At 28.7% G+C, this 61,871-nt stretch overlaps 5 protein-coding genes across 6 annotated transcripts; 4 read left to right on the forward strand and 1 right to left on the reverse strand.

Annotated features, from left to right (window-relative positions):
- Positions 1-13,957: 13,957 nt before the first annotated feature.
- On the forward strand, positions 13,958-18,575 carry LOC124934032 (ubiquitin receptor RAD23c-like). 2 transcript variants are annotated; one of them, XM_047474492.1, is made up of 12 exons: positions 13,958-14,164; positions 15,173-15,334; positions 15,485-15,538; positions 15,894-15,949; positions 16,082-16,138; positions 16,242-16,419; positions 16,965-17,111; positions 17,184-17,252; positions 17,731-17,778; positions 17,874-17,995; positions 18,087-18,168; positions 18,269-18,575. In XM_047474492.1, exons 1-12 carry the CDS (start codon positions 14,099-14,101, stop codon positions 18,383-18,385), a joined length of 1,158 nt encoding a protein of 385 aa, XP_047330448.1. In that variant the 5' UTR covers positions 13,958-14,098; the 3' UTR covers positions 18,386-18,575. The 2 variants fall into 2 exon arrangements, with proteins under 2 accessions (XP_047330448.1, XP_047330447.1); XM_047474491.1 differs by having other exon boundaries at positions 13,960-14,164; positions 15,885-15,949.
- Positions 18,576-21,003: 2,428 nt separating this feature from the next.
- On the forward strand, positions 21,004-22,298 carry LOC124936792 (ACD11 homolog protein-like). Its single transcript, XM_047477320.1, has 5 exons — positions 21,004-21,133; positions 21,228-21,474; positions 21,547-21,719; positions 21,788-21,933; positions 22,023-22,298. The coding sequence occupies exons 1-5, from the start codon at positions 21,108-21,110 to the stop codon at positions 22,127-22,129; spliced, it is 699 nt and encodes a 232-aa protein (XP_047333276.1). The 5' UTR covers positions 21,004-21,107; the 3' UTR covers positions 22,130-22,298.
- A 4,226-nt stretch (positions 22,299-26,524) lies between these two features.
- Positions 26,525-33,976, forward strand: LOC124933662 (serine/threonine-protein kinase prpf4B-like). The gene is made up of 12 exons (XM_047474096.1): positions 26,525-26,994; positions 27,498-28,783; positions 28,872-29,047; positions 29,501-29,700; positions 30,372-30,440; positions 31,327-31,399; positions 32,057-32,213; positions 32,310-32,601; positions 32,686-32,800; positions 32,912-33,075; positions 33,177-33,251; positions 33,350-33,976. Exons 1-12 carry the CDS (start codon positions 26,650-26,652, stop codon positions 33,536-33,538), a joined length of 3,141 nt encoding a protein of 1,046 aa, XP_047330052.1. The 5' UTR covers positions 26,525-26,649; the 3' UTR covers positions 33,539-33,976.
- Positions 33,977-51,286: 17,310 nt separating this feature from the next.
- On the forward strand, positions 51,287-53,036 carry LOC124936366 (vacuolar protein sorting-associated protein IST1-like). The gene is made up of 4 exons (XM_047476862.1): positions 51,287-51,620; positions 51,715-51,799; positions 51,845-51,931; positions 52,875-53,036. The coding sequence occupies exons 1-4, from the start codon at positions 51,325-51,327 to the stop codon at positions 53,034-53,036; spliced, it is 630 nt and encodes a 209-aa protein (XP_047332818.1). The 5' UTR covers positions 51,287-51,324.
- A 2,519-nt stretch (positions 53,037-55,555) lies between these two features.
- On the reverse strand, positions 55,556-59,048 carry LOC124934403 (CTL-like protein DDB_G0274487). Its single transcript, XM_047474929.1, has 7 exons — positions 58,727-59,048; positions 58,217-58,659; positions 57,753-57,936; positions 57,402-57,626; positions 57,187-57,303; positions 56,178-56,411; positions 55,556-56,093 (listed from the first exon to the last, which is right to left on the reverse strand). The coding sequence occupies exons 1-7, from the start codon at positions 58,808-58,810 to the stop codon at positions 55,869-55,871; spliced, it is 1,512 nt and encodes a 503-aa protein (XP_047330885.1). The 5' UTR covers positions 58,811-59,048; the 3' UTR covers positions 55,556-55,868.
- Positions 59,049-61,871: the final 2,823 nt, after the last annotated feature.

Below are 61,871 nucleotides of genomic sequence, written 5' to 3' on the forward strand. Positions count from 1 at the left end.
TGAGGTCACGAAATGTAGTTGATTTGTCGGTCGAGAGATATAGAAACATATGAAAAAGTGTGAGTCACGAGATGATGGTCAATTGGGAGTTAGTGGTTGAATAAAAGGTATGTGATCAATTGTGATTGATTGTTAATTTGTTGAAGTGATAGTAAAAAAGAGGTCGACTAAAATTTGGTGAGTGATTTGTTGAGTGATTAAAAAATATATGAAAAAATATGAGTCACAAAATTATAGTCAGTAGGTGGTTTGTTGAGAGGATAAAGATGCATATAAGGGATAAAGAGACATGAAAAAGTATGAGTTTCAAGACTGAGAGTCAGTTGGAGGGTTAGTGGTTGGTTTTGTCGAGGGATAAAAAGACATAAAAAAATGTGAGTCAAAAGATAAGAGTCAATTGAAGAGTTAGTGGTTGAGTTTGACAAGAGATAAAAATTGTGTTATCAATTGAAGTTGACTAAAAGTATTGAGTGGTTTGCCGTGAGAATAAAAAAATATAAGTCACAAGATAATGGTTAATTTATAGATTAAATGAGTGCTAATGGATAAAATATATATTAACATTAAGTTTAGATTAATAAACTAAAATAAATTTTAAATAAATTATATTTAAATAATATTAATTTTATTTAAAATATTTTTAAATATATGGACTTAGTACATTTACACGGGATTCATACCGTTAAAATAAACTCACTTTATTTTGCATATTTATAATACCGTTCACTTTTTTTAATTTTCATAACTTATGAGACCCGCTAAGACTAATTAATCATTTACAATGACTTAAAATATATATATATATATTTAAAAGTTAAATAAATAAAAAAGTAACAAATAGTCATTCCACTTCACGTTTCATAGCATTGTATCCATTATTTTAATATAAATAATGTATTTAAAATATATGTAAAACATAATTTGTTCTTTAAATTAAATTTCCTTTGTGCTTATATATATAATTTGCTTATATATAATAATTATATATGTTATTACATGAATTTTTTCAAACTTAAATATTTTAGATGTTTTTTTTATTAAACTCTTCTAGTAGATAGTGGATATATACTAGCTACAACACATTTACTGTACAATTACTTTTTCTCCTTATTTAGTCAACTATTCAAATATATAAATATATTTTAAATATTAGATCTTTAATAATACATTGTCCAATAAAACCATTTAAAATAATACAATAAATTGTAGCTCAAAATTATTATCCTCGTTAATATCTAGAAAATAAAAATAAACAATTAATGATCTACATGTTATATTTCATAAATAATTTATAAAAACAAAATCAATATAAAAATATTCAACAAAGACAAACTTATATGAGTTCAATGTATAACAAGTCAAACTAACCAATGTAACCATATAAAAAATTTCTATCAAATATTTTAATTGATAATATAATGATTTATAAAAGAGAATTGATAAGTAAAATCGAAAAAATTATGCTAATTAATAATTGATATGATCAGTTCCGAATTTTGGACTACCCTAGATCTGATAGAAAAATATGTCAATATTTCTTGTTACTCTAACTCTAGTTTAAAATGTTGATAAAAACTAATTTTAAGTAAAATTTGAACTCATAACTAAATAAAATATATGTTTTTATTTTAAATTACTAAGGTAAAATCTTTTATGTTTAAAAATAAAATAAATTTGACTAAACATTTTACTATTTGAAATAAATGGGCTACCCTGAAAAGTAGACCGTCTTGGCCCAAGAACTTGCCGAATTTACCCCAGGACCAACCCTAATAATTAATCATAATAGAGAATACACGGCAAGACAAGGTCTAAAATAATACAATTATAAGCTGGAAAGTTATATGTATAACTATGAGGGAGGTAAATGAGCCCTCAAATGCTCATAAAACATTTGCGACAAGCCCCATTTCTACAAACAAAACAAGTCAGATAGATGAATGAACCCGACATTAACCAACTATCTACCAAGTTCGATAGATAAATGAACCCGTCATTAACCAACTATCACCTTTCAAATAAGAGGTTTATTGTTGACTCAAAAGGATTCATTTTTTTTTTATTTTGAATATGAATTAATGTTATTTAAATCGTCTAAAGAAAGTCACATGGATAATAAAGAAGAATTGATTAAACATGAAAGTAATGGCGTAAAAGATGAACCACCCAAATTTGGGTAATAAATGGTTGAGATGAGATGAGGCCTTATAGGCCGGCTAATTTAGGGCACTCAAAATCAAATGCGCCATGGTCCACATTCCACAATGGATGCTTCTAGTTCTACCCTTTCAACATCCACCTTTGCCTTTTTCCAACTTTTCCACAAACAAATTCAAAAGAAAAATATTATTCTTTTCTATTTAAATATATTATTCTTAAATCAACATCAAAGGACATTTTTTTTGGGTTATTTTGGTTAATTTAAATATATATTCTTAATATTTAAAAATAATAAGAATATTTTAGTGAGATGACTTTTTTTAAACTCACAGATTTAGGTCAATTGACAAGAGAGTGATTTTTAAAATACTAAATGTTATAGGGTTTTTGATTCTCACTTAGAACGTTTTAAATGAAATTGAATTTTTTATTTAATTAAAGGATAAGTTTGAATCATCCCCTCTTCTAGCCTAGTAGCAACAAGAGGTGGATATCCCCCAGGCCTCCATGAGATCCTGGGTTCGAGCCCGTCAGACGACAAGTTCTGCACCTGGTTAATTGATTAAGTATGTTTGCGGGCTATGTACTTAACTTGCGGGAATTAGTCGCACTCCATAGGAGAAGCGGAACCCAGCGTTCTCAAAAAAAAAGTTTGAATCTAGATAAATCATTTCAAACAAGTCCTAATAGTTATCTCCTCTTTCAGTCTAACGACAACAAGAGTTGAATACCCAACCTTTTTAAGGTTCTAAGTTCGAGGATTTCGAGCCTGTCAGACCTGTCAGACACAAGTTCCGTTTGTCTAATTAAATTAGTTGAGTATGTTTGTGGGTTATGTGTTTAATTTGCGATCATTAGTCACACTTTAAAAAAGAAACGGAACTCAACATTTAAAAAAAAGTTTAAAAAACCACTAGTTCATTTCAATAATGTTTAAATACGTACCATATTAAACTAATAGCCATTTTTTTAATAACAAGTGGATATCGTGGAAAGGATAAACGGAAAAAAAATTGTTTAGGTGCATACAAATTTTTAGAGGATACATTCTTTTTTCAGTTTCTACTAAACAAAAAGTTATCTTTGTGAGAAAGAAACAAATTTCTTGAAAATAATGAAGGATGTGTTTTATAGATATGAAAGATTTTCAAACTATATAAAAAAACAATTTGTGTCATTTTGGTATGAATATATAAGAGATATAAGTTAATTATATAAATAAAATTTATCAGGATCATGCAAGCTTCCAATATAAATATAAAAAATAAGTAAACAAAAAATAATAATGAAATAACTTGTTGGTACAATAATATTATTTGTCCACACCTTTGCCGTCCAAATATTATTTTTCTGGAAATTAGATGAAGAGGTTTTCTCATTCCTTCTACAACCACAAGTCATCAAACTTACCTTTCTTCTATTATAAGTTAATATTAATTTTCTTAAATGAATTTGTATTTTTCCATCCACTCCAAAATTAAAACTCACAAAGATAAATATTTTTTTTGGGAATATGGCTCGCATTTAATAATCGACGAATCTTACCGATGAGGTCATAACTATGTAGATATTTGTGAGAAAAAAAAATTGTTTTCAAAATACTTGTCAAGTTACTAAGAAGAGAATTTTCTAAAATCATGGTTTAAATGATTTGTTTTAAAGTTTTTAACCGTTTAATATATCTATTCCTAGGTCAAATTTGAGAATCACTCCACTTTTGTTTTCAATAAATTCAACTCCAATCTATTCATTCACATTTATTCAATGTAATGGTCCCATACGTACTACCCTAAATAAGATGCTCAATTTCACTTTCGTATATTTCAATTCATGTGAACAAATAAATCAAAAGTCACAAGAATAATTAATATTATAATTCAATCCATTCATCATTTTGAATATATATTATATATATATATATATATATATATATATATATATATATATATATATATATATATATATATATATATATATTGAATATAGAAAACTAGGATCGATCCCTTTGTGGATTATTTTGAATATATACTAATACAAGAATTTGAACTTAGTTAGGGAACAAAAAGTCGTTCAGACCAACCTGTTTCGATCTTGAAATTAATTTGGAATCAGAATTCTAATTCTTATATTTGAAAGGAATATAATAAAAAAAATTTAAATATATATTATTTATATTGTCATGATATTAATAAACATATTATGATAAATTAAGTGTCGATATTTTTGTTTAACATGCTAACTTGTTAAATTAAAAAATATATATGTTTGACATTTTAAAATTTTAAATTAAAAATAAAATAAAAATATCGTTTCACAGGTTAACTTGCTAAATTAAAAAAAAAAATCTTATTTATCGGGTTCGACTTTTAACTTAATAAATTAAAAAATTATCATTTTAACATTTTAATTTTTTTAATTAAAAATAAAATATGGTTATCATGTTAACTTGATAAATTAAAAGAATATATATATATATATATATATTTATTTATTTATTTATCTGTTCAACATTTAATTTACTAAATTAAAAATAAAAATATGAATTTAAGTTTTTAAATTAAAAAAAAAATATTATCGATTTAACACGTTAATTATATTATAAATAATAAAATATTTATTCAAAAAACATAAAAAAAAAATTATAATTATAAATTAAAAGAGTGAAATTAAAAATTAAAAAATTAAAAAATTTCAAATTTTAATCTTAAAATTCCAAACCTAATAATTAAAATCACATTTCCAAACCCCAAAAGAAATTGAAGTCAAAAGGACAATAAATAGATAGAGGTGTTCTAGTGTGAGGCAAGCTAGACCGCTGACCAGTTGAAAGGCCCCTCCAACAGCATCTACCCAAACAAATTAAAATAAACTACATTACTTTTGAGCTTAATACTTAAGAAATTATTATAATTAAACTAAATTATCTATGTTAAATATAATTTAAATTTATTAATATTTTTAATATAAAAAATGTGACCACAAGATATCCCCTCCAGTAGAAGAGGGATTAATATTATTCATATAATATAAAATATAAGAAGTTAAATTAAAAATAATAATAATTTATTTTGGCCGAAAGGTTTTTGAATTGATGTTGTTCTACAACCTTTTTCAGTTCTAATCTTAATAAAACATTATCAATATTTGAGATTTGATTCATTAATTGTTTTACCTTAGATCTTAGAAATCAATGGTGGTATCATTGTTATATTTATTTTACATGTTTTTTCTAATGTCAAGTTTCATCTTCAAGGAATAGATCTAATATAGAGAAAAAAGAATTGGATAATATACCCTAACTTAATTCCTTAGGTTTTGGTTCTAATCTTTGGTACGTCTCATCTAATTAAATTGGTTAGATATGTTTACCAATAATTATGTATTTAACTCGCATGAATTAGTTATATTCGAAAATTAGATGCAAACTCAAAGTTCTAAACTAAAATTAATGATAGAATAATTTATATTTATTAAAAAAAAATTAATTAATTTTGAAATTGATTCTTCCAATGTCTAATTTTGTTTTATATTTTAATAAATAAATCTTAAATATATCATTTAGTTAAATATGACTTTTTTATATAAATATTTTTAATTTAATTTGTATGGAACTCTTTTTATTCAATAATATTTTATGATTAAATAATAATATTAACTATTATTTTTATTTAATAATAATAACATAGTATTTTATATAAAAAAAATACAATTACAATATAATTATAAATTAAAGTAATAAATATTTATTAACTATTAAAAATATGTAAGAATGTAGTAGTTATCTATATATATATAATGATGCTTAATTTTTAAAGTGTCTGGATTGTCGGGTCGAGAGCTGTGGTTAATTTGAATGTATGTGAGAATAAATGGATACTTGGGTCGGATTGTGGGTTGACCCGCCCATAAACTTAAAACGGTTAAAAATACTATAAGTATGGTTCGAACTTGTAACATAACAAAAACAAGTACAACATTTTATCCAACTAGGCTAATAACACTTTATATTTTAAATTCAACCCAAAATTTGATAAACGCGTGACATTTTAACAATATAAGTTCAACTTTTTAACTAACTAATCTATATATATATAATGATGCTTAATTTTTAAAATGTCCGGATTGTCGGGTCGAGAGTTGTGGTTAATTTGAACATATGTGAGAGTAAATGGATATTTGGGTCGGATTGTGGATTGACCCGCCCATAAACTTAAAACGGTTAAAAATAAAATTAAAAATACTATAGGTATGGTTCGAACTTGCAACCTAACAAAAACAAGTATAATCTTTTAACCAACTAAGCTAATAACACTTTATATTTTAAATTCAACCCAAAATTTGATAAACGTGTGACATTTTAACAATATAAGTTCAACTTTTTAACTAACTAATCTATATATATATATAATGATGTTTAATTTTTAAAGTGTCCGAATTATCGGATCGAGAGCTGTGATTAATTTGAATATATGTGAGAGTAAATTGATACTTGGGTTGAATTATGGGTTGACCCGCTCATAAAATTTTTACCGTAATATTTTTTTACCTTGAAATAGATGCTAGTTATATATAGGAATAATTAATAGTCTTAAAATATTAATACAAAAGGCATAAAATAATATATAAGTATTTTATTTTAATATTTTAAATATTTGTTAAATAATTAATTTAACAAGTCATTATACATATTAATTTTGTATGAAAAATATTTTTATAATGTAAAAACAATAGTAATTATTAAATAAAAAATAATTAAATTATTATTTTGAAAAAAGCTATATGTTGAGCTTGGTTGATATTCTCTTACAAGACAACAAACTAATTAATTAGTTTAAGGTTCTTAACTATGGGTGACACACCTACTAAAGATTTATAACAAAGGAAATAGTAATTATATGGGTGTTACACCTACTAATTATATTAAGATTTGAATTTGAATTTGGGCACTTTTATCGTATAAAATTTCAATTGCGCTATTTAAAGCTCGAATTTTTAATATTTTAATTTTAATATTACTTTGGAGATTGTGTACAAAATGAGGCTAGTAGAGAAGATGGTATCATGGCACTCAAGGTGGAACTTCATCAAACTTTCAATTGCCTTTTATGGACATATATGGGGCTCCCTTTAGTTTGGTACGCTTTAAAGTTTAAGTTTTATATGAGACGATTCAAAGGTTAAGTCTTATATATCAAAAACAACTAACTTCAAGTCCCAAATAATAGTTTAACCGTTTTCTTTAATATGAAATTGAGTATGGTTCAACTAATTGTATTTGAAGAATACACGCAAATGAACTTTTATAGCAAGATAGATGGTCGGTCCCCCTTTTGCTTAGAGGGGAATTTAATTTATCTTTGTGTCCTCATTTAAATCAAACATAATTAGTAAAACACAATTCTTATTTACTGTTAAACAATAAAATAAACTATTCCAATCGGGCATGATGTCTCATTCCAATATTGCCTCATAGATGACATCAAAATGACAATGAGACAATAGGGTCATGAGGCGGTGTCTATGTTCCTCCGTTCTATTCGGTGATCTTATGAGCTATTGTTTATAATGTAGGTCGTGAATTTGAATCATATACTATCGATCGTGTGGATACCTAATCTTAACCTCGGAGTAAATAGGTTGGAGCATACATAAATACAAGTATGAGTTAATTTTGAACACAGCGATGTCACAATTCCACGTCTTGACGATACAATGAAGATGATAAACAAGAGGCCCATCTAGACATCACTGGCAAATTAGGACATTTCCATGTCTAAGTATAAGATTTGTTTGCTCGGATAGATAGAAATCGAAACAACGGAAATTATCATAGAGGTTAAAAAATAATGGTTGAGGAGAAAAATAAATTGAAGATGTGATTGTTAACTAATTAATCTTTATTTGATCAAATTAATTTTGAAAGAAGTTAACTTTGGTAATAATCCACCTCTCTCAAACAAGACACAAGTTACTTCTAGGCTAATAAATGTCAATATATTGCACATAATTATGTACACAAAAAGACACCTTTTGATTTAGAAAAGATTAGTTAACATCACAAGTTACTTCTTGTATACTATGAGTCACAAATAAGAAAGACACATATAACTGAATATACTATTTGTGAATCACTTATGTCTAATTGTGACTATCCTAATTATCCAAATCAAGTAACCTAGTCCTAATTTGAAACAATTATCTAGTAAGAAAATTAGAATTAAGTTAGGTTAAAGATATTCAAGTCTACATTATTGCACCACTTGTCATGGGATATATGGTTTAAGAGAACTCCTTTGTCATTGAAAGGGTATTATTTTTCTTATTAAAACCTTTGTCGGTGGTCTTTCAAATATGGATTTAACGTACCTGGTTTGTTAGTTGTTATTCATAATGTTGAATTATTTTTCCTCTTTTGTTTCTTTTAAAATAGATCACAAAAATTAAGAGATTATGAAGATTTTTAGGAAGGACGATGAACTCCATAACTTACGTAACGAGCTTCTCAAACGAATTTTAGAAAACGTTAACACTATTAAAAATACGCATTGAGAGGGACGGATCCAAAAATGACGTTGGGATGAGCTTGAAAATATTTAGGATATAACTGAATTTTTTAGAAAATTGTGAATTAACGGTTAAATCAACATAGATTTTTGCCTATTTTTTAGAAATATATAAATAAATAGTGAATTAAATTTTAAAAAATAGAAAATTATGAGATTATATCACATTTGTAGTGTACCATTTATTTTGTAGCCTTAAGACCACCTCAGTCCTAAGTTGATACGTCATGCGCATCGGTCGAATACTATCACTGAAAATACATGTACTCCTTTCCAACTAGATAGACATATAACGTAGCATGGTGTTAGTACTCTCTTCGTGTAGAATAAATATTTATCCTCAGTGTTTGCAAAATTTTAAAAGGAAAATATGGAGCTAGCATTGGTGAACATCATTATAATAGGCATACCCAAACAAGTCACACAGAAAATCAGGAAAAAAATAAAGACAGATAACAACTCTATTTTTCATATTTTAATTAATCAATTCCTTAAAAATATTGAAATGGCAGGTTGAAGTCGTTGTCAAACATTAGAATATATGGTACTGAATTATATGTGCAACTAACACATGGAGTCTTAATTATTAATATTGCATTTTGATGTCTAATTGGTTTGTTTTTATAGCTAATTAATTATTAATATTTGAGATTCTCCATTTTATGTATTAATCTTGTCATTTAAAGAAAATTGAAATGATATAGAGATTAGAGTTTTAGGGTTGGTTATGACTATATAAGTCATGTATGACTAACTATTAGGGTTTGTTCGGGTTGAATTATTCAACATAATCCAATATTATTTCATTTTCTCAATTAATTTATCAAATTATTAAAATATTATATATTTTTTCATTCTATAAATTAATAACTTTTAATTTTTTTTATTAAAAATATTTCATTTATTTAAAATTATCACTGATCACTATATTTTAAATAATTCAAAGTTATTTACTGGAATTTGAACAAATCCTCACCGACTCTTCAAATGTCTAATATTACTCTCGAAACAATAATAACATTTTATTTATTTATTTATTTATTGAGGGCAAACAATTACATATGTGGACAGGTTAGGCAGCATAATGGTAGGTATGGATCCTAATGTCATATTGAAAACATTTATCTTTACTTGTCGGTTTGGTTACTTAACACCTAAGCAATTATAAGTTATATAGCGTCCCAAAAATATCTCTAATTTGATTAAAGCTAAAACGTTTTGATTAATGTCGTCGTAATGGTGAAATCGTGCTAACCACCATAAAAAATAAATTTAGATAAATAAAAGTAAAATCGATTCACATATATTTTTTTTTTTTTCAATTCATACATTTATAGATGAATTTTTATAGATCTAAAGTGAAATGGACTTAAAAAATGTTAATATATAATGAATAAAAAATAATAATTTTAAATAAAAAAAATATTTTAATAAATTAATTGATGTAGTATACTCAGGTTCATAACAATACAAATCGTTTTATTAAAGTTGATAAGATATTTACTGTCATTAATTATTAAATTTATGCCATTAATTTAGTGATGGTTGACAATTTAAATTATTATTTTGACTATGGTGGTTATAAACGAGTCAAATTAATTTCGAGGCTAGGCTCAAACTCGATTAGAGTTTTTATATTAGAGCACGAATTCGACTAGTATAATTTAGTTGAGCTCGAGCTCAGTTTCAGTGAAAGACCTCGTTACAACTTAAAAGAATGATTCATGTTAGGGGAAGAGATTCACTTTTTTTTTAATTATTAAATATTACTTTTAATAAATATTAATATATTAATTAATATTAAACGAACTTTTTAAATGAACATGTTGGAGAGCTCATAAACAAAAATCTAAACGAATATATTCGCTCACCCATTAACAAGTCTTTAAATGAATATGTTTGCGAGCCAACGAGAGACGAATATCTAAAAGCTCTAACTTGGTTCGTTTAAATTTTCAAATATTTAAACCAACTCGCGCTTGTTAAGACTAACCAACGATTTTTTACTTAGTCGAGATTTGAATAAGTTTCTTTTCCTTCCTAGTTATAACTGAAGAATTGCAATTAGGAACCTTTATTTTGAATTTTTTATACCTAACTAACTATTTTACCACAACCATACAACATTTTCACAAACTCTTAAAATTCTCTAAAAAGACAATGTACTTCATAAATTGAGATACTTGTAATAACCAAATCATACCAGCAATAACAACAAATATATGTGGAATAAAATTCATATATAAATTTTATTGATTCAACCCATTAGAATGATGAGGAGCTTGTTATATTTTAAGAATTCTAAAATTTATATTTATTATGTTCATCAAAATCATAATAATGAAAAAAAAATTTAAAAGTATGATCCATAAATAATATTTACATAAAAAAAAAAATCAATTATAACGTAGATAGGTAACTATCCAACAAATAATATTTAAGCTACAAATAATATTTACACAAGATTCTGATTAAAAAATAATCATATACCAACAATGAAAAAGAACCCACTCTCAATTTAGGAGATTTTTCTGATAATAATTGATATAAGTTTTTAAAACCAAATTATAATTCTTAGAAATAAAAAATATCATCCTGATGGATCCCTCTTAGGCAGTAACTATAGCCCAAATTAATAATGGGCTTTAGTTTGAAACACAGGTCCACAACTGATTTCCATTATATTGTTGATCCAATAATCCTCCACATTCCCTTAATTTGAGTCCAGCTTTTTGGAGTATAATTTTTTATTTAAAAAATAATAGTCTAGTTAGTTAATTTTTTTTTAAAAAAAAACTAAAAAAATATCTTTTATGATATAAGATTCGAACTTGTATAGTAGATTTTTAATTTTTTTTGTTGAGTGGCCGGGAGGTGTGGCCCTAGGCTGTGGTCGCCTAGCTCACCTCATCCGAAGGGGTAGCTTGCCCATTAACTCGATATAAATTTATTGTTATTATTTTCGTATAGTTAGCTCGACTCATTACAACTTAGATCAATTTTAGTAAAAAAATTTCGTAAGTATATTACTTTTTTTAAGCTTTCTAGAGTAGATTCGAATATGAATTTTACTTGATTGTAAAAATATATTTTTATTAACTCTACTATGAAAATCTAACTTTGTTTATCTAATCCAAGGAAATATATTTAACTCGAACCACCCTTTGATTGGCTTGAAAATAAAAAAAAATGTTCCTATAATGATTTCTGAAATAGTAAAAAAAGCTCATGAAATATTTGAATCCAAAAATATCATATTACTCTACTTTTCTTCTATTATATCATTTAATTTATTATTTAAAATCCTTATTTTTTTATCATTATATATATATATATATATATTAAAAGGTCCACTATATTAAAAATAAATAAAAAACAATACTTAATAAGTTATCGAGCTCGTAAATTTTCAAGAAAAACGATTAACTTCCCGACAGACTTTACTGAATTTCCTAAACAAATCTCAGAAATCATCATAATAATAGTATTATGAATGATATTCATCGAACAACTACGATTCTTAAAAGTTCAACGATTTCTTTTCAACCATATAGTCCACCAAAGAATAATTGGGATGGTAACCCAAATATGTTGTAGACTTGTCATATCAGTCGCGTCAATCCAAATTTCTTAGCAACTATCTATAGACTCGGTCATCATCCAATAAATCCTAGTAATACTCCCTAGAAGGCTCTAAATACTAATCAGTATCGATAACGTAAAAATAAGTGAGTTGTCGATTCAACATCTTCTTGACACATACGACTAGCCATAATACACATTTTTTCATGCACATATAATCTGTTAGAATTTCACCATGAATAACGCTCCATCCAAATAACGAGATCTTGGATGAAATCTTTGACTCCTAAAGTTTTTTCCAATAAAAATTATATGAAATCATCTTATCAAACAATTTGTAACAATGTCTCACATTAAAATTATCCATATTTTGTTAACGCCTAATGTTTTGTTCAGACGGTGACACTTGTTTGCGTCCTACTAAAAGTAAAACTCTATTATGGGACGAAGTCTCCATCATGTTTAATCTCCCTGTATATCTAATTCGGTTAGCGAAACCACTAGACCGATGATAAAATATGTCCTTAATTGTGATATTTCTACATATAATAATGAAATCAAGCTTATGATACACCGTAGCTAGATTTTTGACACTACACCAAATGTTGTCCCAAAATCTAATAGAATAATCATCCCCCACAATGAATCTAGACTGCTCGCAAAAACTATTCCACATAGGATAAATTTCCTTCTAAATGCTACACCCCACTAGATAATTGGACATTTTGATTAACCAACTAGATCAATAACTACCATTCTTACATCTGATTATCGATGCTCAAACAGCTCCATTGCAAATCTACTATACCATTTTGATAAAAAATATTTATTAAATGAAATAAGATCTCGAATATCTAGACTTACTTAATTTTTAAAACATTTAACATTATCTCAATTAACTATATGACAAAACGATGAGTTAGAAGATCTCCATAGAAATTTACACATTATTTTCTCCATTTTCACCGTCACACTCTTGGGGAGAATGAATAACGACATCATGTTTGTGGACATAGATGACAACACACTCTTAATGAGGATTAGCCGACCCCTATTGAGATTATTTTTTTTACTTTTCCATCTAGACAAATTACCTTTCATTCTAATGATAATCGGGTCTCAAGAGACATTGGATCACAATTTAGCACCTAATGACATTCTTGTGTTGACGGAAGTTCACAAATTCTGAACCCCGACATATTTGTCAACCTTATCATTTTTTATTTGAAACATAATTTGAAAAAAAGATGAATAACTTATTAAAATTAACTTAAAGATTAGGGTGTTTTATCATTATATATTAATAAATAACCAAATAGAACAATGTCATTAAGGTAAGAATGTTGAGGTTTGGAACAAGTGAATTATTTTAAGAGTTTAATTTTTAAAAAGAAATTCTTAAATTATCTTTTCCTAGGGTTAAAAAAATATAATATACTTAATTTATTGACGAGTTTATTAACTAATTTTAAATTTAATCAAATTAAATTATTGAAAATATCATCATATTTAAAATAATATAACATGTTTAATGAGATTATAAATTAAAAATCAACTAATTTATCTTAAACCCATTACGGCGCCGTTTTGAGGGCAAGGTTTATTTGACATATCTTGTTCCCTAATTCTTGAGTTAAAGGCTTCGGCGATTCTTGCTTTCCGAATTTTCTCTCTCTTCTTCCTTTTGCTCTCTCTCTCTGGATTCTTCTTCATCATCATCTACGGTATAAACTAAGAAGGATCGGAGCTCCGCTCTACTGAAACGGATCGGAGATCGAACATAGAGTTGAGTAATGAAGATTTTTGTAAAAACTTTGAAGGGAACTCACTTTGAAGTTGAAGTTAAGCCTGAAGATAAGGTAATCATATCTTCTTCCTTTTTTTGATTAACATTTGTGCTATATTTGCATCGGCTAGGGTTTTACTTGTGGTGTTTTTCATGCGTCGTGGTATTGAAACATAACGGAGTAATGGAATTTTTATCTGTTTACGAATTTCGTGAACTTGATTAACTATGAATCTAAAGTTAAGAGTCGATTTAGAGCTGATAGGTTGGATTTTTGGACAATTGAAGTGCAATTTTTTACATTGGTTTCATATTCCTTATTGACTGATATATCTATCAATTACCTAGTTTAAGACGTTTCTTGAGTTTGTTAGGTATTCATGTTTTCTATCAGCTAGTGAATGTCTTCCAACCTTTCATGCAAGATTTAGGGTTTTTGGATAGATGCTTACTTTGGAGATATAATTTACTCAATGCATGTAATGTTATTAAGATTCGCAAGATTGTCGGGAATGCGAGGAGGAACACTAACAATGACTATTAATTGTAGTGATAAGATAATAATCCATAACAGGTTATTAAGTAAATGATAGTGATAATTCCTTATTATGTTCGATTTGAACACGAAAGTATAAGTATTCAATTTTGAGTTTTTTTTAGATTGAAGGAATCTAGTTAACATTGTCGCTTACAGTATTCAGAATTTAAAAAGATAACATAATCGAAGAGCTTCTATTTGGTATAAATTTGTTGTGCTTCAATCATTAGAAGTGATGTATAAGTTCGAGGAATCAAGTGCTGAAACTTCTATTTTTATGCTCCATTATATTGGCCTCTTAATTTTTCCTTAATCTGTGTTCGTGCTTTATGTGAGCTCATTACGACTTAATTTCTGTATTCGTGTGTGTGACTGAAAACCTATGGAAAAGCCATCTAACCTGTATGTTTTCAATTTCTGTGAAGCTTGTTTTTACGTTGATCCTTATATAGTTTTTAGGTTTTTTTTTTTCTGTTTTTAAATTTTTCTGTAGCTTATTGTTGTTTTGTCTTCTCATCTTGTGTTGATAAACTGCTTTTCTAGATCGCTGATGTTAAGAAAAGCATAGAATCTGTCCAAGGAGCAGGTGTATATCCTGCTGCACAACAGATGCTTATTCATCAAGGGAAGGTTCTCAAGGATGGAACAACCTTGGAAGAAAACCAAGTTGCTGAAAACAGTTTTGTTGTCGTCATGCTTTCCAAGGTAAATATTATCTTTGTTTCATACTTTTATTGAATAGTTATTAAATATGTCTGTTTTCATATATGTTTTTCTCTTTCTCTGTATTAAATGACAATTTGTCATCTTTTGGTGCTAGTTAAGTAATTGTTTTTTTATAACATCTATTATCAGACCAAGACCCCAACAGCTGAAAGTTCTGCACTAACCACTGCACCCACAATTAAGGTCAGTACACGCTTTTTTTGTTTAGAGCAGTTTTAGTAAGAAGCTTGAAGTGCTGAAAGTGTGCTAAATGTATATTGGCCATGTTGATAATTTGAAGTTTTGTAAGCCCGTCTCTAGACTATTAAGCACAGTTTCATTCAGTTTAAGCAGCATGATCAAAATTTTGCTGATGGACTATTCTGCCCTTGATACTATTGTTCATTATCCACTTCTATTTTGCCTCATTTTTACTTTGTTTGCAATACTCCAATATAGCTTGCTTCCTGAATAGAAGAGAATTGAGACAATAAGTATTCAGACAAGTACAAAAATGAAAAGTAATAGAAAAATCTTATCCTACTTGTAGGCACCACAGACAAGTGCTCCAGTGCCTCCTGCAGCCCCTCAACCTCCTACAGCATCCTCAACAGCGTGAGTTTCAATCAGCTTTTTTTTGGGGGAACGTTTCAGTCAGTTTTGTTGATTCTTGCATGGGATGCTTTAGTGAATAAATCTTTTTCTGCATTTCTATTTTTGGCCTCATGCGTCGTTTCTGCTCTGTAGTTCAAGTCCTGCCCCAGCAGCAGCAGCAGCAGCTCCTGCTACATTGGTTACTGCAGGGTATTGTTCCTTCAATTAGCCTCATCTTCTATATTCTGAAGACTAAATTTTTGCAAAATCCTAAATTGTTCTATTAATAAATTTCTGTAGCATGTTGAATCAGGTCAGAGTCTGATGTCTATGGTCAAGCAGCTTCAAATCTAGTTGCTGGGACTAATCTTGAGGGAACAATTCAACAAATTCTGGACATGGGTGGAGGTACTTGGGATAGGGAGACTGTTCTTCGAGCTCTTCGTGCTGCTTTTAATAACCCAGAGAGAGCTATTGAATATTTGTACAGTGTAAGTTTATACTCCGCCAAATAATATTCACATTTTATAACTTCTCACTAAGTCTGTCTTGTTTTTTATCCATAATATGTTTTTTCAATTCATGTTGTCTGTTTGTTGCCAATAACTACGGTCGTGTTTGATATGGGTTATTTGAGGTTAATTTCAAATAACCCATTATCCAATAAATCACCTCATTCAACTCATCAACCAAAATACCCTCTATTTCTAAACAATGATAATAATTTTTCATTATATATTTATAACCCAAATATTCAATTTTCAATAACCTACATTAAGCAAAGTTATTTTGAAATTACCACTTGGTTATTCAAATAACCCAAGTATATTGAGGTTGGAGTTACTTTTATACTCATATATTTCATTATTTTCTTACCCACTCAAGGTAGTTCAAGTGATAAGAGTGTTGAATTAAGAGGTTGATGTCTCAGGTTTGATTGAAGTGGGGGCCATGTGGTGGGATGCAGATGTTATTTAGTGTAGATTTAAATTGGTTATGTGAAAATCATTCAAAAAGCAAAATTTGGTATCTGTAGGGAATTCCTGATGTCGCTCCTGTGGCTCCAGCTCCAGCTCTAGGAAGTGTGATCCCTCCAGCTCAGCCTCAAGCAGAACAACTTACAGTACCTGCAGCTCTTACTTCTAGTGGACCTAATGCGAATCCATTAGACTTGTTCCCTCAGGTAGTTTATCACTTTTCATTGTCATCCTATTTGTTCAATGCATGATCACTGGTATGTTCTTTGCATTATTAGGGTCTGCCAAGCATGGGCTCCAACACTGCTGGTGCGGGCACACTGGACTTTCTACGTAATAGTCAACAAGTATGTTTTTCATCAACCAAAATAACCTATATACAGTGTATATATATATATATATATATATATATATATATATATATATATATATATATATATATATATATATATATATATATATATATATATATATATATATATATTCATTATAGATTTATACTCTTCAATGTGCTGTTACTCAAATAACCTGAATTTTCATAACCTACATCGAATGGGGGTATTTGAATATAAACACCTGCTTATTCAAATAACCTTTTATCCCATCATCAATCACTTCATCGATCAAATCATCAACTAAAAATACCAAATTACCCTTACCCTTAATTTATTTTTTTGAAATTTTAATTATTATATACAAATGATATTTAGTCCACTTTTTCATCAAGGTTTTTTCCATCAAACTAGCTCCAAGTTTCATCTTTCTTCTTCTCCTTTTTGTGCACTTGCTAAACCTGACGTTTGGAATATATTCTGGCTGTATCAGTTTCAAGCATTAAGATCCATGGTGCAGTCTAATCCACAAATTTTACAGGTTTTGATTATTATCTATCTCTTTGGAGTATTGCATTTTTTTTTTATCAGTAACTCCTAATGGGTGGTGTGTGTATTACTTTTTGTTGATGACAGCCAATGCTTCAAGAGCTAGGGAAGCAAAATCCTAATCTGATGAGACTTATACAGGAGCATCAGTCTGATTTTCTTCGTCTGATCAACGAACCTGTTGGAGGAGGAGGTGGTGGAACGGATGGGTAAGTAAGATGTATATTGTGTTGTTGCTTGCTTATTTGCTGAATTTCAAATTGTTATTTTTCTTTTTGTGTTGAAATGAATTATTATTAGGAACACAAGGAGTCACCCGGATTTAGGAGCAGTGCCACCAGCTGTAACAGTGACTCCTGAGGAACGTCAAGCCATCGATCGCGTAAGTAATCAAGTCTTCGAAGATCTAGAGCTTGTTTGATGTAGGGTTTCATTTTATATGAATAATTTTTATCATGTGCTATTGTTGTTCTTCTATGCAGCTTGAAGCGATGGGGTTTGAAAGGGCACTAGTATTGCAGGTGTTCTTTGCGTGCAACAAGAATGAAGAACTTGCTGCCAACTACCTTTTGGATCACATGCACGAGTTCGAAGAATAGTAGGGTATTATTATTAGAGCAATTATATAGTTGGAACACCAATTTCAGTTTATTTTCCCTTTTCCTTGTTGTTTATCAGTCTTTTTTTTCATTACACAATGGTACTCTAGTTTGTCTCATTTTATTGTTCTGGACAGGAATTATGTTGCCTTGCTTTTTTTTTTTATCAAGTACTTTCCATTCCAATTGTGTTTGGATGTCTTCCCTGTGAGAGTACGGTACTGGAAACGTTTTTTTTATTCATTTTGTGGCGCGAAATTCCGAGTTCTAGTATTTCTTCTGTCTTGCTCCCTATGGCGCATACGGTTCAAAAAGAATCAATATTAAGCTTATTGTATCAAATTAACTATTGATTGATGTATTGTTTTATCGAGATCCTCTAGAGATCCTCTAGTTTACAGTCCACTGGGATTCTTATGATGATCAATTGTTTGACACTTAAATTACCATCATGAATAAGCCATGCAAGGCTTTTGTAATGACTGTTAATTACAGTTTGTGAAAATATGGTTATTTAGGAATTTCTCGATGAATGATAAACCTATGAAGTAGCTGGCTATGTATAGAGATAGATCCTTGAAGTTGATTCCATTTTCATAATCAAACAAAGTTTAGACGAGTTTTTTTGTTTTGAGATTAAAAGATTTCTGATTCAATTTTCACTAGCGGGGTCTTTAGTCGTTGTGTTAGGTGCTCATCCTTAAGGATATGTATCTTGTGTGAATTTGGTTAAACCTTGTTTATGCTTGAGTATTGAAAAAATAATTTATTTAGGTTAAAAGACTTAAATAATTGTTATTTGTGATAAATTAAAATTGTGATTTACCATGTTGGTTATATTCTAATTAAGACTTTAAATTTGATCATATATTTAAGTGTTATAAACATATACAATAGGTGTGATTATTGATTCGAGTATTTTGTCGGATTTTTGGATAAATCTAAATTCGGTCATATTAAGATGGTTTGTTCTATAAACATATATAATATGTGTGATTATTGATCGAGTATTTGGTCGATTTTTTAGATAGATCTAAATTTGGTCGTACTGATGCCGCTGTTTGCTCAATCAAGCATCTAAATCTGATAATTTATAAGATAGATGTGTTATATTAGGTGCATTTGATAATTAATTAGATATTTAACCTTATACATTCAATAATTTAATTTGGCATATTTTATATTAATTTTAAAATAATTAATTAAATAAAAAAATCTCAATACAATAACAATTTCAAACAAAGAAAAAAACATCAAATTGTTATATCTTAAATAAATAAATATATATAATAATAGTTAATATATATTGAATACGAATTAAAATGGTTCAATTATTCAATAAATATATATGAATACATTATAACTATTGGATGGTTCTTACCCAAAAATTATATGAAAAGTTTTGTCCTAAAGAACATTCAGCATGACAGGTTATCAGATTAATAATTGAGCCAGCATAAAATAATAATCATAATTGAGAATATACAGATCAATATCTTAGCAAATAAATACAGATCACAATAAAGAAAAAAAAAATAGTATACAATCATAAGGGAAATTAAAAAAAAAAGAACAAGAAAAGGGAGAGATGACAATATTCCTATTATTATCATTATTTTCTAAACAACAATTTCTTATTTATATATATATATATATATATATAATCAAAGTTTATTACCGGGTGTTTTAGAGTATATATTAAATATTAAGTTAGTTCGATATTTATTTAGATATTTAAGCTTAGATATTTAATAATTTATATTTCACATATTTTAAATAAATTTTAAAAAAACAAAATGAAATAAAAAATATTAATATAACAATTTCAAACATTTTTTTTATTTAATAAAATAAATAAATAATATATTTATAAAGAAAAATCATTCATCACAACACTTAATATATTATTAACAGAAATAAATGAATTCGAATTGAGATTTATTTTTTTAAATTGAGGAATCGAATTGAGTCGGTATAACAATTGAGTAGTTATAACCAATTTGAATACTCTTAACATCACTATCATTTGAACTGTCCATTCATTTTATTCATCAATTAAAATATATTTATTTTATTTTTATTAAATTAAATAATTCACTATTTTTTTTTATAATTCATCTTCCAAAATAACCTGAAAATTTCACGAAATATCCTAAAAAGCATCTTAAATGCGCTGGTTTAATTGTGTAAATGACCAATTAAAAATATTCTGACGAAATTACTCTGTCGCGTAACGCGAAGGCAGAATCGTCACGCGAAGAGAAAACCTGTGAAATTACCTCGTCGCGTAACGCGAAGGTAGAATCGTCACGCGAAGAGAAAGCCTGTGAAATTACCCCGTCGTGAAGGGCATGATCATTATGGACTTTTCACGAATTTTTCCTTCGCGAGACGATTCTGCCCATCACGTTACGCGATCGAGTAATGTCGTCAGAATATTTTGAAGTAGTCATTTTGTGTACGCACATTTAATGGTTTTGTCAAATTTCTCTTTATACCTAATAACTTTTTTTATAAAAAACCAAAAAAAATATTTAAAATCCAAGATCAAAGAAGCATGGTTAATAATTTTCTATATATAAATAAATAAGACTTATATATGAAGAAAGAAGAGTTCTCTTCCCACTTTCCAGGTTTGTGCGGTTAACGCTATCAAAGAACTTCATTAGTAAACCTCTCGTCGGACGCCGGCCGGACCTACGGCGACTTTTCTCATCAATCAATGGCCTTAAGATATCTATTCAACAGGTAACAAATCTCCGATTCATCAACTTTCTTCTCTTTTGCTTCCTAAATATCCTTTTTCCGTTAACAAAACGTTCGATTCCATCGTTTAATCTAGAACTATCTCCATGCCCGCCGCAATCGATGAAAACACGCTCTTCGAAGATCCTAATAACACCAGAAGAACTCCGTTATCTGCTGTAGCGGAAGCCTTCGAAGATCTTTCAAAATTAGTTAATAGTACCGAAATCAACCAAAGTAGTCTCAGATTGAAGACGTTCTGCGATGCATGCTCTTTAGTTTCCGTCTTGTTCGGATCTCTCGGCATAGCTTTCAAATTCGCCGAACTTGAATACGTCTCTAAGGTTAGATCATTTTCATTGCAAATCGCTACAATAGAACTTCAAACTCAATGTTCCGATCGAATTGATAAACAGGTAGATAATCTTATGGAAGCGGCAAAGAGATACGAGAATTTGAATATCATTATTGATATTGATGTTAAAAATGATTCAGTAAAAACACCTGGAAGTAATTCACGGAATCTAAGGAGAGTTAGACAGGGGCTTGATCTAATTAGAGCTATTTTCCAGAATTTCTTATCATCAGAGTATGTATTCTTATTTAACTTTGATATATAAGCACAGATATTGAATACTCATCTTCTTTATTTGACAGATTTTGTTCGCTTAAAGATGCAGCATCAACAGCTTATGCTGATGTTTGTGCACCTTACCATACATGGGTAGTTAGAACTGCAGCTTATGCTGGTATGTGTGCTCTTCCAACAAGAGAACAACTTCTACTCAATTTGAATGTAACCGGTGAGTGCATTTGTTTCTTTCGTTTATGTTGATTTCGTGAATGAGAAAAGTGATGGATGTTGATTTTGTGGTTGGTTGGTTGGTTACAGATGAGTTGGCTGAGAAAGAAATGAAACGATATATCAAAGCTTCGCTGCCTGTTATACAATACATAGACAAATTGTATGTGTCGAGGAACATTGGCTTAGATTGGTAGTGCCACAGCACAAACCAGGTTAGAGGTTTTCGCACCATTAATTTATGAAGGTTTAGGTGCTTTGTATTATTTTTTCTGTTGTAAGTTTTCTCATACTTTTTAGATTAGTAGTTAAATTATGTAGACATTGAAGAATTTGATTGATGATTAGATAAGAGATTGGTTGGTATGCTTGTGTTATTTGAATTTAACTCAAATAACCCGAGTAGAGTATCTCATCACCAATGTTATTATCAATCATATTGTTTGAATCATAATAAAACAGACTCAAATAACTGGCTATTTGATTTGTGATGTGGAAAAGATTATTCTTTTAAAAACCCTTTATCAAATATGGTCATGACTGTTACTGACCATAGGTTCAATCAGCTTTCTCTATTCTTTTGAATGCTATGGTTCCTCACTTTAACATAGGGACTTGTTAGTAGAAGTCGAATTTAAGAACTTAGATCTTAATATTCTTTACACTTTAACTACCGGAAGGCCGAATTCTATGATTTCGAAGGCTATAATAATAATTGGGCCATGAGACATTTTTTTAAGTATTGCAAAAGAAAGGGCCTGCTGATAGAGCTCTGCGGGGAGGCGATACTAGTTATCAGGTCAGAGGTAGGCCTGGCCCGTAAGCTGACATCCTTAAAAAGCCATTACTTAATAAGGATTTGTTAGGCGCGATATGCCGACGACTTAATACTGGGAATCGTGGGTGCCGTAGAGCTTCTAATAGAAATAAAAAAAACTTATCGCCCACTTTCTACAATCCGGCCTGAACCTTTTGGTAAGCTCTGCAGGATCAACAATAACTGCACAGAGAAGGAAAGACTTGTCTCCAATCGCCGGTTGGTTTGGTCCAGAAAGGCATGGGACTTTAGTTTTGGGCGTAAAAGTTGATTCTTACCTACGATATTTCTATATGGATGAAAACAGCGCTACTAAATGAGGTCTCCCCTGAAAATTCAAGAGTTAAGAAAGGCTCTTATTCTTTTTAGAGGAATGAGTTATGAATCTCAAAATTAACTAATTGAAATCAAAAGAGAGGTAAAGGACATTAGTTGAAAACTGATAACAAAGGTTCCTACTACATTGGTTCTCTAGATTCTGAACAATCTTCGAGAAAGTTTGCAAGAATGCGGATATGATGATCACCTAGAAGAAACGGTCTGCATCAGTAACTACAGTTCGGTTTTACTTAAGAAATAAAAGGTTTCAGGTTGATTCTCAAAGAGGGTTATAACTGTAGGGTTTTTGTTAGCAATCCGGAATAAACCGGGTCACAAAAGAAAATAAATTTTGAAAAAAAAAAAATCTTATGATCAGTGAAATGGAGAAGTTAAACTTTTAATTTTAACTGTCTATTTATGAGTTTTCAAATAGTCTTAATATATGGAATGCTTGTTTCTCTAATTTAAGTAGGGATGGGCATTTTGACCTAAACAACCCTTAATTCGTTTACATCGAAGTTCAGACAGGACCAAACCACACAAGTCATTCGGTGCCTTAGTGTTTCTTGTGACTTCCACATAATTAATACTCAAATTTTGACATGTTTCACCGTTACTTCGAGTGCGGAGTGCGAGTGATGTAGTGTAAATCAAACTCTTCGAGTGTGGAGTGCGAGTGATGTAGTGTAAATCAGTTTGAATATCCCAACTTTATAGTTTGTCGTACTTATTTTTTATATCTACGTTCCAATATTTGATTATACATATACATATAATTAATGAAATAGTTTTTAACAAGTCAAATAGTTTTTTAATTTTTTTTTTTTAATAATTTGTTAAATAAAAACATAATTGAAACTATATCTCAATCAAACCGACCAACCATTTAAAATTCATAAATTTATTATAATGAAATTATTTTAAAAAAATGATGAACACCCTAAATTTAAGTACATAAAAGATCTTGTCTCTTTGTCTGAGTTGATTTAAACTTGTATCAAAATTAATTCTAAACATTAATTTTGTGTGTTTTAACTGAAATTAAACACAAGCAATTCAAATAAACTCTTATCATTTTAGAATGCAACTATCTCTCAAAATTTCTAATATCATCATTATCACATTGGAATGCAACTCTCTTGTAAGGAATATAATTAGGAAAGCATTAAAGAAACTTAAATATAAAATTAAACTTAACTAATCTTCAAATTTCATTTTCTGAATGCCTCAAACCATATGTTTGCAAAATCACAGGGAAACTTGTGAAAAGTAACTCTTAGTGAGGATATGTATTGAATGAGAAGTTGCAATGTCATTTTTTTTTTATAAGAAAGTGTGAATCAATTTTAATATTTTAATCTGCCTTTCGGAGTTGAAGCAATGACTTTTTGATTGAAAAGTTATTATACAAATATTCGTAATATCTTGCATTTAGATTTAGAATGAATATATTTAATATCATTACTAAAAAAAGGCATTTTTTTCTTTGATCTCTCTTGTTTTAGGACTAAAAGTAATGTAATCACCCCCACCACTTTTGTGCCTTAAACCCCTATTATTTTCAATCAAATTTTAAATTATCAAGATCTCACCATCTATAATATCTATTCCAAAGCAAATGAACAATAATTTATATTTGCATTCTCCTATGATTAAAACAAATAGAGAATTTAACATCCATTCCTCAAAAAGTAACTCATATAAAAAACCATCATAATTATCAAGCAAACAATGAATCATACTAACAATAAACTCGAAAATAAGGTCGTGAAATTATTATCTTCTTGAATGATGGTGATTTTATTGGCATTTTTATAATGATAAAATTGTTTATTTCTTTCTAAAAGAATAATAAAAAAAAATCTCAAAAGCGCTAGTTTCACCCAAAAATACTTTCAGTCGGATTCAGTTACCATTTTCACTAAAAAAAAAAAAAAAAATACATTAAATCGAAGTGATACGCTATGTCAGAACTAAAAAAAGATTTAAAAATATTTCTAGAAAAAATATTAAATTTCTACAACAAATAAATTTGACATGTTTATCAAAAAAAAAAAAAAAACAGATAATAATTTAATGTAAACATAAAATTAAAGTTAAAAATATATAAAATAGAAAGTCATTCAATTGATTTATTTTTTTTATATAATAAATTAATTCAAATAATGCATTACAAATATATACATTAATTTAAAATAATAAAAGGTAACATCTAAAAAATTAAATGAACTAAATAAATTTTAGATATTAAATAATAAAAAATTGTAAAAATTAAAATTCTAATAAAAATCATTTAACAATCACATAATTTCTTAAAGGTAATTTCAAATTAAACTTATGAGATTTCTATATCAGAAGAATCTTTATTCAAAATTTCAAGTGACAATAAAATTTGTATTTGTCTAAAACTTAGTAAACAAAGTCGAAAAAAAGTTATACAAAATAATTACTACCATCTACAAATGTAATCAAAATAACGAGAAACTCATCTAAATTATTAGAGAAGGCTTATAAAAGGGCTATGGAGAAAAATTAATTCCCAAAACTCTTTATTATAAAAATAAAAAACAATTCAACGTCCTATCCTTTTCTGCAAAGAAAAATTCAAACACGAACTCATAAATCACCACTAGAATAATTGGAGGGTATAAACAACATACGATCCACCAAAGATTGAGAGTATTATTCGAATCAGAGCGGATCTATATCATCCCACCCGTTTTTTTACAGTACAATGTGACATTACCATATCATTTCTTAAAATTTTAATTTAATATACTATTTTATATATATATATATTTTTTTAAAAAAAAACTTACATCCACTCTTGTTTCATCATTTTCTATTTATTTTTGTAAGCCCACCCAAACTTGGATTCCTGGATCCGTTCCTGATTCGAATTACAAAATTTTGAGCAACAAATTCGATCCGGTTAAACAAAATTCTGTACCAAACAAAACACAACATCAATTCAATTTTTTTTGGAATCAAAGGAGAACTAGAATGATAACCACGACCATGACCACCGCATAAACTCAAAGCGTTTACAGATGAAATCAAATCCGTGACATTTTAGTTTCTTAAACCCACTCTTACCGCTGAACCACCAATTCAAATTTAAGTGGTGAAAAGAAAGACAAGACACGCTCCAAATTGTAAAAACCATGAAAATGACACAAAGATAATGAATGTTCAACCTCTCTATAATTTTTTTTTATAACAAAAAAAAATAATTTCTGAATATTATTTTAACTGATTTAATTCATATATATTAAAAATTAATATATATATTTAATTATTTAATAAAAAATATCTAGTCCAAAAAAAAAAATAAAAAAAATAAAGAGTGAAAGAGATGGGAAATAGAGTACATGGGTAAGATTAAGAGCGCGAATGAGAAGGAAAAATTAGAAGATTGTAAAATAGGCCCGTCTCTTCAATTAGGTATAAAATTGCTCATCATATTCCTCCTAAATACTCGTGCCCCCCCGGATTGTTATTCTCGCGCACTCGCAAGTTCTCGTTTCCCCCCTCCCATCAAACCAGGAAAACCTAACCCTAGATTTCGTGAACCTGCTCATGGCTGGCGATTCTCAAGACAATCTCCGTCGCAAGCACCGCCGGCTTTCCGAAGATGACGACGCTGACGATTCCACCAAGCTCCGTAAGCACCGTCATCATCACCATCGTCACCGTGACCACCGTCGCAGCAGCCGTAAGCGTGAAGGTGAAGAACAGCCAGAGTTGCAAGTAGAAGAGGAGGTTTTGCTTACTCTTCCGCCGCCGTCAACTGGTGATGTCGATTATGATATGGAGGAAGGAGAGATTGTTGATGATGTCGGTCCTTTGAAGATGCGATCGGATTCTGATGTTGAATCCAAGGCTGCTGGATTGATTGCTGAATCCGATAAATTGACAATCACGGTCTGTACATACTGTTCCTACTCTTTTTTTTCTTTTTAAAATTTGGATTCATGTTCACTGTATTGTATGATTAGCGTATGTTGGACATGAATAGACTTAGTTTTGCTCTTTTGTTGGTTAATTTTGTTTAATTTTGTTAGAAGGTGAAATCCAGTTGTTATTTCAGCGTCCAAAGAGAATAATAATGCTATGCTATTTTTTCTCCTTTTTTATTTGGTATGCCTTTACTCAAATAGTAGTGGGTAATAGTATCTTCAGAGTACACGAGGCTTTCATTAAGCACTAGACAGATCCAAGTTCCGTTGCATATTTTCTTTGAGGCAGCTTCTTCTCTAGGCATTTCATGAAGGTTGATGGCTTTCAGTTAATTTGTAAGAACAACCATGCATTTTGTTTATTAATATGTTAATGTAGTCTTCTGCTATTTCACGTGTCTCATGTTCATTTTCTTGCTTATAAAGTACGAGTTTATAGCTTGATTTGTTGAGGCTTTCTTATTACAGGGAGTTAATGGAGCTAAGATGAAGCTTGAAGAAAACACGGTGAATGGTGGCCGTGGTTTGGAGGTATCTGGAGAAGCCAAGGGTGACACCGGGTTGCTCGTTTGTTCCAATCTAGATGTCAAAGTGAAAGCAGCAGCTGATGGTAGCAGTATTCAAAATAAGGTTCCTAATTATATGAATGGTGCCACTATATTAGGATCAGTTAAAGAGAATTATGATAAAGTTGTAGAATCACAGTCTCCTGTCAAAACTAGCAACAGGAGAACGATATACCATGTTAGCGAGGATGGTTGTAGGAGTCAGAGCAAATCAATGTCATCTGGAGATGACAGAAATGTGCAGAAAAGCTTTGTGTCCTCTCCCCATGACGAGAGGAACAAAGAAACGGGTTATAGTAGGGATAGACCCAAGTCTCATGATAGATGCAGGGAAAGATCTCGTTCACATGAAAATGTACTGGATACTTCCATGCCAATACATGCCCAAGATAGCAAGAAATTTGTTAGTGATTCAGAGGATGACGATAACATGATTGAAAGAAACAGGGACTCCCAACATGATAAAAAAGATATATCCAAGTATAAAGAAAGGGAGAGGAGTTCTAGTTACAATTTGTATACTCGACACCCAGATAGGCATCGTAGCCAGGACAGGGAGGCGAGTTGGGATGGACGGCACAATGATAGGGAAGGGAGAGACATGGACAGGGATAAAAAAACTGAAAGACATAGGGAGAAGGACAAAGAGGATGGAGAAAGGCAAAGGGAGAGGGATAAGAAGAGAGATCGAAGACAAGAACGGGATAGAGAGATGGATAATGAAAAGTTGGCCAGAGATAAAGAGAGGATGAGGGAAAATGATAGGGAAGGAGAGATGGATAGGCAAAGGGAGAGGGAGAAAGGAAGGGAGAGAGAAAAGGAAAGAGACAGGGACAGAGAAGAATGGGGGAGAAAGCGGCAAAGGGAGAGGGAGTGGGAGAGGGAAAGAGAGGATAGGGAGCGAAGAAGGGAGAGGGAAGATAGGAGCCGAAAGAATGAAAGGGAGTGGGAGAATGGAAGGGATAAACCTGGAGGTAGTGGAAGGGATAGAGAATCTGATAGGAGCATCCGGCATCATAAGAACGAAAAGGATATTGATGATAGCTATGATCGATATAGGAATTATGACTCCAAGAGTAGGCGGTTTGATGAATCACAGCATAGTAATAGGGTTAGTAAAAATGATAGTGAAAAAGTTGGTCATGTAAAATCTGATCACCTGAAAGATGAGAAAGAGAAATCTAAGAGGTATCATTTGATAACTTTAATATGCTTGGTGAGGGAACTATACTCTTTATGTAAATATTAATGAGTTAAAATATGATTTTGTTCACAGAGAGGTAGCTGAGATAGAGGACTATGAAGAAAAAGTTGCCTTACAACTTGCAGATCAGGAAGAGGATGATCTTGATAGGATTAAAGAGGAGAGCAGAAGGCGAATGCAAGCCATCCTTGAAAAATATAAAGCTAAACCATCACATCAAGTCAACAAGCCTCAGCCTAAGGACTCTGGTATGGTACTTCAGAGTAGGCTATTCTTTGTGCTCCAACAGTAATCCTTTATTTTTTGAGACTTAAAAACTTAGTTATCTGATATCATGTGCTTTATCCCTAATGGTTGACCATCATTTTACAAAATCCAGCTTTGGCCTTGCAGAGGAGGATTCTGATCTTTGATAATTGTTGATGAATATTGACTCACCTGCTTCCTTCAATTCCTCAAAATGAAGTAATAGTTTTGTGCAACTGCTTTGTTTGCTTCAGAAAGCCTTAGTATCTATAACTGATTTTGACCTTATTATAGTTGTTTTTTAATTGCAAGACTTTATCCTTTTTTTTTGTGATTTAAGAACTATATGAGCAACATCTTCATGATCTAGTCTACAAAATAAATGTTCCTATATGAAATTTCATATATCTTGCACTACTTTTTTAATTTAGTATAGATGATAATTTTATGTACAGAAAAGGAAAACACTGCGTGCTTCTTTGTTGACGCTTCTGCTGATCGAACTGTTCTGGAAACTTCAGATGACAAGATTGGCGTAATTGATAACAATGTGGATGAGCCTCCATTAGCTGTTGTCAAATCTCCACTCCAGAATGAGGGTTTTATTATTCAAAGTACTTCTGGTGCTGGGGGTCTGGGAGAGGGTTCTCCAAAGGTGCGTCTGATTGTTTTATCTAGACATGTCTTGGATTTTCATTTTAGTACTTTCCGTTGAAAACTTCTTTTGTTGCTTTGAGCTTCCAGACGTGTATGAAATCCGACCGTTGTGGTCTCATGGTGATGGTCTTCTTTTGTCTTTTTCTTCTTTAAGTTTTTGGTTTTTGTTACGTATCAGTAGGTTAGTTTGTAGGGCATAAAATAGAGGCCCCAAAACTTATTATGTGATCTACTTTTACCACCAAGAAATTGATAGATATATGTTAGACAACTGGAGTTTTTGTTAGTATGTAGACAAGTGGCACTCTAAGTGCGTTATATTTAAAGCTCTATATCTTTATAAAAAGAGATGATCTAAATGAATGAATGAAACTACAGTTGTCTTGGCTTCTCATCTCAAATTCTCCCTTCTCATCCTCATCCTCGATCAATTCTTGGATAAACCATATCCTGTTACAATGGAATCAAAGCTACGAATCATGCTATGGAAAAAATGAAGAAAATAAGATGCAACATATTTAATCAAAGGGATGTCTGAAAATATGGTTATCTTGGCCTCTCATCTTATTTTCTTAGTCACTCATCTCTCAACCAATTCTTGGATATGCCCTATCCTGTCACAATGGTATCCAATTGGAAGCAGTCTTAATGTTATATTTATTTTTGCAGAGTGAGAGATCACAGGGAAGCTTTTGTGATGATATTTTTGGGGATTCACCAGCCGGAGTCCGTAAAACAGTAAGTTTTGTTTTGGATTCTGCTCTCCTTTTTGATTGTTTTCATTACTCGTTTCATGCAAAACATGCATCATCTGTAGTGTTGAATTATCCGTGGACTAACAAAGTACCATATATATATTCATATATTGTAATCTCAGCAAAATATCTAGAGCTACGAGTATGACTTTGATGTTTTTAATGTTATATTATGATTGTTTGTCAGTTAGATGCTTGTGTTTCAATTATTATGCTAGAAGTGTGATGCTACCCATCTCATACAACTGGTTTAAATAAAAATGACAACTAGCTTTTTATAAGAAATCATGATCTGTCAAAAGCGGCTTATGCATGAATATTTCCATAGATTCTAAACACGTATTCCTTGACACATTAGGCCTTTCTACTAGACACGTCTATAATCTTGAAATTCAGTCTGCTGGTTGTTCTTGTAATATCTATTTGTGTGGGGTGGCTGGGATCTGACAATCATATTTTTTCAGCATGGTAATGGTGTTTGACAAGATATGTTCTGTGCTTGAACGATTCTTTTAGCAAAGCTGGGTAACCAGAGATTACGTAAATATTTCAATTTTTCCTTTTGGTTTCTTATTGCCTAAGAACGTCACTTCAGAGTTGGAGCTGCATCTTCAGTTTGATTACCAACAGGACATAGGAAATCTCATAGTATGTGAGACCTCTGTGTCATGTGGGTATCCTATGGTGTGATCAGAATGTAACATTTTCCTGATTTTCTTTTGCCTTCAAATTGAAGCCTGACCATTAAAATGTTATATATGTTGTTCTTTTCAAGAAGTAAGGAGGAGCTGTCATGTAATGATAACATGTGCATTTGTTCATATTCTTTTATTCTTTTTCATTGTTTCTTACTGAATCCTTTCATTCAGGCTAAGTTAGATGGTGTAGCTGTTGAAAGGAGTGGTCTTCATGACAATTGGGACGACGCAGATGGATATTATAGTATGTATTACTGACATGATTGTATCCTCTTTCATGATCCTCTTCCACCAATTGTCTTTCTTCTTAATTTATACTGTCCCATATATAATGCCTGGCACTTCCTATGCTTAAGTAGAAAACATTGAATCTGTTTAATGAGGTCATCATTTTGTATTGAACTTATAAATCTCCCGAGGCTATTAAATTGTTAATACAGGGTTTTTAACTTGTAGCAAAAAAATCTCTGGAGAGAAGTGATTGACAATAACAACAGATATTGCAAATGATAGTTTGACACATCAGTTAGAATATTTGTCATAAGAGAGCCCAAAAGTGATTACATTGCTTTCAACCGAGTCTTTTTTAGGAATTGGCTAATTTTCTATATGAGTGGGTGATTATAAGATTACCTTTTATTCATATACTAATGCCTGAATGCTATGAAAAAATGTATCTGATAGCAGAAGCCTTTAGTTCTACATATCGGTTTTCTTTTGTTAAAAATGAAACTTCTGAGTATTGTTATGTTTTTTTTATCTTGTCTAAAAAAATGTAGAATATAAGATTTTATTTTTGTAAAATTTATCATTTAGGAAAAACATTGTCTCTTTGCTTGAAGGTGTTTAGATTATATAAGTTCTATAATCTTCCTTCTTACATGTCAGACTTCCCTTGCAGGTTACCGAGTTGGTGAGCTACTAGATGGTCGGTATGAAGTTATATCTGCTCATGGGAGAGGAGTCTTCTCTACAGTAGTTCGTGCAAGGGATCTTAGGGCTGGACCTGGTGATCCTGAAGAAGTAGCAATAAAAATTTTACGCAATAGAGAGGCAATGTAAGTTGTTTTGTCTCTCATTCTCTTCTTTATATTCTCAATGTTGAGGTAGTATGTTGACTGACTTTGAAATGCTTTTGTTTCTGTATGACACAGGCTTAAGGCTGGTAAAGAGGAGCTTATCATACTAAACAAATTAGTCGGTGCTGACCCTGAGAATAGGAGACATTGTGTCCGTTATCTTTTGTCTTTTAAATATCGGGACCATCTTTGTTTAGTTTTTGAATCTCTTCATATGAATCTGCGTGAAGTTCTTAAGAAGTTTGGTCGCAACATTGGACTTAAACTCACCGCTGTTAGAACATATGCTAAGCAACTATTTATTGCACTGAAGCATCTCAAGAACTGCGGTGTTCTACACTGCGACATAAAGCCAGATAACATGCTTGTAAATCTCGAGCCACTTTTCATTATGGTTTGGAATGTTCAGATGTGTAAATAGGGTTAACATTCTCTTGATTGATTTTCTTAGGTAAATGAAGCAAAAAATGTTCTGAAGCTTTGTGATTTTGGTAATGCAATGTTTGCTGGCAAAAATGAGATTACACCTTACCTTGTCAGCCGCTTTTATCGGTCCCCTGAAATAAGTAAGTTTTCCTTTCTTAAAGATATGTATGTGAAAGAATAATTTGTGTGTTGGATGTTCCACTTATATTTGTTGCATTATTAATATTGAGACGAATTTCCTCTTGATGTAGTTTTGGGCTTGCCATATGATCATCCTATGGATATATGGTCTGTCGGGTGCTGTTTATTTGAGCTCTACAGTGGCAAGGTACTTTTCCCTGGGGCTACAAACAATGACATGCTTCGCCTTCATATGGAACTAAAGGGACCATTCCCAAAGAAGATGCTTAAGAAGGTAATGTTGAGTTAAATTTGTGCTCCTATGTCTTGTTCAGTTTAAGATTAGAAATAGCAGTTTTTAGTATCTTTGATTTTCTTTTCTCTTCATTCTAACAGGGAGGTTTCATTGAGCAACATTTTGACCAGGACTTGTGCTTTCTTGCCACTGAGGAGGATCCTGTTACTAAGAAGGTAAGAAATTGTAAATAATATCCAGTGTTTTGTATCTACAAGGATATATATTCTTACCTGATTTACTTATTATCTTGTTTCTCTATTTACTTCTGTAGACAATGAGGAGGTTGCTCCCCAGTATGAAGCCGAAAGATATAGGCACAATAATTACTGGCTCGCCTGGTGAGGATCCGAAGATTCTTGCCAATTTCAAAGATCTTCTGGAAAGGATCTTCGTGTTGGATCCAGAAAAAAGATTGACAGTATCACAGGCCTTGAGCCACCCATTTATCACGGGCAAGTGAACAATGATGCTGATTTTCTGAGTCCAGATGCTGTTGCCCTATTTGTATATTATGGCTAAATTTATATTCAGATTGCTAATAATTGGGCATTTATCTGTCTTCATCTTCTTTGTGATGGCTTGGGGAGCTTCAAGCAATATTTCTGGCATGGGGAAAAGTGGAAATAGATGCATTTGGTCTGACTACCTCTACCATGGCGGTCGTTTCAGTGGAATGTTTACTGTTCTATTGTAAGACAACTTTCCAAGAGGCGTTTTTCCTCTTTTGTAACCAGTTTTAATGATGAGCGATTAATTTAACATCTTTGGATTAAATGTTTGTTAGTTCTCTCATTATTTTCCCATCAAATCAAGTACATAGAACTGTGTTACTGGATCTATATGCATCCAAATGATATCAGGGTGGTTTTGAGAGGCTAGAGGGATTGCACTCCTAGTATTTGATCTTTATGTTATGCTTGTCTGTGTTTACTCATTGTTGATTGGTTTATGGATAACCGGATATCTTTCCTTTTGGCTCTTAGTATCCAAATTAACTTTTCTTTTGTTAGTTAATGGTTTATCGTTTAACTTAACTATCTAGTATACTCTGTGGATTGGATCTGGGATGTTCTAATTTTACTTTTCATTCAGGAGATCTACCAGTTCAATGAGGCAACCGTGCAGTGCTTAGTTGCATTAAAGGCACTCTGAAGAAGGTACCATTGGTTTGTTTGTTAGGAGCTTATCAAGATACCATTCATAATGCATCACATAATCACTTTATTCATATTTTACTTGTCTTCCCATTCCAATCTTTATATGAATACAATGATGCTTTATGTTATATATGCAATTATTACCTTGTAGATGAAACTTGTCCACTGATTTACTCTTGTTGAGCAATCAGTATTTCATTTCTAGGATATGATTTTTTGTATGTTTTTGCTTGTTTATTTTCCGAATTTGCAATATTTTCATACGCATACCCTAATGAGATTGCTTACATTGCTCCATGCATTGTTCTTGGGAGGAGTTTGCATTGGAAGCTGCAGTTGAAGTTGAAGCACATTCTGGTAAGAGCCTGTTCTACTAACTTGTTCTTTTGTCAATTAGTGGTTAGTTAATGTGTATTGCTGGAATATTTGATGTGTTTTCTCCCTCTGTAGGTACTTCTTTAACTCGTTCTTCAGCGATGTTGGGTATGTATATCCACCCTAATCAACTTGAAGTGTACCCCTTGTATGATGCTACCGTAGAGCATTCTTGAAATAATTTTATGCTTGTTGTGTTTTCTTTATGTATATGCTTATGTATTCTCAGTTTATATGGGTCATAGATTTTACTTGCATGATACATCAAGTTTATTTGTTTGTTTATGACAGTAATAAGGGTGTACCTAGAACTTGGTTTTGCTTAGTTTGACTTGCTGTTGTAAGATTGGGATTTAGGTGGATGTATTTTCTGGGCATATACTATTCAGTTAGTTGGTATATGAGAAAGTATGCTCTCTTGGAAGAGAATTTTTTTTTACTGCAGAGCGTAGACTGATGTGAAATGGATCAACATCATTAAGACGAAAGAGCAAAACATAATTTAGCGAACCCTAGGAAGAAGTATCAATGTATGTACTGTCTATGTAGTGATAGTTAGATATTCATTATGATCATCTTGGTTTTAGTGAAATTCTCTTTTTTTTCCATTGCTTTTGTTACCTGCTTTTATTGAGATAGTTCTACGCTTTATGAGCTTATATGAACTTTACCAATGTGCTAATTGTTGGATCTTTTAGTGTCGAAAAAATGTTTAATAGTTGTCTATTTCTTCCTCTGGTTTGTGATAAATTCAGTTATCCTGGCCCAAAAAAGGGGTCCTAACTAGATATGTTAGTGTGAATAACTGATCCTTGAAGAGTGTCATGTTCAGTTTTGTGGATAACGGCTAGACCTTTATGATCTAATACCTGATGTTCATGGTTCTCATTTCATTACATTATTTTCCATGTCTTAGACAGTTAACTATACATGATACATTGCAAAATTTCTATTAGAAAGCGCGGAAAGATCATGCATACCTCTTTTTTTTTAAAATATTTTATACTAATGAAAGATACTAAGGACTGCCTAAGAGGAATAAAAGAAGGCAAAACACAATAATGACCAACATAAAGTATGTTCAAAAGCTGATGAATTCTATATTCTATATAAAAAATATATCTATAACAGCCACCTGCAACCAACTCCAAACAGAACAAAAACCAAGAAGTGTGTTATCTATCTCATTTAAGTCCTCATAAAGAGGACTGCTAGCTATTTCCTTTAAAAGTTTTGAGAAATTACCCATGCATACATTAAGGTAGGGAGGAAAGTATACATTGGGAGCTCATGAGCATTGTAAAGTATGTTGCAATCTGTTTCATTATCATAAATTACAAGGTGGGGCATAAACATTTTAGATTGGAGTTGCAACTATGGGAGCTTTTTCCTTTTCAATGGGAGGTTTTTGCACACAAGTTCCAGTTGGAGGTGAAAAAGTATGCAATAGGGAACAATTTATTTTAAATTTTCTTGAGTTGTTAAAGTTTGTATCAATAAAGTTGTTAAGATGATGACTTCTAATACAGCAAACAATGTCCTCACCAAGTATTGGACACATGACCTTGACGTTGTTCGGTTAAACAACTCAATCATCAAGCCAAGTCACCTTGTGTTAGTACTTGGTAGTAGTGAACACTGGCTATACTTATTTAGATTTTAGTATGTACAAGTTGGTTTTTTATACACACTTTTTAAGAAAATCTAATATATTGCTCCCTTATTAACAAAAGTTGTAATATAAGCAACAATGTTATAGGTCTTTCATGTTGGGTTCATGATCGCGTTGACTACTTGCCATTATTTGGGTCATTGGAGTATCATAATTTATGGGTGTGCTTAAGTTGATAACCAACTTGTAGAAACTTATTTGAAAGAAAACATTTTATTGAAGCATGCCGTATATGGTCTTATTTCATGCTAAGGAATTAACTTCAATGATTCTAGATCTTTCATGGGTTCATGCCACATTCCCTTTTTCATTGCATTATCGTTTTGATATGTGTAACCTGTCTATTGTTGGTCATTTGAATGAGAAATGATTAAACAACGGTTTTGAAACTTCTTGAATTTGACCATGTATATGCTCCTAAAAGTTAGGTTAAAAGGTAGTTAGGTTAAAAGGCAATGAGTTAATCTTAAATTGTAATTGAGGGAAGAGGCATCTAAAAACAAACTTGCTATGAGAGAGAAAGCTCTCTTTAGTGAGTGCCCTGTTTGTCATAAAGACACCTCCATAAGAATTAGGAGTATAGAACATCATGTTGATTTTCGAGGGGGCGAGCTAGAGGTGGACGACGAAGGTCTTCCTCCCATGTGATGACGGCAATTGCGTCGAAGGCCAGGCCCTCATCGGAGTTCATCGTGACAAAGCTCCATAGGACAATGTTCTTCACAATGGAAAGAACCACAACACGGATCTTAACAGTATAAGATGAGGATGTTTTTTAAATCGGGATAGCAAAGACCAATGTCTTGGGCAAGTTGGCTTCATATGTTGTGTGAATGCCCTTTCTTTGTTTCTTTGCGAATCAGTAAATGCTTGTGAGAAAACGCTTGTAGAGCCGTGACAATTCCCATAGGGGGTTGAGAGAGGTACAACTGTTCATCTTGTTTGAGGATCGTTTCTTTTATCTAGACAAGTAGTTTAGGGAGGATGAGAAATTTTCCACCTTTTATTTGGGCCGATTTTAGAATAACTTTATGGTAGAAAAATGCCCTTCCACGTGATGAGCCTTTGTACATGGTTGAAAAGCTCTTAGCTGATATTTAAAGCCACTATGGCATTATTAAGAAATCATGTGTCCCCAATCCTTTCTATTTGTTGCTATATTGGTTAAGCGATAGAGGTAAGGAGGAGCAGTAGCAGCATGGTGCTCGATGATATCAACATATTATTTCCTTGAAACCTCGGTGTAAAATGAGCAACAAGGGGTGGTTGATGATATCAACATATTTTATGGCTCCTGTAAGCATGTTTGACTCCAAAACTACCATCCGAGTGTCGTCTTTTTTTTGCCAATTTTATGAATAGTTTCAATAAAAGCTGTGAAAATGTCCATATTTTAGTCATAAATTCTATCAAGAAAATTGTCAAAGTGGTGCCCATACCTCACCTAGGACATGGCTCATGCATCAGACCCTACAACGGAAGACGTCGACAAGAAGGTTTTGCAACCTATGATGATCTAAGCCTTGACCACCATGGCCTATGTACCATTGTTGGCATTAGATGTTGGTGTCTACCCCAATCCCTTCGATGATGATGTTCTCTAGATTTGGGATAGTAAGCCAAGGTCCACACCATATCAAGATTTTTATTGAGGCGGATTAGCATCTCAAGCTTCTACTCTTTGTTGAAGAGATGGAGAATGTGGCACGAGAATCAAAAAGTAGTATGCAAGGTGATATATAAGAAGTTGATGATGATACCAAATTAGTAAGTTGTTTAAGGAAAATAATAAATGTAAGCTCAAAAAGTGATCATTATAAGATTCCATGTGATATGAATGTGTTTTCTAAATAGAATAGGAGTAGAGTAATGTGCTGTAAATTATTGACCTTTGTTCTTGTTTCATCAGACTCAATACTTCTTATTTGAGTTGACCCATTATGTAGTATAAGTGGAAAGTGTCTTTTCCAAAAGAGCAAAGGTCTCACGATTGATTTCCACTAAAAAAAGTCTTAAGCTGAAGTTTAAGGTAATGTGTAATGGCTGCAGATGTCGTGCTAATTTCCTCAGAATAAACTCTTGGTTACAGGAAAGAAGAAGTAATTCTTAGTTGAATTGGTTTTTGATTTTCAAGGCATGCTTATGCTTTAAGTTCCCTTCATTATGATATCATATAATCATAATATCCATCATTGGAGGTTAAAAGTCTTATTGAGATTGTGATGCTTTCCATGTATTCTTTCTCATCTTGTCTGTAACTTTTATGTTCTTTGGTTTCTATAATAAGAAGAGTAGGATAAATATGAAGAGTTAGATATCAGTATTTCTTTTTTCTTTATATTGTGATGAATATTGAATTCATATTCTGAAACAATTTACAACCTCAAACAAATTTCATATAGAAATGGATGCTAATGTCTTGACTTGATTTACATGAAATCTCATTTTGGATTTCAATTTACATGACTTGATTTCAATTTACAACCTCAAACAAATTTTATTCAAGTCATAATGTCTTGACTTGATTTGAACATGAAATCTCATTTTGGATGCTAAGTAACTCCAAATACTTCAGGTTCCATTCGGAAATTCATGGCTTGTTTTTCATATGCTTGACTTGTCACAAGGTATGCACTGCCTGCATATTTGACAATTCATATAGAAATGGAAGAAAATTTCTACTTGAACAAGGCTCAAATTACGAAGATACATCGAAAAGATGGAAAATAAATCATAAACTCATAGTTAGATTGAAAAAGGAATTGACCTGTTGTAGCTGGTGATAGATAATAGTAAGTAGTATTTATTTTCTTATGCAATTTTATTCCTTGATGTTCTATCTGCAGAAAAATCCTGCATTTAGGGATAAATAATGTCTTCTCTCATTATAATTTCCTTTACTTGTTAGAAGTGAATTGACATACATACCTATCACTTATAGCTGTTATCTGTTTGTTTTTTCTTTCTTTCTTTGGTTCATGTTTGATGACTGTGTTTGCAATGTTAGTCCCCAGGCATATGATTTTTCAATATTATTGTATGCTTATATTAACTTAAGAAATTTCGCTTTCATAATGCCGAATGCAAAGTTAATTTAGCTACAGGTGCATTTCCAATGCCTTAATGACAGTTTGTCATCATCACAGCCATATATAGTTTCTAACATGCATATTTACATAGAGATATTGATTCTAACAGTGTTACACCTACCTGTGATTGTGTGGTCTTTGATATAATTCGAGTTCCGAGGTAAAATGTGAAGAGTAGTTTCCAAAATGGCCTAAATATGTATAATGTGGGGGAACCCATGGTCAAGCTCTAAATGTCTACTTCAAGTCTTTAGTACATCATTGCAGATGTAAATTACTTGTTTGTATCTAAATACCCAGAATATGTTGTTAATATAAGGCTATTGCAGAAGGAAAGCCCAAGATTCTTTAATTGACCTGAAAAAATATATTTCATTTGCTGTATGAAATTGTTTATAGTGAGTTTGAATTCTACAAATGTGGTTGGATGTGTTAATTATATACAGTGATAACTACTTGTGGGTTTTGATGATCATATTTGATTCAGCATAGACGACCTGAATTGCCACAATCTCATTGTAAAAAAACAGCCTAAGTTTCTCGAAAGATTTGCAATGATTAACATTATAGTGAAGTTAAATTTCCTCATTATTTTGATTAAACACTCTTAACTATTATGTCCAAAGAAAGATGTCATCTGCAGTTTTGTTACTAATTTTCTGGTATTTAAAAAATGGTAAGAAACCACCCTTATATTTATCCGAATAAATTCAGCTAAATAAATCATAATAGAAAATGATTTAGATGGTGTAGAAAAGAAATGAATTTAAAATGAATTAAAATATATCTCGGTGATTGTGTCAGATTTTATAACTATTTTTATTAAAATTATTATTAATATATTTTAATAAATATATTAATAAATTACGGATAATATATTAAATAAAGGGCAAGTTACTTAGGCGGCCCTCGAACTATCTCGATTGCTCATTTTTGACCCTCAAATTAATTTTTGAAACAAATCGCCCCTTTAACTTTTATAAAGGTTACCGGTGGCCGTCAACTTTTTAGTTAAACCTAACGGTTTAAGTTTAAAATATTATTTTTTTATATATTATTTTTAATCTTATATTTTATATTTATATATATAATTATTAAATCGTTTATATATAATATTATATATATATATTATTATTAAATTTTATATAATTATTAAATCGTTTATATATAATATTATATATATATATTATTATTAAATTTTATATAATTATTAAATTTTTTATATAATAAATAAATAATATATATATTATTTATTTTTATCTATATATATATAATTCATATATATTATCTTTAATTAATTTATATATAATATATATTTTAAAAAATAATTTAAGTGTTAAAAGTATTTGAGTAGTTAGAAGGTTACAATTACTTTTAATCTTTCAAATTAGTAAAATATATATTTTATAAATTATATAAATTTATTTATATATATATAATTAATGATTAAGGATAATTCATATAATTTATTTTTAAACTTTGTTTTATATATATTAAAAATAATTTATTAAAAGTAATTGTAACCTTCTAACTACTCAAATACTTTTAACACTTAAATTATTTTTTTAAATATATATTATATAAATATTATATATAAATTAGTTAAAGATAATATATATAAATTATATATATAAAAATAAATATTATATATATTATTTATTTATTATATAAAAGATTTAATAATTATATAAAATTTATAATAATATATATATATATATATATATATATATATATAATATTATATATAAGCGATTTAATAATTATATATATAAATATAAAATATAAGATTAAAGATAATATATAAAAAAAATAATATTTTAAACTTAAACGGTTAAGTTTAACCAAAAAGTTGACGTATACGATCGGCCTTTACTCATCGGATATTTGGCACGGAATCGCGCTATCTTTGGCTTCAAGCCTCTTTTGAATAGCTTACCATCATTCACGATATACCTTTCGGCCATCTTCTTTAGCTTATTCGCTTCGTATCTATCATCCGGTAAGGTTCCTTTTGTCAAATACTCGATATATATATGGCTGTCTCCAATCCACTACATCGAAAAATGCACATTCTGCTCTATCTGGCATCCATGTGCATTTTAGACAAGCCTCCTCCCTTGTAGGAAAGCGAAAAAAACAGGGGGAGGCCTGGACTTCTCTGCTTAATAGCACTCTATTATTGAGTTGAGTATCATACCACTCATTAGTGTCAGAGAGGGCCATCGGTGAACTTTATAAAAGTTGAAGGGGCGATTTGTTTCAAAAATTAATTTGAGGGCCAAAAGTGAGCGATCAAGATAGTTTGAGGGCCTCTCAGGTAATTTGCCCTTAAATAAAATATTCTCATTTTATATTTTATTTATTTCGATAAAATAATTTGTCTTCTCACGTCTTATCAACATATCATCTCGTGACTTTTATTTTGTTCAATTAAATATTTTGATTCATATTTTTAACATTTAGAATCGTGACCTCACATTTTGGTCAATAAATATTTGATTCATATTTTTTAATTGATATCGACCTATTATCTTTTGAGATATCATATTCAATCACATGATTAAAGAGTTATACTTGTTTTCGTTAGATTACAAGTTCAATTTTTTTTTAATTTATTTTTAACTGTTTTAAGTTTATTTACCGGTTAATATATATATATATATATTAATTAATTAAAAAGTTAAATTTATATTTATATTATTAAAATGTCTCACTATAAAAATATATATATAATATAAAGGAAAAAAATAATATAAAATAAATCAAAATGTTTATATAATATAAAAAAAAAAATTATTTAATTATATTTATATTAAATTTAAAAATTATTTAAATAATTTTCATACAAATAATAATAATAATGTAATTTTAAATATGATACATTATTTTTTTTTTCTCATCTATAAAATTCTCTTAAATTCTCTTATCAATTTAATTTATTTTAATTTATATTCACTTTTTTTCATTATAATTTAGTTATCTTTTTTTATTATATATATATATATATTATTTCTCTTATTATTTTTCTATATGTGTATACAATTGATAATAATTTTTAAATATTTTGTTTTCATATAAGCCATTTGAATATTGGTAAATGAAGGTTATTATATGTACATGATTTTGGTGCAAATAGATTTGAAATATCTTCTTTTTTCTTTTTCAAATTCTGAGAAATATTCTGTTGAGCTTGTTTGATTTTTTTTTAAATAGTCTGATAAAATGTGGGTTATTTGGGGTGTTTTTGTATGATAAATATTCAAAATTAAGTTTTAATAAAATAAATATTTTTTTTAATATCTTAGTTGAAAAATTAAATAATTAAATAATAAGATAGATAAAAAAAATGAAAATTAATCTTCTATATAAAATAAAATGAGCTTTTCAAGTGGCAACACCAGGTTATTACTCGAGGGGTGATTTCAATGTTGGATTTTGGTATTTTTTTTTATTTGATTTTATATTTTATAAGATTACTTGTAAAGTTAAAACTTTTTCAGAATTAGTTTATTTTTCGTGTTTGGTTGGTTATTAAGGTGACACATTTGAAGCTTATTTAATATTTGTTTTTAATTATTCTCTCAATTATATAAATTATTGATAAGATAATATATATTTTATTTGATTAGTAAATAATATATATATATATATAATAAAAAATTAAATATATTTATATAAAATTATTGATTAGAGAATATATATATACGAGAGAAAAATAAAACCAAATAATTATGAAATATATATTTTTAGACCGAATGTAGGGAGAGAATAAGAGAATAGATGATATAGCATTATGTAATTGGTTGAAAAAAGAATAGTGTAAGGATATATAATTTTATTTTATTTTTTCAATTATTATTTTATATAAATTTTGTATTTTATTATTTTTCATCCAATATTATATAGATGAGAATAATTTAAATATAATAATAAAACATTACAAAAATAGGATAATTCAAAGTATAAAAAAACCAAATCTAAACTTAATTACAAAATGTTCATCAACTAAAACATCTAACATAAAATTTAGGGTTAACGATTTCATCATAAATGCTCAAGAAAATCAATAAATTCAATGTCCATTCTCGCCGATTTTCAAGAAAAGAATGTAGCGTTATCAAAATATAAATAATTAATTTTACAAAAATAATAATTTAAATATTTTAATAAACATAATAATATATATATATATATTTAATAATGAATTTGAATATAACTAAATAAAAAAAATTGAATTTAAAATTTGTACACTAAAGTAAATTAGGTTGTGAATGAATGAATAAATAAAGTAAAATAATAATATATATATTTATAGGATGAGTGATAATATATATATATATATATATATACATATATATATATATATATACATATATATATATATATATATATATATATATATACATATATATATATATATACATATATATATATATATATATAATATTTAAATTATGAGAAAAAAATAAAAATATATATAAACTAGTTAGAAATATATATTTTACCTTATCATACATGAATTCATATAAAAAATAATAAAAAAATTAAACTATATTTATCTTATATAAATTAATTATTAAAGTAATTATATATAAATATATATATATATATATATATATATATATATATATATATATATAATCTTAAGTGCATATAAATACCTTAGTTTACCATTAAGTAATAACACAATTACATTATATTACACTTGGGAAAACAATTGTTCTAATATTCATTATGAATTACATGGACTCATCTCCAATTAATAGATACTATGTTTTTCTCGTATTGACTCTCTTATGCACCACAAAATCAAGTCAAGCCGGAGTTGGCTCCTTCACTACTTATTACAATGTTCACATCTTCAATAAACTTCCTAATTTGCTGCTCGTCACTTGTGAATCGAAGGATAATAATCTTGGATCTAATAATCTTTCTCCAGGAGAACAATTTCAATGGGGATTTAATCTCAATTTGATTCAATCGACGTTATTTTTTTGTAGTTTTGATTGGAATCTTAAATCCAAAACTTATGACATGTATAATAAATCCATAGACAAATTGTGCAACAATGATAAGGAACCTGTCCAATGCATATGGGTTGTTAATGAAAATGGTTTCTTTCAAGTGTCAAAAAATGGCACTTTGTATAATAAGTATAATTGGTGATTCAAATATGTTTGTATTACTTAAATAAGACACATTCTAAACTATGTGATTGAGATATTATATAATAAATTATATGAGTTTGAGCATTTAATGTTTGTGAATTAATGAGAATAATATTTATTTTGGTTGGTTTTATGTTTGAATTGCTTCAATTATGTGAAGATTATATTATTTATAAAGAATTTGTACATTTTTTTTTATTAATTTGTAATTTGTCTTTAAGTTGCAATTTTTAATTTCATATATATATATATATGTATTTAAAATTATAATTTATAATAAAATTAATTATATAAAATGACAATATTATTATTAATTAATTATTTAAAATTAATTAATATAAAAATGACAATATTATGATTAATTATTGTAATTATTATTAATATTTTATTTTATTTTAAATAATTTTTTAATATTATTTAAATAATTGAAATAATTTATTTTGATAAACAAACTAAAATTATTATTATTATTTTTATTATAATAATATATATATAATTATAATTATAATTATGTGGGTGAAAGTGAACATCATGCAAAAAGAAGTGAAGAATATCAAAATAATAATATGATTTTTTTTTTCAAGTTAGAGGAATAAATAATTTATTAGTATTAGATAATTACGGAATCAAATTTATTAACCAAACACCTTAATTTATATCATTTCTCATTTTTGTTTAGGTTTTAACTTTATATATTATTATATTTTGTGATTTTATGGTACATTTTTAATCGACATAATCTCATGATCCTTAATAGTATGCTTAGAACACATGCAAAGTCGCCTAATATTATTAATATTCATCCATTTTTTTAAATGGATATTAGGATTATCATATTCTAGTTGGTGACATTTTATCATTTTTATATTTTATAATTTTGATAATGAACAATATGAACTTTTAATGTTTAGTTTGTTTTTTAAAATTATACCTTGATAGAAACGAGTAGTAGTTTCTAAATAGATTTAATGTTGGTAACAATTGAAGAATTGATGTCAAACATTACATATTAGATAAGATTTGATCAATTTTAATCTTAATATAAATATTGCTTTCTTTTTTTTTCTTTCTAAAACCACTTGTTAAATTTGTTATTGGTGACTTACATTGAACCAAATAGTCCTAGACCGATAAATTGGGATAGTTTCTAATAGAGCTCTATATTTTGTAGAAACAGTAATTCTCATTTTTCATAATAATTTTTAGGTACAGTTAGTTATGGTTGCGTTAGAGATTTTCTTGTAAACAAAATGATATATACTATTTCCATTTGATAATAGTTGGTGGGTTGGATTTTATATGTAAATATAATAGGAACTTGTATGTTGAAGTTTTTCTAATAGATTAAGGTTGAATTAAATAGTTTTCAATTTATTGTTGAATGTCATGAAAAAATAATTTTATTAAAAAAGATGTAGAACCTAGTTGATGAGGAGACTAATGTTTATTAGTGTTATTTTTTTTTTTTATATATTTTGGTGATGAAAAAAAAAATTATTAATTATTTTTATTTTGAGTTTGAGAATAAATTTTGAGATAAAAATGACCTCGTCTACAAAGTTTATATAATTTACATGAAAAATGATATAATTTGTATTTAATTATATTTATATCATATTTCTTCTCCATGAAAATTTCTCAAATTTTCTTTTTAAGTTTAATTTATTTTTTAATTTATATTATTTTGTCTTCACTATAATTTAGTTATCTTTTTTTATTAATTATATATATATAATATTTTTCTCTTATTATTTTCTTTATATATATATATATATATATATATATATATATATATATAATTGATATAATTTTATAAATAAAATTTATGATTATGTTAAAATTTGGTTTTGAATTAATTGATATAATATCTAGTTAAAGAAACTGAAATAATTATTAAAAGTTAATTATATTTGATTTAATTTTGAAGTTTTTGTAACATTTTTTTGTTGTCAAAAGTGATTAAGATTGACAGTTTAAAAATAAATCAAATAGTTTAAGATAATTTTATTTTTCTTAAGCAAAATTTAGTAGTGATTTTTTTTTTATATAAGATAGTTGCTGAGATCATAATTCTAATATTTTTATAATGTGATCTTTGATTTAAGATACTTTAAAATATTAAAACATTTGATTCAACATGATTTAGGATTTAAGCATAGTATTTCTCGAGTTATGATAAATTTTAAAAATATTTGGTTAACAATAATTTAAAATCTAAGCATTGCATTATTCTTGATTATAATAAATTTTACAACTATTTGATTAAAAATGATTCAATGTTTAATCATGATATTAGTCTTTATTTAGAATAAATTTTGATTATTTTTATCTTATGAAAATTGAAAAATTGTTTGTTGAATAATTTTTCTAACAATTTTATTGTTTGGTTTTTCTCTAGTTTGTTTACAAATAACTTCAACTAGAATTAATTATTATTAGCCCACAAATATATAAAATTACATAATACATAGAGGTTTCATTCAAGTGTTACACTAAATCGAAATTTGTAACAAAATCTTTCAATATATTCACATAGATAATTTTATATTACATTATTGAAATGGTAAAATTTATGATTATTCGTCTTTCTTTTTTATTGGTTTATTACGAAAATTGCAAAACATATATTTTTTTTCCAGTAAAATTTATGATTATTCGTCTTTCTTTTTTATTGGTTTATTACGAAAATTGCAAAACATATTTTTTAAAATTAAAATATATTTGGTGATAATCATTTTATAAGGTTTTAATATAATTGTAATTGGGTATTTTATAACAAAACTTGGTTTGTTTTACTTTAAATAACCTACTGGATTAGATCATCAAATTAATTTTACCTGTTAATTTTTTTTTAATTCATGATAGACAAAATTATTTAAATATCTCGTTTTAAAATAAGTCATTTGAATATTGGTAATGAAGGTTAGTATATGTACATATTTTTGGGACGAAAGTACAGTTTTTTTATTTTGTTCTAGAAGAAGAAGGGCAAATAGATTAGAAATATCTTCTTTTTCTTTTTTTTTTCCCCTTTTCAAATTCTGATAAATATTCTGTAGAGCTTGTTTGATTTTGAGTTTTTTAGATTTTTGTTTTTAAAATAGTCTGATAAAATGTGGGTTATTTGGGTTTTGTATGATAAATATTTAATATTAAATTTTAATAAAATTAAGTATTTTTTAAAAATATTTTAGTTAAAAAATTAAATAATTTAATAGTAAGAGATAAAAAAAATTAATCTTCTTCATCAAATAAAACGAACTTTAAAAGTGGCAACACCAGGTTATTACTAAAATATAAATATAAATATATATAAACTAATTAGAAATAATATTTTATCTTATCTTAAATGACTTCATATAAAAAAAATAATAACAAATTAAATTAAACAATATTTATATTATATAAATTAATTATTAAATAGTGAGTAAAAACTTTGTTATTAAATTTATATATACATATAATCTTAAGTGCATATAAATACCTTAGTTTACATGAAAGCAATAACAAAATTACATTATATTAAGTTATAGACTTTGTGGAAACAATTGCTTTTCATTATGAATTACATTGATTCATCTCCAATTAAAGGGTACTATGTATTTCTCCTATTGGCTCTTTTATGCGCCACAAAATTAAGTCAAGCCGGAGTTGGCTCCTCTAGTGCTTATTACAGCATTCACATCTTCAATAAACTTCCTAATTTGCTGCTCGTCACTTGTGTATCAAATGATGATGTTCTTGGATCTAATAACCTTTCTCCAGGTGAACAATTTCAATCGAGATTTAATCTCAATTCGGTTCAATCAATTTTTTGTAAGTTTGATTGGAATCGTAAATCTAAAACTTATGACATGTATAATAAATCTATAGACAAATTGTGCAGCAATGATTCGGAACTAGTCCAATGCATATGGGTTATTGAAGAAAATGGTTTCTTTCAAGTTTTAAAAAATGGCACTATGCATAATAGGTATAATTGGTGATTCAAAAATATTCATACTTAAATAAGAGACATCTTAAACTATGTAATTGAGATATTATATAATAAATTATATGCAGTTTGAGTATTAATGAGAATAATATTATTTTGTTGGTTTTATATGTTGAAGTTGATTGAATCATGTAAAGATTATATTATTTATGACAAATTTGTTCAATTTTTATTAATTTGTCTTTAAGTTTCAATTTTTAATTTCATATATATATATATATATTAATTAATATGGAAAATAATAATTTCTTGAAATTATTATTATATATATATATTATGTATAAATAAAAATAATTAAAAAATGAAAATAATATATATTTTTTATGTAAATATAAATAGTAATATTAATGATAAGAGAAAATATAAAAATATATGTGTCTTAAAGGTGGGTTAATATTAGATTTATAAATAAAAACTTCGAAATAATATTATATAAATATAAAAAATATTTTGGATTAGGTCTCAACAAATTAGCATATAATCATATTTATCTCTTAAATACATACTCACAAATACATTATCATTCATTTAACTGTGCATTTTCAAATCTTAGTTATAAATTTGAAATGTGACTCTTTCATAAATTATGATATTAATAAAAAAATTAACCAAACTCATAAATAAAAGAAATATTATAAATATATAAAAAAAACATGAATATATATATGCGAGTAAAAATCTCATTAGTTTGTTATTATATTAACTAGCATGTATCCCGTGCATTTGCACGAGTAATAATATAAAAAACCGTGAAAAAAATATTACGGTAAATTTTTATGGGCGGGTCAACCCACAATCCGACCTAAGTATCCATTTACTTTCACATATATCCAAATTAACCACAGCTCTCGACCCGGCAATCCGAACACTTTAGAAATTAAGCATCAATATATATATAGATTAGTTAGTTAAAAAGTTAACCTTATATTGTTAAAATGTCACGCGTTTATCAAATTTTGGGTTGAATTTAAAATATAAAGTGTTATTAGTCTAGTTGGTTAAAAGATTGTACTTGTTTTGTTAGGTTGCAAGTTTGAACCATACCTATAGCATTTTTAATTTTATTTTTAACCGTTTTAAGTTTATGGGCGGGTCAACCCAAAATCCGACCCAAGTATTCTCAACCCGACAATCCCACTTTAAAAATTAAGCATCATTATATATATGTATTAGTTAGTTAAAAAATTGAATTTATATTGTTAAAATATCACGCGTTTATCAAATTTTGGGTTGAATTTAAAATATAAAGTGTTATTAGCCTAGTTGGTTAAAAGATTGTATTTGTTTTGTTAGGTTGCATGTTCAAACCATACCTATAACATTTTTAATTTTATTTTTAACCGTTTTAAGTTTATGGGGGGGTCAACCCACAATCCGACTCAAGTATCCATTTACTCTCACATATATCCAAATTAACCACAGCTCTCGACCCGGCAATCCGGACACTTTAAAAATTAAGCATTATTATATATATATAGATTTGTAGCGAATAGTTAATGCATTATACCCAATCACCTCATTTTCTCTCTTTTACATCTAATAATTTTTTTAAATTATTTTATTATAAAAAAAATACATTTAATCATCTCTCTTCAATACTTTATTATCAAATTATTATAAATAAAATTTTATATTTCACTAATTTTATACTTAATATTTATATAAAATTAATGAGAAAAAATTATATATAATAAATAGAAAATAAAAAAAAATTAAGAAATATATATTGTTATGATATAAAGTAAAATAAAAATAAAGTAATTTGGAATGAAAAATTAATTATTATTATTTTAAAATAAAGAAATGTTATGGACATAGATTCTTGTAGTCTTATTATATAGTTATATTATATACAAGATAAAATATATTTATATAAAAGTAATTAAGAAATATATAATTATATGTTTGAGAAAAAAAAAAGTTAATTAAGAAATATATATTATCAAATAAAGCATTAAATAAGAATTATAAATTTCTCTATAGTGAGAGATGAAATTGATTTTTTTTTTTTTTTTTGAAAGTGAGCCCCGATTTATTTATATAAAGTAATTTTAAAATTAGTTATTTTAAATGTTTAAACAAACAATTTTATTGAAATTAAAACCCATATTATCTATTCTAATTTTGTACTATTCATACATAGACTTATTAATATATTTAAATTGAATGTGACTTATTTATAATAATAAGAAAGTGACTTATTATTAATATTTTTATATTTGAATTAGCTGTCATTGAAGACACCTTCCCCACACGGGCTTTCAAGACTGATGTCGAAAGTTCAACGTAGGCATCATTTTTAAATCCTTATTTGATCTTGAATAATTTAAATAAAATATATTAAAATAAATTAAATAAATTAAATAAATAAATATTTCAAATTTAATTTCACTCCAAGCATTTAAGGAATTAGAGTTTGATGGCTTGGAAAAATTAGATTCATTAAAGAGAAAATTATACATAAAACAAGTAAATAAATCATGAGTTCTATTAAATTGATCCTACAAATAATTAAACTTTGGTTTAAGAAAACAAATATTGTTTTTTATTCAATTACATATTGAACAAATAAAAAAAATATTTGTACTAAATATTAATTAATGATAGTGATGCCTTTTAGTTTAATAGAAAATGTAAACGTTTGAAGGGTCAATGTATGTTTGTCTGCAATGACTTAGATTATAAGAAATCCTTGAACACGCTTTTATACACCAAAAGTCCTTTATATATATATAAAGATTGTCAAGTCTTAGGAAGTCGAATTACATTATTATTATTATTAACATCGAAAATGGGTAAGAAATTCGATGCAATAATGGGGAAGAACTCGAAATCTTCGAACCAACTTAAGCCACTTCTAAACCTTGCTCTATCACGTTTAGTCGTCCTCAAGAACCAACGTCAAGCTCGTTGTTCCCTTTCTCGATCCGATGTTATCCAGCTTCTAAACCTAACTCATCACGATCGAGCCCTTCTTCGTGTTGAGCAAGTGATAAAAGAAGAGAATATGATTGATGTTTTTGTTATGGTAGAAGGTTATTGTTTCATCATCTTGGAAAGGATACATCTTATTGAAGAACAAAGCAGGTTTAATTAATTAATTACTTGTTTATATTATTATCTATAGCTTAATTCTTATTGACTTTGAATGAGTTCTCAATTATTATTATTATTATTATAGGGAATGTCCTGAAGATGTGAATGAAGCTGTATCATCATTGATTTATGCAGCTTCAAGGTGTGGTGAATTTCCAGAACTTCAAGAGATTCGAGCCATTTTCACTAATCTTTATGGCAAAGAATTTGCGGAGATTCGAGCCATTTTCACTAATCTTTATGGCAAAGAATTTGCGGCTCGAGCCATTGAATTGCGCAATAACTGTGCCGTCAACCGCCAGGTTTATTTTCGACTTACATATGCAAATTGTCTTAAAAATCACTAATATAAGTTATTATTATTTTTATAAAACAAATAAAATTAATCCGTTTTTGGAAGATTTTATTTTTCGATATTCTGTTACTCGCAATTTATTGACATGTTTGATGGATCTATGTAAGATCTGTATTGAGATGACGAAAATTTTATATATCTTAATTTTTTTTTTTTTAGATAATAACACTTATTAGTTTTTCAGTAAATGGTCCAAAACCCTTTGAAATCTGATTAAAAGTTAGTTTGTGTAATCTTTTGTGTCAAGATCGAGATATTATGTAATGAGATTAACATAATTGATTGGGTTTGAAGAGTTTCGAAATCTCTAGTTCTAAGATTCACATCAGTAGTTATTTGCTTGAATTACGTAAATATGAGGAAATCGAAACTCGCCAAAGTAGGACTAGAATACAAGAGTTATTAGTTGTCTAGTGTATGGATATTTGACTCAGAATAAGAATATTTATAGAGTTATGCCTTTGGCTATTTGGATTGGCGGCTAACCACCTACCCTAATTGAGTTACCATCTTAATTATTAATTATTTTTTGATAGATTATTTAGTTGAGGAGAAATCATCAAAAATTTACTAATCGTAGTCGTTCAATGCATATGATTCATTTTGGAAGTCGATAAAGTCTGCTAGGGGATAAAGTCTGCTAGGGAGTTAACTATTTTTCTACATTCTTTATTTTTATCTGTTTGATCTGTCATATTTTTTAACTTATGATTAAACACGATTTTTATCATTTTTAATATACATTACCCTTTATAAAAAAAATAAAAAAATAAAGTATTTTTTAAGATAAATAGTATATTATCTTGTTTGGGTATAATCTTAATCAACAATTGCATCTTTTCTCACAAGTTCAAGAACCCTAATTCTAATTGATGACTTTTCTTAATTAGATGGTTATAAAGTTATCTCCCAGACAGCCAGATTTGAAAAGCAGACTGAAAATACTCAACGAGATTGCTGCAGAAAACAACATTGTGTTGCAAATTCAAGATATAACACCACCACCACCACCCAATATTGATCTTGATGAACAGGTACAAAATACTAATTAACTCCTCTTCAAATTCCATTTATCATGAATTCACAATACATATGAATACGATCAATGGTTGCAGGTCATACCGGATAATAATAATGAATCACCAATCAAAGAAACCCATAATAACCTGGAGGATGAATTTAAAGATTCAATGAAAACAGGGAGACAATACAAAGATGTGGCTGATGCAGCACAGGCGGCTTTTGAATCCGCTGCTCATGCTGCCGCCGCCGCAAGGGCGGCGGTAGAACTCTCCAAACCTCAGTACCAACACCACCGTCGCCGGAGTGATGAGGTCAGCGAGAGTAAAGAGATTTATGAATCCAGTGACGAGGATGAAGAGATGGTTGAAAGAGAAGATGAGGGTTTGGATCAGAATCAGACTAGGGTTGAAGATGATGATGATGATGAGGGTTTGAAGAAGAATCCTTCTAATTTGAAGGAAGAAGAAGATGTGTCTGAAATGGGTGGAGATTCATTGGAAGTTGATTTGAAGTTGAAACAGTCTTCTTTCAGTGGAAACGAGAATCAAACGGCACCGAATTCAAAACCAAGAAAAACTCAAAGAATCATTGAGTGGACCAGAAGAAGAAGGCTATGGCGGTCAAGACCCGGACAAGAACAAGAATGACAAGACAAGGAAAGGAAAGTGGCTGTAACTTTCTTTCTTCATGTTCTTTTTATTTATTTTTAAAAAATCAAAAAAAATTATAATCTATTTTTGTATTCAAGATTTTTACTTTTCATTTTTATTTCATTTTGAAAGTTATAATATCTTACCCATTATTATAATAATCTATGTATTATGGAAGTAAGTTTGAACTTTTAAGAACAATATATCTTTAGATAGAATATGTGTGTAATCAATGCAACATTCACTTGAGTTTATTATTAAAAACTTAAAGATTAAAAAAAAAAAAAAAAAAAAGACTAATAATAACTATACCTTTTTTTTAATAATTTATTTATTAATTAAATAATAATAATATATCTCAAATGTTATCTTAAACTAAATCTTACAACATAATATAAATTTTAATGATTTAACAATTTTATTCTCACTCCTAAGAATGATAGTAACCCAATTTAGTCGATAGTGTTAATAGGTATAGAACATAAAAAAAAATATTTGATTTCTTAAATAAAAACAAATTTAAGTAGAAGGATAATATCTTATTTAGAGTAGGTATGCTAAATTTTGTCATCTTATTGCTCCTATTATATGAGTCTAATTTCATAAAATAGTGTTGATAATAAATACTTTCAATTTATTCAAAGATAAAATGACAACAATGATATTTAAGATCAATAATATAATTTTTAATTATTCAAACAGAATCCACACGTTTGGCAGTTCAAAGTCCATTGACCCATGAAAACAATTTGATACTCCAAATTGATGTATACTATGTTTGACAAATCTTAGAATTTGATTCAAAGTTGACAACTTTAAGACCATCTTTAGCCAAACCCATTAATAAAATCCAACAGTCCTCCAATAGTGTGAATCCACTAGTAAAATTGGGGTATGAATTCCATCAATCTACTATCCCTTTATTTGTACCCATTACCAATTCTATCTATTTCCTTATACTTTCCTTTCACACACACACACACATATACATTATATAAACTCTATAATCATATGACTTAAATTTCATAAAAATGGAGTTCAATAACCATTACACCTTTCTATCAATATCAGAAAGAGAAAACAATCTCATATCCAACTTCGACATGGGTATGGACATTGACGAAACTGACGAATTCTACCAAGAACTCAGAAGACAAGTATTGCTTCTTATTGAAGACGAAGAAGAGGAGGAGGAAGAACACAAACAAGTTCAAGATAACCGACCCCCTTTATTATCGTCCAACCACTTCCAAGACTCTGATAGCTTTAGGAGAAACAATGGGGGCCATGGAACAGGGGTTTTTATACCTGATGTTGTCAATTCTAGAAGGAAAAATCGACCAAGTATGTTCTCTTTACTTAGAAGCCTAGGCCTTGTTTGTACAATCTACTTATCAAAACCATATAGTTAAAATTACCAACCAAAAAATCTTATATTTGGAACATGCCTAATGTTTTCTTTACCAATATAACCTAGATCAAACAAGGCCTTAATGATTTCCATTTTCTGGTTTATCTAACCGAACTCTCGTTTATTGTTTTGGCAGGGAGGAGATATAATGGGAAAAAGAAAATATACAAGCCAGTGGATGTCAAGAATTGAATAAAGAAATACCCAATAGAGTATTTTTTGTTTGTTTTTTTACTACTTTCCCCTACAACAAATTGTAAAATATGTCTTTGGCCAAAATGTGTGACAATTTGTATTTGTTATGGTTTATAGTCTTTAGCATAGTACACAAGATTTCATTACAAAAATGTGTCAATTTCGTATAAGGTCACATTGTTGGGTATTCTAGGAATTTAAAATCAGGGTTTATTCCCTGAGGAAGCTAACATGACCATCCACTTCAAATATGGCGTTCATAGTGGGAATTCGACAAAACTATTTCCATTGTTTAATCATATAAAGTTGACTATTAAAATGAAAAATTGGTACAAAAGATTGTCTCAAATAAGCCACTAAATAACTGCCAGCAAACTACCTAAAAGTCAGTATACATGGCCTTTGCAAAGGATAACTGACATGCAATTTTAAAATCTAAGACTCCTTACATCAAAATTCTATCCTAAAATTTAAGAAAATCCACCAATAGGACAAACACAAAACATAATTCTTAACAATATATATATATATATATGTTTTCTTCATTTTGAGCACGTGGAAATAACTATAGAAGGTACATTTAGATAAAAACATGATGATAAAACTCATGGAGATGGGGTAACCGGGATTCTTTGAGATTGAAGCTGAGAGTTAGAAGGTACCTCCCTCGGTCTAGCCCTAGAACTCCTATATTGAAGCCGTTGGTGCAGAGTCTCCGACATATGGTTAAAGAATTCAGCATCCCATCTGTGTATTAACAATGGATCTTCTGCATAACATATGTACATTGATGTTACAGCACTCTCCACCACTACCATTGCTAATCCCACCTACAAAAGAAAGAAGAGCATCAAGTTTTATTTTCTTAACTTTTATAATCACCATTTTTAAGATACTTTTTTTTGTAGGCTTACCAAGATCATCCCCATTAACATGGCTGTAGATCCCACCATTATTATCCTATCGGGATGTTTAATCCTAGCCCAAACTCCAGCACAAGTCCCTGTAATAAGTCCACCTAGGATGGTACCCATTAAGAGAACAGCCCCAGAACAATCGTAGGCAATAAGTGCTTCTACTCCAGTTGATTGAAACAACTCCCATGCATCTCGAGCTGAATGATTGAAACCTTTTCCGTACACTGCAATCTGATTACAAAATTGGAAAGTCGTCAAAGTTAATAGCGAGTGACTTTTTTTTTGCACTTGGTATGGAAAGTGTAATTGAATTAGACGAAAATTCATAATTTAATCCACATTATATTTGCATTTCTACCATTTTACCCTTGATATAAGAGGATTGGGTGTAATGACAAGAGGGTAATTATGACAAATCACATTTTGTGGGTTTTTTGTGTTTTTGGACTTTGGGAATTATTGGAAGAATGGGCCTAAATTGTGCCATTTGTTTTGGATTATAGTTCAGTAATTTTTAGTGATCACAATTTTAGCCAAATATAGATTTTGTTTTATCTCTGACAATTTTCCATAACAAAACAGCCATCAATACGATTAGTTTGACATATTTAATACCTATTTTGTGATAGTCTTCAATCATATTTGTAACAGTAAGAGGAGATGATACACAAAGAACAAAGGAGAGAACTAGATCCAATATAGGTCAAGAGGATAGAGTACACTATTCCAATCATAACTCTGAATTGGGGTCCTATCCTCTTATATAAGACCTGTGGAATTTCTGAATGAAGAGAGAAATAGATGTATTTTGATATATTATTCTCATAATAACCTATTTATACAAGTGTAGGAACTGATTTTCCTTAATGGTTACAGTTTAATGATATCCCATCATCTTACAATTAAGGAATAAAGCACATTTAAGTCCAAGAAATTTTAGACTCAACACAGGGAGGATGAATATAATGTTGGGAATGAACTTCACACAATTTAATTTCAAGATTACCTGGACATACGCATACTTGTTGAAGAAACGAACAAGTGTCTCCACAAGATGAAATAGAAAATCGACACAGCAGAGGAGACATTCATTATTCCCTATCTTTGACCTGAGCCCCCTAATCTGAAATTGTTCAATACAACTGCATAATATTAATATGCTTTCATGCATGATATAACTAGCACTAGAGAGAACAACAACGAAGAAAAAAAGGTGGTCACCTCCCATCGAAGTGTCCGGATAGCAGCTGTAAAGAGTGAACCATAACAGATGCTACCAAATGATGTAGTAACAGCATAACGTAGGGACTTGATCAGCGGCTTAGAAGGCATAGATGTTGCTTGTCGACCCCCATGGATAAGGACAAGAAACACCATCCCAGATACAATAACATGAACAGTATTGCAGAGTACAGCACCAGTCCAGAACAAACTAACAGAAAATACCTAAAGACACAAATAACAGTATACATTCAAATCAAAGACAGAAGAAAATCACATACAAAACTGAAAAAAAAAAATTAAAAATTGTAAGACGATATAAAGAGAAGCACTTGGCAGTTGGCACCTCACCAAAAGAAGCCACCAACGTCCACCATCACCCATACTTGAAGCAACAACACCAGCCACACCAAAAGACCATAAAGCTAACCACACGAGCATTAGTAGCATGAACGCACATGATACCCTTAGAAGCTCAGGAAGGTTCCACGCCATCTTAATAGACTTCTGAAGCACTAACATTGTAAATGGAAGTCTAGACAAATGACAGATGAACAATTTTAAGTCAGCCAAGTTGAAATGTAAAGATTTAGCAGAGTGACATGAATCCATAATCGAACAACCTTTCAAGTTATTCTTATATCTTCTATATAGAAAATGAACCATAACTTATTTTGCAAAATCTTTAGACATCATTGACTTGTATCTATGCTTAATATCAACCATCTCTAGACACTTCTAAGACCACCTCAAATAAATAATTTAGAAGATTACAAAGGCAATATACGAAAGTCAAAGAACGATTTATTCGTTACCTGTCTATAACAGATATAACATACAAGAACTGCAATCCAGCCCCTATTGCAAAGCCAACACCGCAAAAGATCTGATGACTCCAAAAACATAAAACACTGATCACAGCAAGATAAGTGGTCAAGATATGAACAGAAACCTTCACCATTTGAATTGCTCGTGAACCAAGTAACAATAACCAAATACAACCTAAAAACGTCCCTACTCCCCCTGCAACCGCATATAAAGGCCAATAATCCTCAGTTAAACCAGCCTGATTCTCTAGAAATCCCATTGTATACTTATCAATATTAAGCCTATCCTTCTTCCTAAACCTATTAAGTCCAAGAACAGCAAGAACACAACCGATCGCAGTCGAGTGAAGTAAGAAAATCGCTGACCAAAAAACGTCATGCCAACGCCGCGAAACCTCCTGAGTCAACAGATCACCACTTCCGATAACATTCTGAAGATCAAAATGATGAAGTCAATAAAAACAGTCAGATTAATGCGGATATTGTCGAACTAAGTACCTGTTGGGCAACGGCAGTGGCGGAGACGATCGAAGCGGAAGAAGAGGAGGATGTAGTGGCGGAGAGGCTCTGTGAATCACTCATGGAAAGATCGATCGGGATTTTTGAGTGTGAGTGTTGAAGAGATGAAGAGCATTTCGATCTAACTGTTGAATTGTTAGTTGTTTAGAGAGAATTGTATGAATTGCTATAGCGTTTCATTGGTGGTAGATTAGGGTTTTGATGAATGAAATTTGAATCGTGGAAAGAAAACTGAAAATTCAACGGCTTCCATGGCTATTTCTTGGTTTGGACTTCATTGCTGTGTGAATCATCATGTTTGTTTTCTAGATTCGAATGAGGGAGTTTTTTAGTAAGAATTTCTTAACTGACATTTAAATATATTGGCCCTTCAATTTATACTTTCTTTCTATTTCTTTCTCTCAAATTTAATGAGATGTTTGGAAACGAAAGGTAAGTTGGAGTGTAATTGAACGAATAAATAAATGTTATTAAATTTGTTAATAATACATAATTAAAGTGTATTTCAAAACATTATTTTATTTAAATTAATACCATAATAAAATATTTAAAATAAAAATTATAAAAAAAAATATCATTCAAACTCAGCTCCTAATTTCAAACAAGTCATAAATAATTTATCCTTTTTATATATAAAAAATTGTATTAAATCGATTTGAAAAATTAATATATTATGATTGGATATATATTTATTCAAATAACTACACTAATTAATAAGATCCACAAACTAACAAAATATTAATTAAAGTTAGGTGTACAAATCAATTTTACCAATATACACGAATTGATAGATTTTGTTTTTTAAAAAAATTATTTGAAATTATTGTTACGGAATGGTCAAACAAGAGCTTCTTATTATTGTGATTTAATTGAGATTTCAGACCTTATTTTAAATATCATTCCATTTTTTATTGTTAAACTTATATAAAAATATGTTTTAAATGTTATTAATTTAATATTTACATATCATTTATAAATAAATAAATAAAAAGATAATATCGCTAGTTTAACTATCGAATTTCATTGACTACCTAATTTTAGAGAATTAGTAGTTATAATCATTAATTTTTTGAAATTCGATAGTTAAATTAATGACATTAATCTTTTATATATTTATTTATAAATGTCACGTATATAATAAATTAACGCGTTTGAAACCGTTGAAGACAAAATAAAATTTTTAATAATTTTAATTATAATTAGTCTCAAATCGTGAGATTTAAAAAGAAGATTGTTCAAATTTTAATTGCTCCCCATACATAGTCTCAATTTAATTATTTAAAAAAATATTATTATTATAACGATTTTATGTAAAATTGATTAAAATAAATTAAATTAGTAGTAAAAAATCAAATATTTAAAAATGACTAAACTGATTTAATATTTTATACATCAATGCGTCCAATCAATATATAGTTAGATTTAGGTGTTGAAAGTGAGTTTGATTTAATCTAATAAATGAATCTGATTTCCAACAAACAAATAAGTTTTTTTTTAAATACAATTAATATTATTAATTGTGCTGATTAAATTAATCAAATAGTATCTTTAACATCACTTGCTCACTTTATTTATAATAATTAAAAACATTTTCTAGTGTTTATTTAATTACTCCCATACTTCATGCCTTAATCATTAAGATTCTTTTTTCCTCTTTTTCACCACTGAGGTCTGAGAGTATATTTTTTTTATGATTTGTTTGATTATTTATTTTATTTTATATATGTTTATTTGAATCAAGTTATATTTATAATGAAGGAATAAAATAAGATTATAAAAATAATTTAGGTCTTATTTGATGAGGTGAATAATCCCTTATCATATATTCAAAGCATGATTAAATTATTTTTAATTGATGTTTTACAACATTTAAAATATCAAATATAAATTATATTTAAGTTATTTAACTTTAAATAATCAATTTATTATTATTTTTAAATCTATGTCAAACATAATTAATAATAAATATTGATAAATGGCATCAAACAACTTCTAACTTCATAAATAAATGAAGCGTGATATATCATGTTTCCTACATGCCACATGGTGGGCTCAACATCATGCATGGTACAACTTTTTAATTATTATTATTATTTAGGATAAACTTGTTAATCAATTAGAATACATTAAAAATAAATAATGGTACATAATAAATTAAATGTTTCAATTTTAACTTATTAAAATGATACCATTATTATTAGGTTATTTTGGATTTTAGAGTAATTTAATTAAAATATTAATAATTTAAATGCAACAAGAGAATGTAGCTTTTTTATAAGGCCTTTTTATTTTGTTAAGAAAAACTTGCTAGACTCGTTTAATGTGGGTGTGATTATTAAATTATCATCAAATTTATTAGAATATCCAATCGTACATACTTTATTTATAATATTATAAAATATTTAAAATAATTTAATAATTTTATGAAAATAACTCACTTCTTACATTAATATAAGATGATTTAGAAATAATTATTGTTCAAATAACTCCATATCAAACAGAGCCTTAGATTTATAAATATTTTATTACAACCTATTTAATTTTCATTATTTTGAAAATAAAATATTACAAAATTAAGTAACTCAATTTCAAAGTCTATGACAATGTATTTAAATCCCCATATATATATATATATATATATATATATATATATATATATTAAAGTTATATTTAAATGTGGCTTCTTTAAAATCAAGACACATTTAAGCAAGTTAAAAGGGTGATTTGATAAGTCACACAAGTTGATATCCCAAATTGAAATAAATAAAAATAGAGAGGTTGACTTTGATATCTGGCTCAAGTTAAAGGCTATATTGGAAGTAATAATTTTAGTCCTTGTTCCTTATTTATTGGTTACTCTCAAATAAAATATTATATATTATCTCTTTCATTCATTAAAATATTATTAATATTTATATCTCTAATATTTCTTTGTTTAAGAGGTTACGATTATATATTTTTTAAAATGTATAAGTTAAAATGACTCTACAATTATTATAATTACTGTAACTTTTAAATTTTAAAGTAAAAATCAAATTCACAACCTCCAAGATTATACTAGTTTCATACAAATATAACTTTAATTATTTTGATTCACCTTAAAAAAATATGGGTAGAAATAATT

Source organism: Impatiens glandulifera, chromosome 4 (assembly GCF_907164915.1).
Source record: "Impatiens glandulifera chromosome 4, dImpGla2.1, whole genome shotgun sequence".
Taxonomy (NCBI): domain Eukaryota; kingdom Viridiplantae; phylum Streptophyta; class Magnoliopsida; order Ericales; family Balsaminaceae; genus Impatiens; species Impatiens glandulifera.

Excerpts from the sequence above, each read along its gene's own strand:
- LOC124936366 (XM_047476862.1), top strand. The coding sequence starts at position 51,325 with ATGGGTAAGAAATTCGATGCAATAATGGGGAAGAACTCGAAATCTTCG. Across the intron at positions 51,621-51,714 it reads CTTATTGAAGAACAAAGCAG|GGAATGTCCTGAAGATGTGA; the intron begins GTTTAATTAATT and ends TTATTATTATAG. Across the intron at positions 51,800-51,844 it reads AATTTCCAGAACTTCAAGAG|ATTCGAGCCATTTTCACTAA; the intron begins ATTCGAGCCATT and ends GAATTTGCGGAG.
- LOC124934403 (XM_047474929.1), bottom strand. The coding sequence starts at position 58,810 with ATGAGTGATTCACAGAGCCTCTCCGCCACTACATCCTCCTCTTCTTCC. Across the intron at positions 57,304-57,401 it reads TCCGGACACTTCGATGGGAG|ATTAGGGGGCTCAGGTCAAA; the intron begins GTGACCACCTTT and ends GAACAATTTCAG. Across the intron at positions 56,094-56,177 it reads TGTTAATGGGGATGATCTTG|GTGGGATTAGCAATGGTAGT; the intron begins GTAAGCCTACAA and ends TTTCTTTTGTAG.
- LOC124934032 (XM_047474491.1), top strand. The coding sequence starts at position 14,099 with ATGAAGATTTTTGTAAAAACTTTGAAGGGAACTCACTTTGAAGTTGAA. Across the intron at positions 15,335-15,484 it reads TTGTCGTCATGCTTTCCAAG|ACCAAGACCCCAACAGCTGA; the intron begins GTAAATATTATC and ends ATCTATTATCAG. Across the intron at positions 15,539-15,884 it reads CCACTGCACCCACAATTAAG|GCACCACAGACAAGTGCTCC; the intron begins GTCAGTACACGC and ends TCCTACTTGTAG.
- LOC124936792 (XM_047477320.1), top strand. The coding sequence starts at position 21,108 with ATGGCCTTAAGATATCTATTCAACAG. Across the intron at positions 21,134-21,227 it reads TTAAGATATCTATTCAACAG|AACTATCTCCATGCCCGCCG; the intron begins GTAACAAATCTC and ends CGTTTAATCTAG. Across the intron at positions 21,720-21,787 it reads CAGAATTTCTTATCATCAGA|ATTTTGTTCGCTTAAAGATG; the intron begins GTATGTATTCTT and ends TTTATTTGACAG.
- LOC124933662 (XM_047474096.1), top strand. The coding sequence starts at position 26,650 with ATGGCTGGCGATTCTCAAGACAATCTCCGTCGCAAGCACCGCCGGCTT. Across the intron at positions 31,400-32,056 it reads CGACGCAGATGGATATTATA|GTTACCGAGTTGGTGAGCTA; the intron begins GTATGTATTACT and ends CTTCCCTTGCAG. Across the intron at positions 33,076-33,176 it reads CAAAGAAGATGCTTAAGAAG|GGAGGTTTCATTGAGCAACA; the intron begins GTAATGTTGAGT and ends TCATTCTAACAG.